Raw genomic sequence first — 72,089 nt, 5'->3', positions numbered from 1 at the left:
TGTCCAGATTCTCTCTCCTTCCAGATCTACAGGTTTATGTGCAGTCCACACCCACACACACGTTCACACAAGATATAGTTCTAAATACGCGGAGAGAAAGAGATACAGGACAGAAAAGGGAGACAGCAGAGGGCAGGAGAGAGAAGGGGAGAGGCGGAGCAGTCCCATTACAGGGGCTAGTTTGCTACTAGCTTTACCCACAACAATGACTGGTGTACTTTCTTCGATGCCGGTAAACACAGACCTGTGCATAATTTTTAACGACTGTCAAGATCACCACCACGCATACCATAATTTATTCAAACATTCTCCTGCAAGTGCGCTTTTCTGTTGTTTCCACAGTCTCTCTTTTAATGACATTTGCTCTTTATAATTTTTAGTCAGAGGTTGACCCAGACCCAGTTATCCTTAGAGTGAATTAACAAAAGTCAAATTTGAACAGAATAATGAGTGTCTAATCCTCAACTGTTATCAGCTTAGTGTTTAGGAATTCGTTTCCTTCATTCAATATGTCAAATCTTGAGGAACAAAAAGGATTGGCATAGAAAGGAAATGACCCTGACCCAAAAGAGATGAAGAATTATGAGAATGAATGAGCCCAGAATTGGGAAACATTCTAAGATCCCAACAGGAATTGTGTATAAAGTATGTTGAAAATCAAGTATATGTCTACAAAATTAATGTTTTCGCCTATGTTAGTAAGTTCAATTTACAAGCAGTGACTATACCTTCTTCATTATGGTATCATACACATCAAAAATATTTTTTTGTTTTTTTTTAACTGTAACAAACCAAAAATCCAGCCATTTGTCTTGAGAGGCAAGGAGTTGGCAGGCAACATTAATTACTCTAGGTGCATCTACAAATATCATTTCTTTGTATTAATAGACTCATACAGAACATAACACCTACCAACTATTACACTGAGAATCGTGTCAAAGTGGTTGTAACATCTTGCTTTCCTGTGCACTGAAATATGTGTGTGTTGATTTAAGCAGATAAATACAAACACATGTGCAGACTCTGCTTAGAAGGGGGAGTCACTTAGCCATTAAGAGCATGCTTTCGGCTCAGAGAGACCTGGACTTAAAATCTGCCAGTTGCTAAAATGTGTCCTTGGACAAATTCCTTGGCCTCTGCAATCCTCACTTTCTCCACCTGTAGAGTAGGAGTAACAGCAGCGCTTACCTCCCAGGAGGACAGAATGAATGAAGTTGTTAAAACACACGCACAGTGCCTAACGCAGAGCAACAGTCAACAAAGACTGTGTGATGACAACGGTGGTGGTGAGGACAAGGAAGGCATCTTTGAAGACGAAGCTGATGATACTAAGCGCTGCACTTGGAAATGCGGTGGAGAGTGGACCAAGCGGGAGGATGTTCAGGGGAGCAGTGACATGATCAAACATATATGACCTAAGTGAACCAAAGTAAAACACACATTGGAGTGACAGACCATCCTTTCGGATGGAAAAATGAAACTTTATAAAGATGTCAGTTTCCCCTAAATTGGCATGTAGTTTTCTTGTGTCATCAGTCACAGGAGGACTTTTCCTGGTTCTTGATTGTGGTGGCAGTAGCATCGTTAATAGTAATGACTGTCCTTTCATGAGAATTTAGGACGTACCAGATACTGTGTTGAGCACCTCTCTATGTTATCTCACTCTATCTCCTGACAGCTTTACTGAGGTGGCACACAATTCACCCATGAATAGTTGTTAGTCTACTCAGAGCTGTCCAATCATCGCCACAATTTTAGGACATTTCCATCGCCCCCAAAAGGAACCCGTACATGTTAACAGTCGCTCCCCACTCCGCCTCCACCTGCCCAGCCTCAGGCAATCGGAATCTAATTCCTGCTGTTGTTGATTTGCATCTTCTGGACATTTCCTGTAAGTGGAGTCATAGACCACGTGGTCCTGTATGACTGGCTCCTTTCACTCAGCATAATGTTTTCAAGGTTCATCCATAACGTAGCATGTATCGGTACTCCTTGTATTGCCAAACAATATTCCAAATTGCATGGAGGGCCACATTTTGTTCATCTACACATAAGTTGATGGATATTTGTGTTGTTTCTACTTTTTGAGTATTGTGAATAATGTTGTTATGGATATTCATGTGTACAATTTTGTGTAGATATATGTTTTTATTTCTCTTGAGTATCAAAACCTGGGAGCAGAATTCCTGGGTCATATGGTACCTCTATGTTTAACCTATTGAGGAACATTCAGACTATTTTCCAAAGCAGCTGCACTGTTTACGTTCCCGTCAGCAGTGTGCAAGAAGCCCAATTTCTCCACATCCTCGTTAACTCTTGTCTTTTCTATTGTAATCATCCTGGTGACGCGAAGTGCTATCTCATTATGGTTTTGATTTGAATTTCCTTGGTGACTGGCATCTTTTCATATACTTACTAGTCTTTTCTATTTCTTCTTTCTCTATTCAGATCCTTCGCCCATTTCTAATTAGGCGATTTGTCTTTTTATTATTGAGTCGTAGAAGTTCTTTATGTATTCTAGATACCACTCCCTTATCAGAAATATGATCATGTCACCTGCAAATAGAGATGGTTTTACTATTTTCTTTCCAATCTGGGCGTTTTTTGTTTCACTTTCTTACCTAATTACCCTGACTAGAACCTCCAGTGCATAAGTGGAGAGAGCAGACATCCCTTCTTGTTCCTGATCTGAAGAGGAAAGCTCTCGGTGTTCACCATTAAGTATAATCTTAGCTGTGGGTTTTTCGTAGATTGCCTTTATCAGATTGAAGAAGTTCCCTTCCATTGCTAGTTTGTTGAGTGTCCTATCATGAAAGGATGCTGAATTTTGTCAAGCGCTTTTTCTGCATCTATTAAGATGGCCATGTGGTTTGGGTCCATTAATCTATGGATATGGTGTATTACATTAATTGCTTTGTGGATGTTAAATCTACCCTGCATTCCTAGGATAAATCCCACTTGGTCATGGTGTATAATCTTCTTTATATGCCCTGGATTCAGTTGGCCAGTATTTGTTGAGGATTTTTGCACCCATATTCATAAAGAATATTGGTCTGTAGCTTTCTTTTCTTGTGATGTCTTTAACTGGTTTTGTTATCAGAGTAATACTGGCCTCATACAAAAACATTGGGAAATGTTTCTTCCTATTCTTTTCTTTGTAAAAGTTTTTGAAGAATCTATATTACCTCTTCTTTAGGTATATGGCTAAATTCCCCCGTGAAATCATCTGGACCTGGACTTTTCCTTTTTCTTTTCTTCTTTTTTGCAAAGACTTTTTCAGAGCAGTTTTAGGTTCACAGCAAAATTGAGAGGAAGGTACAGATTTCCCATACACCTCCTAACTCTGCAGGTGCACAGCCTCCCACTATCAACATCCCCCACAGAGGGTATGTTTGTTACAATTGATGAACCTACATCGACACATTATTAAAGTCCACAGTTAACATCAGGCTTTGCTCTGGGTGTTGTACATTCTGTGGGTTTGGACCAATGTGCAATGACATGTGCCCACCATTATGGTGTCATCTAGAGTATTTTCACTGCCCTGAAAATCCTCTGTGCTTCTCCTATTCATTCCTCCCCGAACCAATGCCTAAAACCACTCCTCTCCTTATTGTGTCCATAGCTTTGCCTTTTCCAGAATGTCATATAGATGGAACCATACAGTATGCAGCCTTTTTAGATGGCTTTTTTAATTTGATATGTATTTAAGTTTCCTCCACGTCTCTTCATGGCTTGATAGTAGCTTATTTCTTTTTAGCACTGAATAATGGTCCATTGTCTAGATGGACCACTGTTTATTTATCCATTCACCTACTGAAGGATATCCTGGTTGCTTCCAAGTTTTGGCAATTGTGAATAAAGCTGCTATAAACGTCCACGTGCAGGTTTTTGTGTGGACATAAGCTTTCAGCTCCTTTGAGTAAATACCAAGGATTTTATGTAACATAATGTTTAGTTTTATAAAAAACTGCCACATTGTCCTCAAGAGCGGCTGTACTATTTTTGCATTCCCACTAGCAGTGAATGAATGGGCTTTCTGGCTGCTCCACATCCTTGCCCGTATTTGGTGTTGTCAGTACTTTGGACTTTGGCCATTCTAATAGGTGTGTAGTGGTATCTCATTTTAATTTGCCTTTCCCTGATGACATATGATATGGAACATCTTTCCATATGCTTATTTGCCATCTGTCTGTCTTCTTTGGTCTGTTAAGGTCTTTGGCCCAATTTTAATGTTTTCTTATTATTGAGTTTTAAGAGTTCTTTGTATATTTTGGATAACAGTCCTTTCTCAGATGCGTCTTGGCAAATATTATCCCAGTCTGTAGCTTGTCTTCACATTCTCTTGACATTGTCTTTTGCAGAGCAGAAGTTTTTAGTTTTAATAAAGTCCAGCTTATCAATTGTTTCTTCCATGGATCATGACTTTGGTGTTGTATCTTACAAACGTCATCGCCATACCCAAGGTCATCTAGGTTTTCTCCTTTGTTATCTTCTAGGAGTGTTATATTTTTGCTTTGAGTTAGTTTTGTGAACAGTGTAAGTCTGTGTCTAGAATCCTTCTTTTGCATGTGGATGTCAGTTGTCCCAGTAGCATTTGTTGAAAAGACTGTCTTTGCTCCATTGCATTTCTTTTGCTCCTTTGTCAAAGATCACTTGACTATATTTATGTGGGTCTATTTCTGGGTGGCCTTGGATTTTCCCCGAGAGTAGTTTTTTAATTACTAATTCAAACTCTTTCATTGCTATAGGTCTACCAGATTTTGTGTTTCTTCTTGAGTTAGTTTCAGTAGCGTCTTTCTAGGAATTTGTTCATTTCATCTAGGTTATCTAATATCATCTCCATTTTTTTTTTTTTTTTGAGGACGATTAGCCCTGAGCTAACATCTGTCGCCAATCCTCCTCTTTTTGCTGAGGAAGACTGGCCCTGAGCTAACATCCATGCCCATCTTCCTCTATTTTATATGTGGGACACCTGCCACAGTATGGCTTGATAAGCAGTGTGTAGGTCCAAACCTGGGATCCGAACTGGCAAACCCTGGGCTGCCGAAGTGTGCAAATTTAACCCCTATGCCACAGGCTGGCGCCTAATATCATCTCCATTTTATAAATAAAGCAACTTCAGCTTATATAGGTTAGAAGTTTTCCGAGCGTACAAAGCTAATAAACAGTCCTGTCTTATGCCATTTTTAAACAGTCTATTTGACTCCTATCTGTAGCCTTAACCACTTGATTAAGTGGTCCTTTTGTTCTATCTAGAAGAACAAAATAAAACAATACCCTGGAAAGGAAAGTAAAACAAGTGGGTGAAAGTTTTTATCAGATGTTAAAATACATTATAAACTAATAATAATTAAAACAGTTTAGCAATGACACAAAGTTTTATATACAGTTTATTAGAAGATAGTCAATAAGCTGGAATACACACATATGCACATATGTTAATTTATGATTGTGGTGCTTGTAGCAGATGTTGTCCCTGGCCTAACCAGCACTCAATACCCTCTTCCTCCTTCCTAACAGAGCCTCCCTTTATTCAAGAGTGTATCCACTCCCCATCCAGCTATGACCTCGGGCTGGCCCTCACTGGCCTTAGGAAACATCACCCCCTTGGTAGTGATTGGTTCATCAAAGGACATGTCATACTTTTCTGGCCGATGAGACATGAGGAGAGGTTGCCACCACCTTTGAACCAATGGCTCTCTGAGACTGTGCAACCACTGTTGTCTCAAGACCTCTGTGAACTATCATCTTGGAATTTCCCTTAACTATTATCCTATGTGGAACTTTCTCTTTCTTGGTTTATTCTTTGATTAACTTGGTGAAACACACCCTGCTGTGGCTTCCTGAGAAAGGGAAGTAAATTATTCATTCCCTGCATATCTTAAACTGTCTATTTCACCGTGTACTTGATTGATGGAGGGCTCGGTAGAGCAGTCTAGGTTGGAAATCATTTGCTCTCAGGAGGTTGAAGATCTTCTTCCCCGACTTCTAGCTTTCAATGCTGAAGTTAAATAGTCTGCTGTTATTTTCAGTAGTAGTCCTTGATTTGTGACCTCTTTTTCCGCCCTGTAGGTGTCTATTTTTTCTTACTGATGTTACTGTCTTATGATCTTAGTGATTGAGAGGTTTAACATCTTACTAGCCATTTTTTAATCTCCTTCCTGAAATATCTATTCATATCCTTTTCCTGCTATTCTATTGGATTGAGGAGCTCTTTGTATATTATAGACATGAACCCTTTATCTGTCGTCTGTGTTACACATAGTTGCCCCAAAATATTGTTTATTCATGTGCTTTATTTATGGTACCATACAAAAATCTTAGATTCTTAAATATGTTCATCTTTGTATTATAATTTCTAGTTTTTCTAAGTAACAAAGACCTCTTAACCCCCAGGGTGCAACTTACAGTCTCTCAACTTTTCTTCAAATGTTCGTGGTGTTTATTTTTTCCATGTAAATCTTTAATGCATCAGAAAATTGATTTTGTATGTAGTGTAAGCTAGAAAGGCAGTGTAATTTTCCTCTAGATACTATGTCAGTTGTGCCAGTCATTTATTAAAAAATATTTTTCTCACTGAATTGGAAAATCACCTTTGCCATATCAAATTTATACTGGGATCTATTTCTTATCTCCCTATTATTCTTCCCTGGTCTTTTTGTCTATTCTGATGTCGACATCATATTGTTTGGAATCATGTGTTCATACCTGGTAAGAAAGTCTAACGCTTTATCATCAGTTTCCTCTTTTATGATAGCTATTCTAATTTATCCTCCTGTATAAATATTAATGTCATTTTTTTAAATCTCCCTAAAGTAAGATTTAATTGGAATAGCTTTTAATTTATAAATTAATATAGAAGAAATGACATTTTAAATGGTTGTCTTCTCATCCCGGAGCCTGCTATGGCCTCCCATTTGTTCCAGTCTCGTTTATGTCCTTCAACGTGGTTTTATAGTTTTGGCATAGAGGTCCTATGCTTTTTGCTAAATGACGATGCCCAAAGCTAGAGAGGATGCAGTGAAACTGTTGCATCGACTTGGCTAGTGGCAATGGGCCGTCACCCACTCAGCTCTTTCTGAAAGCAATTTTGCAATATACAAAGGCCACACAAATGAAGGTTCCCCTGGGAGGGAACACCAAGCTTTAGGGAATTTTTTCTTAAAGATATTTCGAAAAGAAAGAAAAAGCTACGTGTGGGGTATAGCATTGTTTAGGATGTTGAAAATTTAGAATAAATATAAAAATTCAATCAAAAAGAGAGTTTTTCAATTTATGGTAAGTCTACTTAATAGCCTAAGTCATTGAAATGGCAATTTGAAATTTATATAACACAATATTGTATGATAAGAAGAAAAGTGGGATATAAAATTGAATGCACAAGCTACAACTGAAAATATATTGAAACTGTCAGGAAAAATGTGGAGGAGACTACAGAAAAAAGTTAAAAGCATTATTGGTTTCTTGATAGATGAGTTTTTCCCTCTATTTCCCAAACTTTCAATAATGTCGTTATTTATTGTGACTATTTTAGAAAACATAAAGTGGTACTAATCAGGAGTAAATAGAAGAGCAACTGGTTTGATTTGGTGGGTGGGAGGAAAGAATTTTGGAATGTTTTCTTTAAAATGCAATTTGACTAATTTCAGACATACATGGCAACAAGGATAAACTGCTAATGATGAGTTTACAAATAGAGGTCCAACCGAAACTGATAAAGTAATGCACTGTCAGCAGCTTATATGCCAGACAATATGCCGATTGTCTGAGAAGAGTTTTTCTCTTAAGTAGGTTAAATCTGTCTCTGCAATCTTGTTCACATGATTGATTTGCATCTGAAACCGTCCTTGAAGTACAAAGATAAACTTCAACCCTATTAAGATTGCATTATTCCTGATTCTCATTAACAAAATTTAACATAGCAAAATTTTCCCATGCATCATCACTCATCAAATGAATGCGGTTTTGTGTTTATTAAAATACATAAAACCAAAGTAACTGTAGCTTTATCTACCTGTAACTCAGCTTTACAGACTCTCATTCTTAGCTCAACTATAAGATTAATTGTGCACCTAGTATACATTGGCATTTTAAGTATATTATCTCATTTAATTTTCATGATGATCCTATGAAGCTGGAATTATTGGTTCTAATATAAGAATAAGACCCTGGTGTCAGAAAGCTGTGACTTGCTCAGGGTCACACATCCAGAGATGTATATTCCATTACTTATTCATTCAGACATTAAGTGAACCACCGTTTTTGTGAGGTACTAACAGTAGCAGCAAGTGGTGGTGGAATGGGAGAGCTTTAGCCATAAATATCCATAATCTATCAGCTCTCACTCAAGACAGCCCAAAAATATGACTTGGTGACAACAGTGTGCTTGCCATGCAAACAGACTTCCAAAATGCCCCAGACTCCTTCCACTCCATGTCTCCCACCACCCCTCCTATATAGAAACGCTAACAGTGTCACTGGGTCTAGGCTGGGTGCTTAGGCTACAAAAATGCATAGTGTGGTCCGTCTAGTCCACAGCCAGGGTCTAGCACCAGGGATTCATTAGGTTCCAGAACGTCCTGATAATGTATAGAAAATCCTGTTTCTAAAACCAGGTCCACAGCTTCCAGATTTCCAAAGGTTAAGAACTACTGACCTTATACACTCAATCCAAGGTCTGTCTTGTGCTGAAGTCCGAGCTCTGCTCACATACTGTGCGCAGCACCTCACCAATACACGCTCAGTGTGATGCTTTATGACTCTCTGATCAATGTAGGAAGAAAATCCTCACTATGAGCAATTCTTCATAAAATACTGGTGACGCATCATGTCACAGAGCTCAGTATAATTTATTGGGATTTGGTAGCAAATGAAATTGCAAGTATTTGATTTTTGTTCTTTGAATTTAAAGAATTAAAGTGAAGATGGATGAAATTTCAAAGGCACTAATATGTAAGTATTAATACAGATTGAGTTCACACATCACGACCCAAATCATTTCTGTCTCTGCTACTGCTCAGTTCCTATGCTCAACAATTTCCAAAGGAGATGTACTTTGTACTAGTTAGAAATTTAGAGTGACTATGTCGCTAAACACAGGGAGAAATTGAAATTTCTACTGACAAGTTTAATTATACGTATGTGATATTATTATTGTCATTTGAGATAATATGAACCTTTTTCAGAATGATATTGAAACCAGTAAACACTTAGCTGTTGATGATTAGGTAGCTATTAACTAAAGTTTTTTTTCTCTTTTCCAATTACTAATTACAGTTTTTAGCTGTTCCCCCGCCCATTGTTAACTATGCTGCTTCGGCAATATGCTGTCTGACTCCCACTAGGTTCCTATAGATGACATCTCCCTGGAGCCTGGGTCACCATGGTAATGGGTGTGTGAGCTGTTTTTCAGGAATTAGAACCCCTTGTCCAGTTCAGGCCAGTTGAGACCACCAACTCATTAACTGGGGCCATGCAGATGTCCAATAAGTGACCTTTTGATGTCAGGAGGCTAAAAAGTCCACCCTCAGATCATGCTAATGCCGCCATTTTGTGAGCATGGGCCCCGTGAAGAGCCATGGAGTCTGATCTTGCTTGTGTGCAGATCGTCAGTCACCTCACCTCTCCTCACCTGCAATCATCTCTCTCCACCCTTCAGACCATGTTGTCCCCCAGCCCATAAATATCCCCGAGTCCCCATTTTCAAGGAGGCGGATTTGAGACTCATTCTCCCGTTTCCTCACTTGGCTGCCCCGTGAATAAACCCTCTCTCTGCTGAATCTCCTTGTCTCAGTGGTTGGTTTTCTGGGTGATGGCAAAAATGAACCTGGTGCACTAACAATATTTTTCAAAGCCAGCCCTGGTGGTCTAGCGGTTAAGATCCAGTGCTCTCTCCACCGAGGCCTGGGTTGGTTTCCCAGTCAGGAAACTACACCATCCGTCTGTCAGTTGTCAGACTGTGGCGGCTGCACATTGCTGTGATGCTGAGAGCTCTGCCACTAGTATTTCAAATACAAGCAGGATCACCCATGGTGGACAGGTTTCAGTGGAACGTCCAGACTAAGACAGACTAGAAAGAAGGACCTGGCCACCCACTTCTGAAAACATTGGCCATGAGAACCTTGTGAACAGCAGCAGCGCATTGTCTGATATGGCGCCAGAACGTGAGAGGATGGTACAGAAAGGCTGGGCAGGGTTCTGCTCTGCTGTGCACAGGGTCACTAGAAGTCGGAACCCACTGGGTGGTACTAACAACAACAATTTTCAAAGTGTTCTCTCATGTGTATCCTCTGCACACGGACAGATGATGAAACTTTGTGACAATTTCTGCTAAGATATAAAATGACTTGCACATGTGTGGAAGTTCAGCGTTGCTCAGAACAGAGATCAATAAGTAACGGATAAATACAATAAGAACACTTATTTGAGGGTACTTGTTTATCTCAAAATAGTTACCCTTGAAGTATACCAAGACAGGCTGCATATTTGTCCAAGCTGGATCGTGTGCCCGACTACAGTCTGAATTTCGTGTCTGCTTCAAAAGTTACTCTAGAAACTTATCTTGGTAGTGTTTCTCCAAGTTGGATCTTGGTCTACTGACATCAGAATCAGCTGGAGAGCCTTGGAAAACTTGAGATTCCTTACTCTGTAGGCTCAGTTCCATTCTGTAGGTTCATTGTTCAGGCTTGGAGCCAGGAATCCTCACCTTTAACAAGTTCCCCAGGAGGTTCTGCCCTATATCCTGAGGTGGGAACCACTACATCTTTTCTTAGGGTGTCTTGGGCTGCAGTAACAGCAGAAATCCCTGATTTAACTTGCTTAAGCAACAAAGAAAAGTTATCTCGAGTGATTGTAGTCATAGACACAAGATGCCTACAGCACCTCTGGACGTCATCTACCTCAAAGTGCAGAGGCAGGACGGGTCTATCTCTCTGTGATGCCCTCTTTTTATTTCTTCTTTGTTTGTTTTTTTTTCATGACCCCAGCTGAAATCCTCTCATGTGTCTTTGGCCAGAATTGTTTCTCATGTCCATGTCTAAAATAAAGCATTCATTGGCAAAGGTTTGCGGGCATCACAAATAGTTTAGGCTAATTTAAAACTAACCCTGAGTCACTTGGGGAGGGTAGACCCCCACAAAAAGCTGGGTTAAGAAAGCAAGGAAGGCAGGAAGAGGCCATGGGTGTCTCAGGTACCAGAAAATTGTGTTCAATCTAATTTGGGAGCAACACAGCCAGCTGTTATTACCACTTCAAAACAAAACGACATAACACAAAACAAAAAACCCACAGCTATTAGCAAAAGAAAAAAAACAGTTCAGAGAGTAGGACACGACACTGGAATGAGAAACACAAGTGTCAAAGAATTAAGAATGCCAATCGCAAGTGACTTTCACCCTCCACTTGACTTCTGAAAGACGTCCAAGAATGGAAATGAGTAAAGTGTGTTTACAATACAAAGGCTCCAAATAAAGCTGAGCACTGTTAGCTCGGCTCATTTATTCAGGAAACATTTCCTGAGTTCCTACGCGTGCAGGAACTGTGGGACAGGAAGTAGAGTGAGAGGGGAATTCTGTCCTCAATGAGCTTTCAGCATAATGAAGGAGGGGCCGGCCCGGTGGCTAGTGGTGAAGTCTGCAGGCTCCACTTCGGCTGCACAGGGTTCATGGGTTCAGATCCTGGGCGCAGATCTAGCACCACGGGTCAAGCCATGCTATGATGGCGTCCCACATATAAAATAGAGGAAGATTGACATAGATGTTAGCTCAGGGACAATCTTCCTCAAGGAAAAGGAGGAGGATTGACAACAGATGTTAGCTTGGGGCCAATCTTCCTCACCAAAAGAAACTCCCAGAAAACAAAAAAACCAAAATAATGAAGGAAACTGACAAGTAATGTGAACTTAGCACAGTGTGATGTGTGACGTTAGGGACCTAGAAAGGACACTAAGGTGTAGTCACAGAGAGGGAGGGTCCCTAACAAGACAGGAACGATTAGGAAAAGACAGCTTCCTGGAGGGGCACCAGCTGAGCTGAATTTGGGGGCTAATTGTGGCAGGAACTGGGAGTCAGTTTGTGGTAGTGCAGCGGAAAGGGACAAAGCCAACAGGCGGGCAGAATCCATGCTGCAGAATGTGGACTTCACCTCGGAGCCTCGGAACCTCCAAACAATTCTGACCATGTACCCACAGCAGTAAATATTTTGAGCGTGTACACCCAACATATTTATATTTATTTATAATCTACCACTATGTGTATATAAAACATATATATCACTATATTACGCACATGATAAAATAAAGGTCAAAAATAAAATTGCATCATTAAAATGAAAAATTTAATGATGAAATTTTATTTGATAAAAGCTCTTTCTCACTGAAATAATTGTTAATAATAATAACATTTTTCAGGAGAGCCATGTGACTGTCGAATCTGAATCATCAGCATTTATGACTGCAAAAAGCCTGTAGGATGAACAGAAGTGTTGGCTCTAACACTTTCTTGTTTGCTTATGTTTGCGTTTCTCGTTTTTTTTTTTTTTTCCACCCATGGTTTCTTTGCAGGAATCATTTCAAGCTGCTTTTTCATCTTGTGGGGGTTGGTTCAGAGAGAGTTAGATTATGTAACCCAAGCCACTGTCGGCCAGGCCACATGTAAACTGCAGCTCATCACAATCCTCTGACAACAGGCGGGAGATGGGGATGCTGTCAACCCATCCCTGCGGTGGATATCCCACCCAGAGACACAGGAGCCACGGGAGGGCACCAGTGTCACCTACATCTTAACCATTATTAAAGCTTAATTTCTTGTCTTAATTTCAGAAAAAACTAGTCATAAGCGGAAGCTCTTCCCATACCTCCTGCAGTTGTCTTGTACATCCTGCCTACAAGACCACTGCCAAAGCAACTGGGACAGTACCAGTCAGGGCAGAACAGCCGCTACTAGAATATTCCAGAATGAAGCTCAGGAGCTGAACATAGACTACACACACTTCAGGGCCATGAAGCCGAAGAGGCCATTTGAAGTCAGGGTAGTAAGTGAGCCACGCCAACACAGTGAAGAGGATGGTAAGCTCAACCCCTCTGCTCTGTGGCTCTTCCAGTGGTCAGCACAGAGGTTAAACCACTGGGTGAACTGGGATCAACTGGCAGGCTAGTTCACACAGATTGCTGGCCCCACCCCTGGGGTTCCCGGTTCAACAGGTCTGGGGTGGGACCCAGGAATTTTCATTTCCAACAGGTTCCAGATGATGCTGATGCTGCTGCTCCAAGGAGGACACTTTGAGAACCACTGCCTTGGTCCGTTGATATTTAGGTGATGGGCAGAAGAAGGAACTCCCATGCATCACACTAAGAAGGACTAGCCAGAGCTGGAGGAAGATCACAGACAGCAAGAGGGGATGTTGCTGGGTCAGATGAAGTGAGCATCATTCTCAAATGAGACCAATAAGACAGGTGAGTCTGAAAGGTGTCCACTGGATTTGGAAACAAGGAAGGTTCTAGGTTCATGGAGGTCTCTTAGAGAATCAAAATCAGACTGTGAGAGGTAAGAAGTGGACGGAGGTGAGGAGGTAGAAAGAACAGTACATCATTCTTTTAAGAAGAGAGACTCTGAAGGAAAAAGAGAAAGAAGTAACAATAGGAATTTATTTCCTTTTCTTTTGTTTTGCTGTTTTTTGAAGATGAGGAAGACTAGACAACATTGACATGACAAAGAGAAAGCCCAATGGAGAGGAGAGTTGAAGGCAATAGATGAGGGAGCCTTGTGACAGAGAGGAATCTCTGAGGAGGCAGGAAGGGGGATCCGGAGCACAGGCAAAGGGATTCAACCGGATGAGGCAGATGGAAAGGTGGCCTGCGGCACCGCACAATGAATGGCTTCACTTTTCTCAGAGCAGGAGAAAGGCCAGGGGGTGGGAGTGAGAGCTGGGTAGGGGGCTGGTGGAGACTGTGAAGATCAGGGACGGTCCTGGGGGGGCTTGGCAGGTGGAATTAAGCAGGAGGGAGAGGAGGAAATGATGACCAGGAATGGTGCCCAGCTAAAGTCTGTGCCATTAGTAGAAAGATGGCAGAGGAGAGATGGTGAGGGCAGGGGCAAGAGAGGAAGAAGTGACTGCTCCAGGGTCTGGCTAAAATGAGAGTAAAGGGAGGGATCACAGACTAGATTCATCCACGCATTCATTCATTCTCAGTCAACAGAAGATGTTCTTAAAAAGCTTGCTAGGCTAGGTGCTAGGTACCCCAGTGGAAACTGGGAATATTGATGTGGGTGCAACAGATTCCCTGACTTCAGGGAGAGTTTATTCTACCAGGTTAGACAGGTAAAAAGCAAGCATGTAATATCAGGTAACAGAAATTACCTTGATGACAAGTAGAGCAGGGTACAGTGGGTTGAATGTGCCCTAAAGATTCATGTCCCCTGGGAGCCTCAGAGTGTCACCTTATTGGAAATAGGATCTTCACAGCTATAATCAGTTAAGAAACTCGACATGAAATCATCCTGGATTTAGGGTGGGCTCTACGTCCAGCGACAGGTGTCCTTATTAGAGAAGAGGACACAGAGAGACCCGGAGAAGGAGTCACGTGAAGACGGAGGCAGAGACTGGAGTGACGAGCCACAAGCCAGGGAATGCCTGGGCCACCTGAAGCTGGAAGAGGCACAGACAGATTGTCCTCTGGAGAGTGCAGACGGCATGGTCCCGCTGACGCCCTGATTTCAGACTTCCTCCAGAACCCAGACAATCAGTTTCTGTTGTTTTAAGCCACCGAGTCTGTGGTAACTTGTCACAGCAGTGCTGGGAACTAGGATGCAGGGCGAGGACTGGGCTGTGAGAGATGAGTAGAGCGCTTTATCAGATGGGAGCTCAGGGAAGGGCCCTCTGAGGATGGATGTGTGAAAAGAGGCCTGGATGGCGGGAGGCAGTCAGTCCCTCCAGACGGAGGGGAGGGCGGGTGGAGGCCCAAGCAGGACTGAGCCCGGCATGCGTGTGGCCCTAAAGAAGGCCAGTGTGGCAGAGGTGCTGCTGCTCACAGAGGCGGGCGGGGGCGTCCTGAGGGCCTCGCAGGCTGGGGCCTACTGGTGTTGATTCTGACAGAGAAACTTGGTGAGGTTTAATGCTGGGCAGTCAGAGGGGTTTTCTTAACCACACGGGGAAGACTGAAGCAAAGAGGACCTTCAGAGGTCCACCCACGCAGCCAGCGCCAGCGCTGGTCAACCTTTTATTGGCACAGGAATGGCCTGGAGGGTTTGTTACAATGGGGACCCCTGGGCGCCGCCCCAGGAGATTCTGGTTCAGCAGGTGGGCGGGGCCCGAAAGTCTGCATTTCTCATAACTCCCAAGTGCATGCGGGCGGCTGGTCCACAGACCACACAGTGAGAAGTGCTGGTCCAGGACGATGTCCTCATTCTCCAGAGCAGAGAAAATGATGAGAGTTTAAGTGGCGTGGCCATGACCACTCCTCAGAACAGAATGGAGCCCAGTTCCCATGACCCAGGTCAGCACTCTTCTGCCCCCCACACCCCAAAACACCCCACTGTGGCTGGACTCTGATATTCGATTAAAATTTTGCACTTAGAAGCAGATCAACTCAGCCTCACCAATTGCCCTTTCCTTTCAGTGAATATTCCCAGATATTCATTGTGTGTGTGTGTGTGTCTTGGGGCACACACTTATGTCTCCACTCTGCTCCTCTTATTACGTCAGATATCTGAGGAGCAGGTGAGAAGCTAGACAGTTCTTTAATTCAATAAAACTGGAGTGACAAGATAAATATGAAGGGAGGAGTGAATTGTTTTGAAAAATTTGGTTAAGGAGTTCATGCTAACTTGCCTTAGTTTTTTTTTAACTACTTTATTTATTGCTTTACCAATAAATAAATAATTGCTTTACCAATTAATAAATGATAAATTTACCAGCATATTTATTGCTTTACCAACAAAATCTGGATTATGAGTTTAAAGGGGTTTTGCAATATTTGAATGAACGGAACTAGGTCAAAACATGCTCTGATTGTGTGGTTTTCTGCTTTAAAAACTTCAGAAGCTGATTGGTTAGAGACTATGGTCAAAACTCCTGCATGTGGCATTCAGGACTCACGACAGTTGACCCTCAACTTTCTTTTCCAGCCAGCAGTTCTTGCCACGCTTGCCACCATCTACCAAGACCATATTATCAGCCATAGCTGAACTAACTCGGGATTTTTCTTTTTCCTTCATTCAGTTTCCTTCCGCTGGAATGCTCCTCAGCACAGCTGTCAGGAGCTCAGTGGCCATGAGATGAAAATGAGTCCACAGATGTCCAAGGTTCCTGCTTCTCTTTAAAAACATTAGACCCGTCCTTCAACTGATGGATGGCTAAACAAAATGTGTTCCATCCATGCAATGGAATATTGCTCAGCCATGAAAAGGAATGAAGTACTGATACACGCTATAGTGTGGATGAGCCTTGATAACATTATGCTCAGTGAAAGAAGACAGACACAAAGGACCACACATGATTCCATTTGTATGAAAAGAACAGAACAGATAAATCCATAGAGACAGAAGTAGATTTATGGTGACCAGGGGCTGGGGGAGAAAGGGGAATGGGGAGACTCGTTAATGGGAAGGGAGTTTTATTCTGGGGTGATGAAAATGTTTTGGAACTAGATAGAGGTGATGGTTGCACAACATTGTGAATATTCTAAATGTCATTGAATTGTTCACTGTTAAATGATTAATTTTATCTCACATGAATTTCACCTCAATGAAACAAAACAAACAACAATGAAATAACATTAGACACAGCAAATCTGGGATCTCATTCGCTCTTGGCAAGGACTGGCTAGGACCCAGAAGTCACTGACACCTTCAGGTAAGGCGTTTACACTCCTGTTTGTCACAGTCCCTGCTTCTCCTCTGTTCAGCGACCAGCCCAGCTCTGATGTGCATCCGCGTTGGCAGCCTGGGGCTCAGCATCATCAACAAGTGCACAGAGAGTGTATTTTATTCACAGCACCCAGCAGGGTGTCTGTCTGGAGTCAGCAGTCTTGATGTTCAGTTTTCATTGCCACCCAACTTTAGAACCTGGTGTGTCCCTTCAATGTCATCACCTGCCCCCCTACATTTACCTGTCACTCCTACTGTACCAAATTACCTGCAGCTTCCTAAACAGCCCCTGCCTGTTCCAACCACAGTGCTACGTCGTGCTTTCCCCGCTGCTCCCTGCAAATCCCATTCATCCCTCAAGACTTCAGCAGCATCATTTCCATGAAGTGATCCGCACCCTACTCTCCCTCCAAGCACGCAGATCATTTGGAGCACTCTGCTGACTTTCCGTGTGGATTCATCCCTTCTTGACTGAGCTCCCGGAAGGAGAATCTCCATCTGTTCACTTTTTAATTTCCAGAGTCAGGCACAGAGTCGTATCCAATAATTGATGCCACTAGGGCCCTGGTCCTGCTGTCAATATAGAAACTTGTAAAAATCAATATTTCCCCGACTTTCTCTCTGTACCTTTTCTTTTTAAATTTTCTGGGAGCTTTGTGAAATGTCATGTTTGCACCATCAGAAGAATGAGGGGTTTTGCCTACATCTTGTATCATAACTTCTTACATCTTTAGAAACCAATCATTTCATACATTACACACACCAAGACACTAGGGATATTTCACACTAGCACGCATCTTCAGCAGTTACAAGGAGTTTGGGCATTTGGAGAAAACAGAGGGGAAGCGTTACTTCTGCCCTCTAACGTCCATTCATGATATTCTTCTCCCATGTTGAGGCTGCGAAGATCTATTTCTTATTTTATTGCTCCATCTGCTGGCAATTTCATAGAACATCTTTTTCACCAACATCTTAAAATCATTCCTGGAAAAGTTAAGGTTCGTATTGTATTCCAAATTGTGCCCTTTATTTTTTAAAAAGTGAAAATTTTTGTGAAGCCATTTTTTTCCCCCAAACTACTCCTGGCTTCAAGTGTCTTGTTTTTTCTCATAAATTCTTTAAGTGTGAATGATGTCAGGATCACAAATTTTGCCTCAAATTTCTCAACCTTCTCTGAACATAAGAATCACTTGGCATCTCTTGTTAAAAGAAAATTCCTTGCTCCCATCCCAGACCTACTGAATCAGGATGATCTGGAAATCTGTTTTTCAGAAGTTCTCCTCCCATCCCGGCTTTTGTTTTACAATCAAGCTAGTGTGGGAAACACTGAAATCCAGCCTGTTCCTTTCATCCCACAAATGAGACTGTAGGACTTGGGGAGGGGGCTAGGAGAGGCCTCAGCCCTCTCCAGCACTCCCCACCCCCGCCAAAGTATACACGCCTAAATATAAATAAAAAATAAAATGCTGCATAAATGCAGCTTTAAAACAAGTCCCTAGAAGCAACCATACTGCGGGTACCCACCCCACACACCTTTAGAAAGAAGCTATGGAATTATTGTTGGACTTAACTAGTCACGTAGTTAGTCACTATCAGTTCCACTTCTCAGCTTAACAAATAATTCTGTTCGATTTTACAATATTTACAATAGTTTTATTTGGGTTGCTTTTGCCCAATGAAGAAATATACTCCTATTGAGGGCATCTAACTCAGTGACCCATATCAACGTGGACCTTGGACCAACTGCATCAACTTCACCTGAAACTTGTTAGAGATGCAAATTAGTGGGTCCCGCCTACCCAACCCGCTGAATCAGCACCTCTTGGGGTGGGGTCTGTGGTGTAACCAGCCCTCCAGGTGATCCAGGATGCAGGTAAAGTTTGAGAACCCCTGCGGTACACGTTAACATTCGCACACTCAGCACACAATTTGTTGATTTGGAAAGTTGCATGTGTAGGTACACAGCCGCCTGGCATCCTGGCCTTGGAATGCAGTTTCACTTTCTTTGGGGCAAAATTCGAATCTCTTATTTGATGAGCGAAATAGCTTCTAATTTTAAGAGGCAGCCCAAGATTAAATTAACATTTTTACAGCAGGGCGCTCGAAGCCCACCTGGTCACACGTTCACAGTTTATCGAGGGTGTCTTACGTCCATGGCCCTCTCCCAAGAGCCGCGAACGAACCAAACCCACCCCCATCCTCGTCACCCACCTGTGCTTATGCTCCAGGGACCAAGCGAGGCCTGGGCGGGGCCTCGTCAAGATGGGGCGGGGTCTTGCCAGGCTGGGCGGAGCCTTGCCGGGATGGGGCGGGGCATGGGCGTGGCTGACCTGGCCCCGCCTCCACCTGCAGCCCGCGGGAAACCGCCATCCGCAGGGCAGCCAATCAGGGCGCGTCGCACGCCCGCCTTCCGCTGCGCCGTTACTCAGTGTCACGTGCATCACAGTTACCCCTTGTAGTCAGTGTCCATCCGCCCAGAAAAAGAGAGCTGTGCCCACTTCCGCCCGCGTCCCGCAATCGCCCACGCGTGGGAGCCCACGGCAGACGCCGAGGGGACGGCGGGCGGCGCGGCTCTGCGGGAGGAGGAGGGCCGGGGTCCGCTGCGGGCCAGCGTCGGGCGCGAAGTCCCGGCGCGGAGGGATCCGGGGCGGGATAACCGTTGGCGCGCGGCCTGTAACTGTTGGTGGCGGCGGGCGACGACGGCGGCGGGCGCTGAGGGGACGTCGCCTGGACCCGCACGTCGGGTCTGCCTCTGCTCGGGCTCCAGGCTCCAGCCGGGTGAGGCGGGGCCTGCGCGGCGCCGTCCCCAGCCCTGGGCGGCCGGCCCGGGCTGGACTCTCCATCGCGGGGGGCGGCGGAGGAGTGGGGCCTGGAGGGGGCGGCCGGCGTGGGCCCTGTGCGGCGGGGCGCGGACGCGGGGCGGTCCAGGGAGGAGCCGGGCCGCGGGGCCGCTCGCCATCCTCACGGCTCCGGGGGCGGCCGCCGCCCTGACACCCGCGCCCCGCGGCGCGCCCAGGGCCGGCCGGAGCCGTCGGGAAGGATGCGGCCGGCAGGGCGCCGTGGTGCTCGCGTGTGGTGTGGACGCGGCGCGTGTGGGCCGCGTCGGAAGTGGGTCGCGGGGCGGGGGCCGCGTGAGGACGGGCCGCAGCGGGGCCCGTGGGTCCGGGATGGCGGTCGGGACGGGGGCTCGGGCAGCGGCTCCCCGCGCGCGCGCCGGGCGGCCCGCCCCTCGTCGTCCCCCGCGTCCCGGGGCAGCGCCGTGTCTGCTTGCGTGGCCGCGGGCGCCTCGTGCCCGTGTCCGTCCCCGGGCTCGCGACAGCCTTCCCGCCGGCGCTGGCGTCTGCCGGGCGGCCCTGCGCGGGTGCGGGCGGGAGCCCAGGCCGCTGGCGGCCGGAGGGGCCGGGCTGTGGGGCTGACGAGTGCGGCCAGCGCGCTGTCGGGCAGACGTGCCGGCAGCGGTGAGGGCGCCGTCCCCAGAGCGGCGGCTCCGGCACTTTCCCGAGGGGCGAAGTGGGCGGTGGCGCGCTCACCGGGAGGGACTCTGCGGGCGCGGCGGGAGCGAGACCGGGGTGGGCGGGCGGGCGGGCCTGGCGCGGGGCGGCCGCCGGCGCCCGGGAACGCGGCGGGCTGCGCGTCCGGCGCGAGAGGACGGCCCGAGGCTCGACGGCTTCCCCGCGCGTCTGTTCCTAACTGCGTGGGAGAGGAGCTCCTCCGCTGGGGGAAGCCTTCGCGTCGGCCCCGCCGGGGAGGGCGCTGCCCTGGGAAGGCGTGTAGTTCCTCCAGCGCTCGTTTTAGCGCCTCAGCTAAAGCAGCGGGGACGGACGTCGGCGCCGCCGCGCGCACGTGGGAGAGCTGCCCGGCCGCCGCCGGCGCGCACAGCCGTGCGCTGGGCGTCGGGAGGGAGACGGGCCGCGGTTAGCTCCGGGCCGGGCCTGCTCTGTAAAAAGCCGATCTTTACAAAGATGACAACGGCCGCACTGTCGAGACGGGCGAATGTGATCGTGTGCATTGAGCGTTCGCGTTCATTTCCTAGCAGGGAAGGAGAATGACTGGACGCGCCAGAGCGAGAGCCCGAGGAAGGGCGCGCGGTCAGGAGACGGTGCAGCACGTGGGCGCCGCTGCGGTGAGTGCTCTGCCCGTCGGAACTGTAGAGAGGTCTGTGAAAACAGAAGCGTGGTGTTGTTAGGGCTTTACCAGCCGAGGTTGTTGGCACTCGGTTTAAAAGCCGCGTCCTGCGAAGGAGGTAGGAGCTGAACGAGGAAGATCGTGTTCTGTTTCCTGAGGATGTTAGAAGCTGGTTCTTGACTTTAATGGAAGAAATTTCTTTATAAGAATAAAATATTTGATTGCTAATTTAGATCAGTTTTGGTTGAGTGCCTAAGACTTGTTTAAGACTACTTATTTTCTCTGATGTCTCTGAACTCTTGACGCAATAAGATTGCTGTTTGTTTGCATTCGACTACATATACTTACATGTATTTGCATACAACTGCAGAGTCAGCAGCCTGGCTGTATTCAACCCAGATCTCAGCAGCCACCAGCGGAGGGGGAATTGGTTGGCCGTGGACGACAGCGAGTAACAGTAGGAGCAACAGCCAAGTCACAAGGTGAAGGGAGAATAAAAAGAGCTTGTGTGTGCGCGTGTGTGTGTGTACACACGTACGTCCTATGAGACCTGAAATGGTAACCAGTGTACAAACTCTTTATGAATTAAAAGGGGTCCCCGTGGTCCTTTAAAGTATAAGAGGATCTCTCTCAAACTGCGGTCTGCTACTGAGTGGGATACCACAGAATTTCTTTTCTCCTTGGAAGTGAAAAAGCATATCCTTGCCAGGACCCCAACATTACCTAGTACAAAGCAAATAAATTCTACACTAATCGTAGATTTGCTTATGAATTAAGAGATCATACTAGAACATTCTCTCAACATCTTTAGTGGCTTCATCAAAAACTTTAACATTTGTAACACTGATTTATAAAACACATTTTTGTATGTTGTATTGGTTCACCGTTTCTCAGATGCGAAAACTGAGGTCAAAATTGTGACAACTGGTAGAGTCAGAGTGCCAGTTCTGATTCCCAAAATTGTGTATTTTCACTGCATTATTGCAAAAATGAGTTATTTGACTACTTGATATAAGATTTTTCTATGGTTATTGTTTGATTTTGGTATAGGGAAAAAAGAGCCATACATACAAGGTGAATTAATGTAGTAATGTTGGCTTTTAAACTCTGGGCTGGGCATGGGAAATGGGCTATTCAATAAAATAATGTTGACGCAAATGGATGACTAGAAAACAAAGCTGGTTCCCTGCTTTATTCCTTGCATTAAATTCCCATGTATTCCAGATATTTAGTCATAACCACTGAAATGCGTAAACATTAGGAGAAAACATGGATGAATCTAAAATAATCTTGAAGTGGTATAAATTGAACTGACGGATACTGTCAGTGTCAAAAGGCAAACTGGAAACTGACTGAAATGATAGAAGACAATTTCCCTGATACACAGCATTCCTAGAAATCCATGATATCAACAAACTGATAGGAAAGTAACAAAGGAAATTAAAGGGCAATGCACGGAAACATGCAGAGGCCAGTGGAAACGTTAAACCTCATCGTTAAATTTAAGTGGACATTTTTTGCCTGTTTATTCTTCATTACTTTATTGTTTGCCTGTGTTGCCAATTGTAAAACTGGCACTTGTGCTCCTTGTATTGTCTAATTCTGCTAACTTTTGGATGGCATTTTGTAATGCGTAGCAATTACATAATTACGTAATGATGCCCTTTTACGAGCATTTCCACTCAAGGGAATATATCCAACAGACACTGGGTAAGTACAATATGATTGTGTAAGGGTGTTAACTACAATACTTAATACCCAGAAACTGGAAACACCTAACCCGTTAGAGTAAGGTAAAGCTACTGTACTTTAACAATAGAGTGCCACTGAGCCATTTTTAAGAACAGAAATTCACCTGAGCTGTCTCAAATGAAAACAAGTTGTAAAACAGAATTGTTTATATTTTAAGTAAATACCTGCGTATATTTCTGTATAGAAAATTTTGAGGAAAAACACATCACTTGTTAATAGTCCTTCTTTTGAAGAGTCAACTAGAAGACAAAAGGCCTTGGGATCAGCTCAGTGGTGTAGTGATTAAGTTCGTGTGCTCTGCTTCAGCAGCCCAGGCTTTGCAGGCTCAGGTCCCATGTGTGGACTTACACACTGCTCGTCAAGCCATGCTTTGGCATCTCACATACAAAACAGAGGAAGATTGGCACAGGTATTAGCTCAGGGACAATCGTCCTCAGCAGAAAAGAGAAAGATTGGCCATAGATGTTAGCTCAGGGACAATCTTCCTCCCCTCCCCCAAAAAAGCCTTGTATTTGTTTCTATATATATCCAATTACATATTACTTTCTGGTATAGGATGTTTTATTTTTTTAATGAAGGTGCTTGGTGAGAATTCGTTTCTGGACATTAACCTCTTTAAATTTATAGAATTTTACCTAATCTCTTTCTCCTCTAATCTTGATGCCTCAGTTCTTTTGAAACATAGGATATTTGACATCTTCAGCTGTGTTCAACATAGAAAAATTTCATTGAAATAAAACTGTACAAAAAGATGTGCTGAAGCTGTTTGAAACACATTTCTGTATTCAGCCTTAATGTGCAAATAAAATGGTGGACAACACTTTAATTTTTTAAACATTCTCTGTATTGATCTTCATTAATAATTTTTTTAACAGTTACTCATGAATTTAAATTTAATTTTATGAAACTCAGTTCCCCATCTGTAAAAAGATAATACCTACCTTTATAGATAAGGATCGTTGTAATGATTAAAATGCAAGGCCCTATTTTACCACTTTTTGCTGCTTTTGTAAGTACTATACCTGGGAAGTGCTTGTCACAGTAAATGTTCAAATATCTGCTATGTTTTAGGAATTAAAACAAGTTTAACTGATTTATTGTTAATGAGACATTGTTTAGGCCCTTGATTTTCATTCTAAAGGGGGGTGTGGATACCTTGAAGGACTCCTAAATAGAACAGTAGCAAGATCTGATTTGTGGTTTCAGTAAATCACTTTGGCAGCTGCATGGAAGGAGGAATTAGCAAGATTTCCAATTTTGTCCATTCTGAAGTCTGTCATCTTTATAGATTGACAGCTCATCAACCTTTGGCTAAGTATAGTAATAGCAGTACTATATGTAGAAAGAAGAACAGTCTTCATCATTGCTTATATTCAGAAACTTGCAATCAGATTTTTGCATCCAGAACTGCATTTTTTTAAGACAAATTCGAAATTTCCAGGGAGAAATTAAAATCATCAAATCAAGCCTTTATGACCCATTATTGTTATCAGGTTGGATTCAGTATGCTGGACCTGTGTTAGTATAGTTAACTACCCAAGGCCGTGCATACTTTAAACTGAAAGTCTTTGGGATGAAAAGTTAACAGAGAGACAAATGTAAACAGTTGACATATTTAAAGGACTTTTAAATAAAACCCCTGAAAATCATGAGGTACAGGAACCAACATATTTAGCAGCACCTTTAAAGTGCTTTATAAATGATACTCTCATTTAAAATTTATTACATGCCTGTGAAGTTTATTATTGTCAATTTTTCAGGTAAAGAAATTGAAGCTCACGGTAATTTGTTTCCAAGGTATATCAGGAACTGATATATTTTGTTTAAGCTATTGTTTCTTCTCTAATGAAGTCTAAAAGTTGGCAGTTCTGGGCTAATTCTGGCATTTGTGGTCAGAAGAGAACTGGGCTCTTTGATTTTTTTGTTTTTGTTGTCCTGAGTTCATGACTTGCATCATTAAGATTTATGTTGGGTTCAGAATGTATGTTTGAGCTCCCTCCTGTGATCGCATCCAGATTCCAGGCAACATTAGCAGAGCAAGGAGCATGGAGAACATAAAAGCCAGTCATCAACTCTCCTCCTGAAGCACTTGCCCAGAAGTTTCATCCAGTAATTTCTGCTTAAATCTCTTAGGCCATCCTTACCCGCAAGGAAGGTGGAAATTCTAGTCTATTAGGCATATTACTCCGAAAATAAACTTTTTTTTTTTAAAAGTGAGAGGTTGATTATTGGCTAGTCAACTAATAGTCTCTACTGCACAAGACAACACATGTATCAATTGAAAGCTAGGATTTTGACACCTGCCTACAAAGCCCATGTTCATTCTTTCGCCCACATCATACTATCAATATGAGATTTAATTATATATTTTACACAAATTGAAGGACTTAATAATTTAGGATATTATAACCACAGCTTTTGCAACTAAGCATGAAGTGACAGTGATCTGTCCCAATAGGAGATGTGCGTCATGGCCATGGGATATGCACAGGCCCATCCCATCCATTCTGCTGGTTCTTAAGGGAATTAGACCCATTTTAGACTTAAATATTCTAATTCATGTTATACATTTAAACTGCATAAACTACCAATTCCTTTGGCTATAACTGCATCACAAAACTTGTAGAAGATACCGATTTAAGGCTCTTAGGTTGTTAGCAGACTTATGGCACAGAAAAATAATTTCCTGGTCAACAAACATGCTCCTAAGTTCTTGAATCACAGTCCTGTTGTCTTGCCCTTTTAAAGGTGTATATGTCTTATAAGGGAGCAACTTAATTTGCCTAGGGCAATGACAGGAAAGACTTTATGGAAGAAGTTACAGCTGTGGGATTAGTTCCCTCTTTGGCTGTCAGATACCTAAAACATTTTGATGGGATTGTTATTTAGAACCTCAGTAGCCTTTGGGTTTCATATAATAGTACTTTGGAAATTAGTATTGTCATTCTTTATTTCATGTTTCATATTGCTTAGGTGTATAATTTTTTTTTTTAAGAACTCCAGATATCTGCTGGGTTTCAGGAGTTATCATTAGCAGAGAGAGGAGGTCGTCGTAGAGATTTTCATGATCTTGGTGTGAATACAAGACAGAACCTGGACCATGTTAAAGAATCAAAAACAGGTGGGTTAATTATTAAGAATGCAGTTTCTTGAGATTGCTTTTCAAGTACACAGCATAGTGAATTGAAGCACTGTATTTTACCTGTTTATTTGTATGACGCATTATTAGGAAGAAAAAGCACATTTGGTCAGGCATCCTGCATGACTTTTCTGTTTGCCTCTCTCTCCCTTTTGGTTTTGCTGAAATAGGTTATAGATGTTTTTAGCTGCACTGAAACATCACCAGGTCACTTTTTCTTTGAAAACTTTTCGTCATAAAGAGACTTGGTTGGTTATGTTGTAAGTGATTTAGCCTAAGGAGGATTTATTTCTAAATGTATGCTTTTAGGAATTTAGATAGAATAGTAGTCCCCTAAGTCAGATGTCTAAGAACTTTCATGTTGTCTGCTACTCTTAGTCTTTTGTTTACAGAATTATATCTGCCTTGTCATGTTAGGAAACATTTCAAGGGACAATAAACTTGATATGTTGTTAATTGACTGTGACTGACTTTTACAGGTTCTTCAGGTATTATAGTAAGGCTAAGCACTAACCATTTTCGATTGACATCTCGTCCCCAATGGGCCTTATATCAGTATCACATTGACTATAACCCATTGATGGAAGCCAGAAGACTGCGCTCAGCTCTTCTTTTTCAACATGAAGATTTAATTGGAAGGTGTCATGCTTTTGATGGAACAATATTATTTTTACCTAAAAGACTACAGCACAAGGTTATTTCAAATATCGGGGTGGAAAGAGGGAGATGGGGGATTTCCACTTCACAGCAAACTGCCGTGATCTAGGGTAGCTTTAGAGAAACCCCTGTGGTCTCCTGTGGGATTTGACTTGTGATAAACCCAAGGGGTACTTTCACATTATTGTGTCATTCTCAAATCCACCCGAGTAACTCGATTACAATTAAATTATAATTACAATTAAACTGTAATACAGGCACTGAGCCACTCTCTGCTCATAGCCATTGTTTTTTTTAAATTTAGAACTTTATTTCCGTTGTTGCCTTATTAAGCAGTCATTATGTGATTGGGCTTAGTTTTCTTTTAACAATTAAAAGTTTGGTTTTCTATCCTCTTGCTTCAGGTTACTGAAGTTTTTAGTCAAACTCGAAATGGAGAGCATGTGAGGATAACAATCACTTTAACAAATGAACTCCCACCTACATCACCAACTTGTTTGCAGTTCTATAATATTATTTTCAGGAGGTATGTTAGTATTTTTTAACAATAAGAAAAATGTAAAAGTTACGGAAAAGTTGAAAGACCTGTACAGTGAATATCTGTATACTTAATCCCTAAATTTTACAGTGGTTTGTAAAGATCGTTGGTTTACTCTGAATTGTAATCATTTTAAGGTGTGGTGTACTGATAGAAAACTCATTTGTTTGCTTTAAGCAAGTATTAGGTCTTTAACTTCCCAATTTGTGTTGACATTAGATTTTTTGAATACTATTTGAGCTTATGTTAAAACCACATGTATTCTTAGGAGCTTATCACTGACTTTATATTCCTTTTCCCCCACAGTGGATACCTATTCAAGAAGGACAGGATTTAGGTCTATTCAGATATACTTCTTCCATCATAGGACACCTACTGCGTGCTGTATGATTTGCTTTCAATGTAGATACTGTATTTTACAAATCCAAAATTAAGATAGGTGTTCTACAAAGAATTTTTTCCCTTTTGGGTGAGAAGCAATCTTGATAAGGCTGAAATTTGCACGGGAATAATGAAACATTAAAACTTGGATTTGTAATTTACCTTTTTAAGTTGGTCATAAGAAATCTGTCAGTGGTGATATGACTTCATTTTGATGGATACTTGGTTTGATTTAAGGCAATTGGTCGATTTATTTTCCTCTCACTGAGGAGATGGCAAACTTTTTCTGCAAAGGACCAGATAGTAAACATTTTAGGTTTTGTTTTACAGGCCATATAGTCTCTGTCTCAACTGTTCAACTCTACTGTTGGAGCATGAAAGTAAGCCATAGAGCATATAAATGAAAGATCATGGCTGTGTTCTAATAAAGCTTTATTGATGAACACTGAAATTTGAATTTCATATAATACAGGCATCATTAATTAATCTTTTGATTTTTTTACCCCTAACCTTTAAGAAATGTGAAAAACCATTTTTCGCTCCTAGGCCATACAAAAAACAGCAGGTGGGCTGGATTTGGCCTGGCTGTGGGCCATAGTTTGCCACTCCCTACTCTAAACAACGTGCCGTTCCAATTGTGGTATCAGAGATACTTAGCAATATTCACTTCTCTATTCTGACCTTTGAATTTCTAGGCTTTTGAAGATCATGAATTTGCAACAAATTGGACGGAATTATTACAACCCAAGTGACCCAATTGATATTCCAAATCATAGGTTTGTATGAAGTGGAAAGTTTCTGTTCCTTAGGCTTAATCACAAACTTTGAAAGTGATGCTCTAATGTGAAATGACCAAATTTACTACTGTAGCTGTTAATGATACCCATCAGATTAAGTGAACATTTAATTTAACTTGGCTTGAATAATAAAGAAGACATCCCAGAATATTTGGATTAAAAAAATGAAATATTCATCTGTCACTGGGGAAGCATAAAGAGTTGTCCAACACTAAGTTTGTATTTGTTCTTAGGTAACAAAATTCATCAGTTAGTGATTGCTTCACAAGTTACTGTAGTGTATCAAGGTTGCAGCACAACTGGTTTTTAGGTTTATTATAGTAATTAGAGATGCTTTCGGTTAGATTGGCAGCTTTTTCGAGTCTTAGGCCAATATGAAGAATAGTTTAATAAAGTTAGTATATTAATTTAAAATGAAACAAAGTTATTTTATTATTATAAAGTAACTTTCATTGTTGAAGATCTTAAAAAGATAGATCTTTGTCTGGAACCATGTAAAACTTAGAAATAAGTAAATTTACCCAATGAAAAACTTTTGTACTTTAGACCCAGTTAATAAAGGTGAAGAACACAACTTGATACATGCAAAATATGTTTGGATATTCATGGAGGTTGATTCATGGCTCTCATTCTATTTGACAGGTTGGTGATTTGGCCTGGCTTCACTACTTCTATTCTTCAGTATGAAAATAACATCATGCTTTGCACTGATGTCAGTCATAAAGTCCTTAGAAGTGAAACTGTTTTAGATTTCATATTCAACCTGTATCATCAAACCGAAGAAAATAACTTTCAAGAACAAGTTTCTAAAGAACTAATAGGTTTAATTGTTCTTACCAAGTAAGACTACTTTTAAAATGCACAATAGTCAATTTTGCAAGTTTTAAGATAGTGTGGCTTTCTAGTCCTATAATGTAGGATTTAAAGTTGAGTGGTGGGAATAGCACAAAATGAGGGAAGGGTATTTGTAACCTTTCTCAATAAGAAAGTTTTTGGGGGAACGTACTCATCTGAAAAGGACAAATGTCTAATGACTTTTATCCTTTAGTTTTAATTTTATTTTCTAATAGTAATTTAGTTGCTTCCCCATCCATGTAGCATAGTCCTTAAATTCTTCTCCCTCTCTCTTGCCGTAACATTGGCTATTTCTAAGTGATTTGAAATTTTATTTTTTAGAGAGTACATACTGTCTAGTCTCTCTTTTTAGTAATATTTCTACACATTTTAAGCAAGTACCAATAAATCTCAACCATTCCATAGGTATAACAATAAAACATACAGAGTAGATGACATTGACTGGGACCAGAATCCTAAGAGTACCTTTAAGAAAGCAGATGGTTCTGAAGTCAGCTTCTTAGAGTACTACCGGAAGGTGAGAAGTTCATGTTGATTTTATCTTTTTAATGTGAAGTATTTAGACATTAGAAAAAAACCTGAAGTATCTTCAGTAGAATTTTCTAACACATGTACCTTTGGAACAAGTTGCTTTTAAAGCTGTATATAAATGTTTATTAAGGCAGTTATAGCATAGTTAATTTTAGCTCATGAGATGTGAAGTGCCCTGTCCTGGTTCCTTTTTTGCAGTAGAATGAAAGATTACGTTTAAACTTAAGCATGTGGAGGACAAATATATAGGATACTAGGTGGTAAACAATACAAGATAACAGCTTACCATACTGTCCCTTATTCTGTAGCCAACTCTTTGTTTTAACTTCACCTAGGGATTGTGGGGGGTAAAGATCTCTGAACCTTCAGCATCAGTTGTGCGAAATCTGCCTGTGGGTTAACTCTGAACTTTTGTTTTGCGCATTGACAGAATTCAGACAGGCTTATTTCCCGCAGACTAGATCAGTCTGTTGGGTGATCTTCTAACACTAGTTTTATAAAGATGATTCTAGCTTTTGGCACGATCACGCAATTGAAAAAAACACCAAAGGCAAAATAATAGCAAGAAAGAACCACTACTGACTAGGAGAAAATAAAATGTTCATATAGGAATGCATACTAACCCTGTTTTAGTATTCACAGACAAGGAGATCTGGCCCCTAAATCCTTAGATGATCACATTCCACTTGACAGTTAAAATCGTCTGTTAAAAGTGCAGGAAAAGTGTTTCTAGAAAACACGTCAATTAAAATTTTAAAACTTGTCTTTGAAGTGCTAAAGTTTATCTCATTTTGTTCAACTTTCAGAAGATTATTTCCTTTTTCTAAAAAACTGGATAAATGAGCTGCTGTGTGTTTATATCTCGTGTTAGAAGTATGCATCTGACTTTTGAAATGGCTTCTTGCTGGATGTCTGTTATTGCCTCGTCTTCACTGCGGTCAAGGAATCAGATGTCACTCTGAAGGGAAATGATTCTCTGAGAAGTCCCATTAAGAGCTGATCTTATTCTGAGCAAAATGAAAACAGGCCAAGGGTCATCTCAGCTTGATTTCCCTACTGCTGTTTTCAACCTCTTAACTCCTTAAGGACTGAAGGATGTAAACCAACCATGTTTAACCTAGATTCTTCTCAGTATCAGAGGTTACTCTGAGAAAGGAGTTTTAGCGTTTTCTGTGGTTTATTTTAATAACCACTGTCAGGGATGGGAGGAGTTGGTATATATCAACAGCAAATATAGAAAGCAAATATATTTTTCATATAAAAATATGAAAGTTTGATTTAAACCTGAAGCAAGCAACGTCAGGGAAAATTCTCCCCTTCTCTGACTAGTATTAAATCTTACATGCTACCTTATTCTTCTTGACCTTTTAAATTTTGACATACTTAAAGATTCTGCCCCAGGCCCCCGGTTACTGTATATTTACTCTCATTTGTTCTAAATATTCTGTGTGACCAACACTGAACATGTTACATCCCCACCTGGTCACTGTGCGATGCTCTCGATCAGTGCAGGGAATGTAATATCTACAGAGTCAGGGATTTTGTAGTTTATGTACCCCCCAAGGCCTCAGTAGGCACTCAGGTATTTGAGTGAATGAACAAATGGATAATGGATAATTCAAACCTCAGACGTCCATGCTTCTCTCCTTTACCTTGTATAATTGTTTATCAGATCCTATCACTGTATCTTGCTATCTGAAATACCTTCATTTTTTTTCTTTTTGAAGTGACTACCATCTTCTGTTTAGGCCCCATTTCTCTCACTTATTCAACTAGTGTCTTAGTTTTCATTTCACCTGCCTTCTGATCCATTTTCAAACTCTCACAAATCTGATGTTGCTTTTCTTCTACCCAAGTAATTAAGTGGCTTCCCATTGCTCCTGTGTCTTATTTAAGCTCATTGGTCTTTATCCAATGAAAGTGTGAATGATGTAGCCCCTGTCTGCTTGTTCATCTTCTCATCACTCACCCTGGTCATCTGTCCAACCATAGGGCTCCCTCTGCCTGAAACACTCGGCATGCTTGACTTTTGCTCTTAGGTTTAGATCTCAGCTCGGATGATCTCTTCAGGGAAGACTTGTCTCACACTCAGGGGTAATCAGGTGTCTTTAGTAGATAAAATTAATCAAAAGGGGATGGAGTTAAAATATTTGAAAGAATCAAGGTATTCTTAGCACTTTCTAGTAGAAATGCAGCTTTAGTAATAAGTGATGGCTTGGTTATATTAAAGATAATGTTTTGGAAACAGTGAGAGAAAAAGGCCCTTGGAAGAGATGATCATGGTCAGTTTTTTTTTTTTTTTGAAAAGATTCAATAGTAATAAACAGAAGTGAACATGCTAGATTTTTAGATGTAGAAGAAACTGTTAAAGAGTTGACAGGCTTTTGTTTAGGCCCTAAGAATATAGAAAGGGGCATGCCAAAATTCTGTTATGAGGAACTGTGCATTTAAGGCCTTTTGATGAAACGGTGAGAATAGGAACATTGCTGAAATCACTCCCACGCTTCTACCTATATATTTGCTGAAATAAATGATGTGTGAAGAGGATGACTGAACAGACCCCGAATAAATATTGATATACATGGAACAGAGGTCAGATATGAGTGTTCTTGAAATGTTCTTTTCTGAAATACAAAAATTAACTTTTTTCATGAATGGTTAGTAAAGAGTTCAGTATAGGACAAAGTCAAGGACAGGCTGGAATTCATGGTCTCTTAATTCATGAGGATAGGTGGCCAGGACGTTGTCATATGATAGGAGTAAGGGATGGGCAAGTACCTCATAGTCTGTGGATGAGAAACTAAGACTAAGGAAATGGCCATGATGATACCACTGTTGTGTGCTTAGTGGAAAGGTACGATTTTTTTTTTTTAATAAAAAGTTAGAGCTAAATTAACCAGGATGTTAAAAGATACTAGGAGAGAATACAGAAGATGATAGGAAGGAGGGTCTTTAAGACACAGGGCCAGAAGCTCTAGTGAAGATAGCTCAATAGAAGTCTGTAGAATTGCAGAGCTGAGCTGGTGGCCAGACAGCTGTCTCATAGATTATATCATGAACATCATTTTTTGTCTTTTTACAAGTTGTGTAAAAACTTATCCTACACAGTGGTTGCATGTGGGAAATCTTAAGATTGGGGATTTTTTTTTTCTTCTTCCTCTTTTTTTCTTTTTTTTGAGGAAGATTATTCCTGAGCTGATCTCTGCGGTCAGTCTTCCTCTTTTTGCTGAGGAGGACTGGCCTTGAGCTAACATCCATGCCCATCTTCCTCCACTTTGTATGTGGAATGCCAGCCACAGCATGGCTGGCCAAGTCGTGGGTAGGTCTGCACCTGGGATTTGAACTGGTGAACCCTGGGCTGCTGAAGTGGAGTGTGCGAACTTAACCGCTGTGCCACTAGGCCAGCCCCAAGATTGGGATTCTTAATACTACTAAATTGAAATTCGACTTCTTTGAAGTGTCATTTTATAAAAACCTTTCCTAATTAAAAATGTCCGATAGCATGCAAACCTCTTCCTTTCCCTCATTTATTCTTATAGTGAGACTTCTTTTGTAAGCTACTTCTCGCTATAATAGGAGTAGTTTCAGAGAGATTGTGCTGTGGTGCAGACCAGGAGTTATACGGACTCCTTTGTAAACCAAGAAATCAAAAATTGAAGTCAATAGAATTGGGACTAAAAGTCAAGAACTTAGAACCTTACTATCCTTGACCGTTTGAGTTTTTAGGAAAAAGGATGAGGTACTCAGTAAAACATATAAATCACAACCTGTTCTAGTAGGGTTAAAGACGCATTTTTTAAACTTTACTTGGAATCTGATACCAGCTTTGCTCTGGGCATCCATGCTTAATTTAAAAAATCAAAGCATTTGTCCATTGACATGTTCCTAAAGGCGTTTACTAGTGATACCTTTCTCTCCTGAATAGCAATATAACCAAGAAATCACTGACTTGAAACAACCAGTGTTGGTCAGTCAGCCTAAGAGGAGGAGAGGCCCTGGTGGTACTTTACCAGGACCTGCAATGCTCATTCCTGAGCTCTGCTATCTTACAGGTACTGTCGAATTTTGTTTACTAAAATGAAGCCCCTAGATCATTTTCCCATTCTGTTCTAGAAGTCATTAAACATTCCGTTACCCCCTTCCCACCATTCCCCCCCAAAAGCCCTTAAAGCTGCTTTGTCTCCTTGGAATTTCTTTTCACTTATCACCCACCCTATACTCTATATATTTAGACATGATTTTTGTTTCTTTAATGACACACCTTTAAATGTTTTATTTAAAGGTCTAACTGATAAAATGCGTAATGATTTTAATGTGATGAAAGATTTAGCTGTTCATACAAGACTAACTCCAGAACAAAGGCAGCGTGAAGTAGGAAGACTCATTGATTATATTCATAAGTAAGTCATCTACATTCCACTGGGGTATGGTTTCAATTTTGGATTATTTTATGTGGGTTTCAGGGAGTGACTCCTCTAGGGGGAATGACAAAGTAATTTTGTTTTCCTTTGGTATTTGCCATTTTGGGATGGACTTGTTCTTCGTATTTCTAAGTGAGGCTACTATTTGTCAGAAAATAACAAAGTTAAACTTTGTAGCCCACTGCCCTTCCAATTCTTCTGTTAAAAAAAGGTAATAGAACAGAAAATGGAGATATTTTTGAATAAGTATTTTCTCTCTTTGTTATAGCATCAGAGAGTTTACTTTGAGAGGAGATAGTTTGGGCATTAGAATTTTGAATTAAAGGATATCATGAAGGGAAACAGTTGTGATGAGAGCAAAATAGGTTGTACTTCGGTGTTTCCTAACATTCTCACTAGAATTTCAATCCTAAGAGAAACATTGAAATTTATTGTAGGTTGGAGTGGATCTCTGTTGGACTGTGTCTCTTAGTTTTTGCTGTGTTTCCTTCAGTTTAATGGTATGTAAATATGTTAAATTTACAGAGATGATAATGTTCAGAGAGAGCTTCGAGACTGGGGTTTGAGCTTTGACTCCAACTTACTGTCCTTCTCAGGAAGAATTTTGCAAGCAGAAAAGATTCACCAAGGTGGAAAAACAGTAAGGCAGTTCTTAAAGTTGTCAATCAAATCAGATTCGCAATAAAGTAAGCAGGAATAACCTAGTTATATGCCAGTATGGTTCTATTCTCACCTCTCTCTTCTCCCCCTACCACACCTCTACACTCTATCCACTAATGTGAGCAAAAGAGGAGGAGATATGGAAGCACTAGAGGATGTGAAACCTGTGCCTTTGCCCTCAAAGTAATCGGGGAGAGTTAGCTGGGTGGCTTAGTTCTTTTTTTTAATATTCTGAATTAGTTATGTTAAGGTATAGGAGAATTCTGTGTATCTATTTCGGTTGATATTTTGTCTGCCACAAAAGTGATATTTTACATGGAAAACCTCCTGATTTATTGGACTTCCTTTTTGCCTGGCGTAAGGATATATATTAAATACTGTGATGCTTTTTATATTTTATCTTCAGAAAAGGAAAGCAAGTACTCCAAAAATATTTTTTTCTATAATCAAGGCACTGTAAGTGCCAAAAATTTAAAGGTCCCTTCGTTGAAAACTATGCCCTTCTGCCTTCTAAATGTTGTATGAATAACAACCTAATCATGTAGCTTAATATTTTAGTTACAGTTGTTTTTATTATCCCTTGTAGAAATAATAAAATATAAATCACTGTAGAAGGGTTGATGGGGAGGTGGGGTTGGACATATAAAAAGCACTGGTTTCCTTCATCTGATGAATATCACCAGGTCACTGTGCTTTAAGTTTGTTAGCTTTCTGCCTTGCTGACGTGTTTTTGCAGCTTGCTTTTAGTATCTGACACCTCAGTCAAGTGCTTAACTTTCAAAGCCTTATTTTTTATATCTTTTATCGTGAGAAAAGTAACACTTATTCTTGTAAGATTTTAGAAAAGATTAAGGAGAATGTAGCTAAAGCTCTTAGGAGAGTACCTGTGTGAGTAAGCACTGGAGTGGCAGCTGTTCATCTGACTCTTTTTTTAAAAAAATTGCCGTCATCCTTTGGATACAGTTTTGTGTCTTTTTTCCCCCACTGAGGGCGTTTTGTCTGTCACTATAGTCCAGATTTAAGAGGAGTACTCCAAGCTTCAGATTATGCCATCATAGAATTACTGAAGACTTTTCGGCTTTATCACTGAGAATTTACAATGGAATTTACAGTGTCTCTGAACTTTCTTCTAGTTTGATTACAATCCACAATTTGCAGATTGGTCAAAAGAAACACGAGGTGCACCATTAATTAGTGTTAAACCACTAGATAACTGGCTGTTGATCTATACTCGAAGAAATTATGAAGCAGCCAATTCATTGATACAGAATCTATTTAAAGTTACACCAGCCATGGGCATACAAATGAAAAAAGCAATAATGTAAGTTTATCATGTCATTTCTACTCTGAAGAATTGATTAGTAGCCATTTGGAGGGTGTGGGGACTCAAAAGTGGTAAAACTATTAAAAATGTAACTAGATTATCTTTGTGTAAAGATCTGATTTAGTTCTCTATAATATGGATAAACAAACATATTTTAATAACTCAGAATGGGTAGGAGAACCAGCAGGACTGTTTCTCAAACTGTTGCTGCTGTATATGTTGGAAACAACCTTTTGCCTAAATGACTACTCGTGGTGTTTTATTTCACATTTTATACAGAAGTGTTTCATGTGTTATAATCTATAGGAACTTTTTTATGCATGGTAAATTTTTGATTACTATTTCTGAAGGTTGGATTACATGTTTCCATTCTAGGATTGAAGTGGATGATAGAACTGAAGCCTATTTAAGAGTCTTACAGCAAAAGGTTACATCAGATACCCAGATAGTAAGTAGCTAATTGATACATAGGCAGTTGTCCTGGAATGAGTTATTTTAAAAGGGGCATTTGTAAATCTTAGAACTTACATTCATTTTCCAAATGCTATAATTAGGTTCCCAAACTGGCCACAAAATCTATATTTTACCCTCATAAGGTAGCTGAATTAATGCTGGCTTTAGTTGTGTGCCTAGGAGCTTGTTAGTGTGCACTGCCAACAATGAGGAAGGGATGGAGAAAAACAAAACTATCTTAAATTTCTTTAGACTCAAAGGCTTTAATTATTCTAGGAAATTTGGGAAAAAACAAAGGCACAATAGTAAAAATCAGTACTTAGTTGTTCAGCACACACAGAACTATAATTAATAGGTGGCAAAGACAAATTTAACAATAAACAGCATATCTGTGTTGCTTTAAACCTGAGGAACTGGCTTCATCTAATCTGTTCCCATTTTTTGCCTTTCGTCTCATACTTAAACCCCATAGGTCAGATGATTATTACATTGTCTGGAATAACAGAGACACCAGTGGTGGGAAAATTATTTTGTTGGGGGCTCAAGAAAAGAAAGATAAGAATATGGGGCTGTAATTTAGAGACTAAAACAATGAGTTAAAGAGCTGGTTTCAGCTCTAAAACTTAACTTGCATCCCCAGAATTTAGGCAAGGGTTGGTTGGTTTGTTTATTTTCCAGCTTTATTAAGATGTGATTGACATATAACATTGTTTAAGTTTAAAGTGTACATTGTGATGATTTGATACATGTATATATTGTGACATGATTACCACAACAGGGTTGGTTAACACCTCCTTCACCTTACATAATCACAAATTTGTGTGTATGTGGTGAGAATATTTAAGATCCACGCTCTTAGCAGTTTTCAGGTACACAGTACAGTCTTGCTAACTATGGTCACCATGCTGTACATTAGATTCCCGGAATTTAGTCAACTTAGAACTGGAAGTTTGTACCATTTCACTAACATCTTCTCATTTTGGACAGGAGTGTATTTAGATCAGGCACTCTATTTTGTCCCCTAAATTGTCCATGAACTTTATAGGAAATTTCATAGTTTGATCAGATTCTCAGGCCAGAGCTTTAAAGTTTACAAGCTATGATCCTAGGTAGGTCATGAGTAAATGAAAACTGTGAGCATTTTTTAGTGTTTTGTTTGTCCACCTGTAAGTTATCACTAACTTGTTTTGCCCTATTCTCTCTCTCTAAATTATTCCAAGTTGGTAATAGAGCATATTTAACTGAGTTCTCAGGTTTTAATGGTATTCATTTTTAAGTTGTTTTCTTAACACAATTTCTTCTCTTTATTAGTATCTATCACTTAGCGGAACATAATAAGCAGTATCCAAAAGTTAGTAATACTTTTTAGCTGTATGGCAAAGATGAACAGTAAGATAAATGATTGTGTTTTTACCTTTTATACGCCACACGTGGGTTTGGTTTCCTGTCTTCTTCCTTGAACTTAAACATCAGTTTCCTAATTGTTTGTAATGAGGACATTTTGTTTGTTTTTAGGTTGTTTGTCTGTTGTCAAGTAATCGGAAGGACAAATATGATGCTATTAAAAAATACTTATGTACAGATTGCCCTACTCCAAGTCAGTGTGTGGTGGCCCGAACCTTAGGCAAACAACAGACTATCATGGCCATTGCCACAAAGATCGCCCTACAGATGAATTGCAAGATGGGAGGAGAGCTTTGGAGGGTTGATATGCCTGTAAGTTTGATTTAATTTGCATATAAAATTTTTAATTGCCATCTAAGAAAAATGGATTTACTCTTTAAATATTGTTGGTATTCTGTTGTATCTGAAATTATAATATTTTTATTACAGCTAAAGCTAGCGATGATAGTTGGCATTGATTGTTACCATGATACCACAGCTGGACGGAGGTCAATTGCAGGATTTGTTGCAAGCATCAATGAAGGGATGACCCGGTGAGTGCGAATTGGTACCTGTAGATTAACTGTTAGACATAGACAAAAGAGGATGTCAGTCCAGGGGCTGCTGTGTATGAGGTCTGTGAGGTACAAGAGTTGTGTTAATTCTTTTTTTTAACCTGCTGACTTCTGTTACATTATATTCAACAAAAAAGTTAGGGAAGAAAAATAATTAGAGCTACCCTAGCATTTTTAACTTTCTTCATTGGCCCTTAATCTGTAATAGTCAGACTGCATTTTAGGTTATTTTATTATGGTTTGTATTTGGGGGGCGGGCATCTCCTTAAATGTGACCATCTCTAAAAACTTTTTTGTTTAATAATTTTTACTGACCAGTAAAATGTAATTCCAAGTTTTCACATTGACTTTATTTTGGAAAACCACATGAGTTCACCCAGTCAGTTGTATTTCAACATAGTGAAATTATTTGTCAGTGCTTTTCTTAGAACTGAGAGAATTGCCTAGAATAGGAAAAAATGAAAATTGAAGATATCTTGATATATCACCTTAACTAATGGGTATATTTCAAAGTCTTTTATCTTTTAGAAGAGTGAAGTCTATAATAAATGGTTTCTCAAGAGTATAGCAGTAAGAATGTGCTTCCATGCGTATTGAGATGTAAACCTAGGAGGCATCTCTGGTTGTATTATGGTTTAAATTTTATCTTTTCTTCAGTAATGAAATTATAGTATTGACTTATAATAAAAGAAAATCGTGTGGTGTCTATGAGGGATTTACTGTATCTTGTTACTTTAAGATTTCATAAACTATTTGGAGATGTTAGCAGATACCTTTAAAGGAAGTTAAAGATCACGAATTGCTAAGAGCAAAATAAACATCATAGAATAATTGAAAAAGGGAAAAGTTCTAGACAGTTGAGTTCTCACCTTAGTCATGGTTTTTCTCTGAATAGCTGGTTCTCCCGCTGTGTATTTCAAGATAGAGGACAAGAGCTAGTAGATGGGCTCAAAGTCTGCTTGCAAGGTTAGTCTCCTGTGGTATTTTCATTCTGTCTCTCAACTGCGGTCTTCAAGAAATTATCCTAAGAGCTATGTTATTGAACAAATGCACCCAGGATTTGACAGAAACACACCGTATGTATCCTGTGTTAATGCGTTTCAGACTTTCTGGCTTTCTTTCAGCTGCTCTGAGGGCGTGGAACAGCTGCAATGAGTACATGCCAAGTCGGATTATCGTGTACCGGGACGGTGTGGGAGACGGCCAGCTCAAGACACTGGTGAACTACGAAGTGCCACAGTTTTTGGATTGCCTAAAATCTGTTGGTAGAGGTTACAAGTAAGCATGTGAATTGTAAAGTATTTTTTCTTTATAAAATCACACCTTTTAATCTTTGACATTAGTGACACAAGTTGATAAGAAGGTAAGTGAGAGCCTAACCTCATGGGTGCAGTAGGAATAATTTGCCGGGGGGCAGTTTCTCCTGCAGATTTTTCATGGAGGCGGAGAGTCTGGAAACAGAGAGTGGTAGTGTAATGTGTCCGTTCCTTGAGAGAGTGACACGTTGAGACACCTTTACCAATCGTCTGCCTCCTGTCTTTCTCACCTAAAGCCTTCAAGTGCAGGGATCTGATTATTCCAGTATATCTGTAGCATCCACAGAATTGATTATTGGAATAAATATTCCAGATAGTCTTAACTTACTCTTTCTTGATCTCATTGTACAGTGAATTCTTGTTTAATTTCTTTGTGAACTCAACCGGACTGGTACTTGATCAGTAAGATGATTGGCACATGATTGGTCTCCTAGGAGGAATGGTTTTACTTCCTTGTTTTAGATGACAGGCAGAATCAAGGGTAGTGCTAGACATCTGAATACTGCTCTTGTCCGCATTTGAAACCCATATTGGTTTTTGCCTTCCTCTATTCTCCTACAGACATTTTTGTCCATGCCATTTGGCAGTAAATTGCATGCATCATCTCAAGATACCGGTTTTAATAAGTTACGTTGTTTAACTTTTGCTCTTTATCAGATTGTGAGCAAGTTGAGACAAGGGACTGTTGTACTAGGAGCTTAGTGCATAATATATTAAAGATCTGTGGATTTGATCTTTTAAGGATGCTTAGAAAATCCAGGAGGCTTACTTGCATGTGCTTACATATGCATATTTAAACACTGATTATTTTTATGAGGACTTTTCAGCCAGCATTTGATATCACTATAGAAATGAGGGATGTCAAAAGTCCTTGACCATAACCGGGCTCAGTGTGATTTTATATGGCCTGTGGGCTGAGCACTTAAAAGCTTGTTTCTTATTTCTAGCTAAATTGGAAGGTACTTCCAAGTCATCTTTGGCCAAATTCTAAAATATTCCTTCTAAGTGTTGATTCTACACATTTCTTTCTTTTTTATTTTTGCGGAAGCTTAGCCCTGAGCTAACATCTGCTGCCAGTCCTCCTCCTTTTGCTGAGGAAGCCTGGCCCTGAGCTAACATCCGTGCCCATCTTCCTCTACTTTATATGTGGGACGCCTACGACAGCATGGCGTGCCAAGTGGTGCCATGTCCGCACCTGGGATCCGAATTGGCAAACCCCGGGCCGCCGAGAAGTGGAACGTGTGAACTTAACCACTGGGCCACCCGGCCGACCCCTACACATTTCTTAAAATGAGACTATTATGCCAGTAAATTCTCAGAGCAAGTCAGGGATGTTTATCTCTTTTGAAGTAATTGTGTTTCAGGTTAAAATGCTGATAAGCATTTTTCTATATTTTGGAAATGAAGGTTAATCTTCTTTCCTATCCCCTTAGAACTTGTATTTTTCTCACTAAAATAATGGTAATAATTTTATTTTCTTTCAGTTTTTAAAGTTTTGTCAGCTTTGTATTCTCTCTGATGTAGCTTTTCTGTTTGTATGGAGTGGGGTGGGGCTGGGAGTAGAGGAAGGTCTAAAATGGACTACTGCTTTCTGAGTCTTTGTTTTTTTTAGTATATTTAGCAGTCAGCATTTTCCAGTCTTTGTTACCTCTGTCTCATATCTAGAGAGAGAAATTTTCAAGAAGTGAAGAGTAGAGGGAAAAGTGTGAGTTCGTCTTCTTTACTTGCGCTGACTATTTGGGATACTGGGAATACACCCTGGTGGCCATGCTGGGGCCTACGTCTCTTTTTGTTTGGGTCTTTTGAGCCCTTTGGGTTTGGTTGCCAGAAGGATTGGTGGAAACAGCTCTCAAAGAGAAGATTCTAGCCCTAGTGAGTGAGTATCTGTGAACAGGGTGGTCCTCAGTGTGTAGTATTGAGCTTGGGGAGGCTGTTGGGTCTTGCCTCTGCACTGCCCTTCAGCTAATAGGATACACTGTTGCAAGGAAGGAGAATTTAAATTGATTTCTTGGACTAATACATGGCAAACTATTGCATAACATAGATTTCACATTTTGAATTATGCTGTTATTGGTGACTGCAAAGATTAGTGATCAAGAGCAATGTCTTAAAATCAGAATTGGGTTAATCTCAGCTTTGTTGTCATCTGTGAAACAGGACACAATTAACCAACGTTGTTGAAAGGAATAAATGAAAGTCTTTAGTGGACTTCATATAGTACCTAGTAAGCACTCAGTAAATGGTAGATAATTTGTCTAGAAAACAGCTTAAAATTGTATATAATAGAATAGTATCCATGAATGATTCCTCACTTTGAAGAAATGCAAAGTTTGGACTTAAATATTTGTAGTTATCCCTAGAAATACAATATTTATCTTTTAATTGACATGTTGATGTTAACTTTTTATAAAGATACATCATGGATTAGCTCATCTAGGATGTTTGATATAAGAAATCAGTCACTTCAACATTCTTATGTCTTGTCTTTCTGTCACCGCATTTACTAAATTGTTTCTTGTGATGTCACAGGACTAAATTCTACTTTGTCTTTTGGTTCCTGACATTGTGGCTTTGTTTTATCCAGAGCTATTATAGTTAGACAGCAGTAGACTACATGAGTAGATAGTGATATTTCTAAAAATTGCCTCTGCTTATTTAAGTAAAATCACCTTCCTGTCCCTTCTATATCTGGTTACTACTATCATGAAGAGGAGCACAGTTAATCATTGAACGGAAGTTCCCAATTTGGAGCCCTTTTGACCATTTATGCAGACAGTGTACTGCGAACCCCCCACCCCAGTCAAACATTACCAGGTCCATGGTACATGTAAAGCCCTCTGCTTCCCAGTGTTGAGAGTAAAGTGTATTTATACTCAAAGGAAGTAATGTTTTATTTGGAAAAAGGAGACAAGAAAAATCGAGGCACTGATAATCGTAATATTTATCAAGTGCTTTACATGTTGTTATTTCATTTATTCCCAAATGGATATGTGTATTCAAGAGTGACTGTTTCAAACAGTGGATTTGAAATGAACCTTGAAGAGATGGATAGAAAACAGTATGAAAGGTACTCAAGCTGACTACATACATCCTGCCAGTTAAAGGGCTGCCCTCAGGAGAGTCACGAGACATGTGAGCAGGACAGTGAGTCCAATCTGATAGAGAGCTGGAAGTTCACCAGGCTCCAGAAAGGGGTTAGTCTTGACATAGGAAGGCCAACTGAAGAATTGGGGAGGGAAAGGATAAAAAAGGGAGAATTCTGGTGTCGATGTGGATAGGCTGAGGAGTGATTGAGCCACGAGAGAGAGAGAGAGAGATCCCTGATACATTGTGAACCAGTAATTTTGAAAAGCACTAAGTTAGACTTTGAGACTACTCAAAGATTTTAGAGTTAATATCTTCTTCTCCACATAGTAGAAAATGCCCATTGGAAAGCATTTCAAATTGTGAACTTTGAGGACATGCTGGATTTAACATTTAGCGTGATAGGTATGTACATGCTTGGTCTGTTGATGAAACATCCATATGACCTTGTGTCACAGGGCATATGTATATGCCATTTTGTTTTCTACCCACAATCTGTTCCTGGTCCTTACTCCAGGTCCTTACAAGTTGTGGAATCTTCCTTCATAACTTGGATAGACAGTATGCCCCAAGAGGGATATGTGTTTCTTTTAAATGGAGTATATGAATGTCTGGATGATTCATTATCCTGAAAATATGACTGACTAAACGTAGTTTCATTCATCATCATCTTTAAGCCCAAGACTGACGGTAATTGTGGTGAAGAAACGAGTGAACACCAGATTTTTTGCTCAATCTGGAGGAAGACTTCAGAATCCACCTCCTGGAACAGTTATTGATGTAGAGGTTACCAGACCAGAATGGTAAGTTGTGTATGACTGTGTGAAGATTGTTTTCTGTTTTGTTTTTTTGAGCATGGCCTCTATACTTCAGCAACTTTAACACATTTACTTTTTAGTTCTTATGCTATATTTCTTATAAATACTAAAGTCTTCAATTAGTCTGATCTAATATTATTGCTGAAGCCCATGATTTATTAATTTAGTGTCTGAAATGGTGAACAGAGTTTTCTCTATGCAGTTTTTCTTTGGAGGAAAATGTCTGTGACGTTAATTATACATACACAGGTTAAGAGCTGCTGCTGTAGATTGCATTTTTTTTAAATATGTGTAACCTCATCCACAGATTGTTGTTTTCTAATCAGAATTTTTAGATCTGTAATGCACTTAGTTACCCAAAGATCAGGAAGTTGCAGATGAGAAAGTAGCTTCTGAGTAAACAAAGTTTTTTATGTAACCTTGGGCTACACTCTGCCATAAGAAAACAAGAAAGCCAGATAGAACATTCCAGGGCGTGCTAGGCATCCGGTAACAGTCTTAGAACACAAGGGTTCACCTGGAAAGTCATGAAACTTGGTTTCTCAAAAGCCCTTTGTGGGGATGGATGTATAGTGTGGTAAGTCATGTTCATAATGGCAACCTTTATTAAGTCAATCCAAATTAATGCCCTCCTCCTGAGAGTGAATAGTTAGGACAGTTTCTGTTTTTATATGTAAACGTTTTGGAGCCTTTTTTAAAAAAGGCAACTTTAATCAGGATGAAGGGTCAGCCTAGGTGCCAAGTTTATATGTGGAACACTTTTCCTGTATGAACCTTGGGTAGATGAGGCATTACTGTACTAACTTTATGTAGACAAATGGTAATAAAATACAAATTTTAGTTCTTTTTAGTTCTATGTGACAGTAGAAATTTTTATTTCGAGAAGTATTATCTTGGATTTCTGTCTTTGTCTCAGGCAGATGTTAGTTATGACAGTACTTCAGAAGGATGCTAACCTGTTGGGAAAATCAGCCAAAGAAGACAAAATGGCTAAAATAATAACTTAGCAAATTCATTTCCTGCAGGATTCTCTAACCATGCAGAATGACCTCTTGCTACTTTCTAACATAACTGCTACTCTGATAAACAAGCTCAGGTGTAACACTGACCTGGAGACAACTAATTTAAACAAATTGGATAAAATCCAAGTAGAATTATAGAGTATGAAAAAATTTCATTACTTTTTATTAGGTGCTATTCAAATACTTGGAGAAGTCCACCTTTAATGAATATCAGAATCATTTTTAGTTACCAGCACTTTGAATAACAATGTGCTTAAATTGAGAAATAAGGTTTTGATTCTAGCTCTGTTGTGATTTCTCTGTTCTTTTGGGCAAGTCATTTAACATTTCTGAAACCCTCATTCTTCTCAAAAAAACTGTAATCTGTTGTAGATCAATTCAGATTTTATAATTTCTCTAGTTTCAATGGACATGATAAATTGCAGAGTTAATTTCCTTATATCTTTACCAGGTTAAATTACAATATCTCTGGATTGATGTTTTATTGGTATCAAGAAAATGAAAAAAAGTCTGATGTTGTATTTATGTTTGCAGTACTTGGTTTTTGTTTTACCATTTGTGTCCTATACTAGTTCTATTTATATTCTTTCATGTTCTCTTTCTCTTAAAGACTTGCTTTAAATCCTTAATGATTACAATTAGTTAAGTATATCTTCATTAAATAACCTTGGGAACAGAGGGGGAGGTTCTGTGGTAAAAGCATTATTTTGGGAATGACAGTGCATGAAGCTTAGACATCCTCCACTTGCCCCGCTGTTGCTGCCTTCCAGAGCCTCTGTTACTGCTCAGTCATCTCCCTCAGACGTAGAGTGGAAAACAGTGAACTGTAAGTGTGCATCATTGTAATTAGCCACCATGTCAAGTGTTTGTTAATGCCCTGAGGCATCAGTGAGAAGTGTTTAAAATATAAATAATAGTAGTTTCTGAAACATCTTTCCAAACTGGTTCCTGAATAACAAGTTTCTGAACTTCAAGGAAGCACAGTATGTCTTGAAGAGATTAGGTAACATTAGTATGCAGGATCTTTTCACTGTAAGAAACTTTAATCATCTTAATTTTAGCTTTCAAAAAGATAAGCCTTATATACATGTGGCTTTTTCTTTTGTAATTCCAGGTATGATTTTTTTATCGTGAGCCAGGCTGTGAGAAGTGGTAGTGTGTCTCCCACACATTATAATGTCATCTATGACAGCAGTGGCCTGAAGCCAGACCACATACAGAGGTTGACTTACAAGCTATGTCATATCTATTATAACTGGCCAGTAAGTATTTGTAACTACTGATATTTCTTCACATCAACGAGATTCACTTTTCAAAATCGAATTGCTGTGTGTTCAAGGGCTTGTTAATACTGAGATTTACAATCTTAGAGAAGCTAGATTTAGAGTAATAGAACCTTTTTTTGTCTTCAAAGGGTGTCATTCGTGTTCCTGCTCCTTGCCAGTACGCCCACAAACTGGCTTTCCTTGTTGGCCAGAGTATTCACAGAGAACCAAATCTGTCACTGTCAAATCGTCTTTACTACCTCTAACCTACAGAAGAAGATAAGATGTAGCTATTTTTTCTTTTTGAAATGATAACTTTGGGATTTTTTAAGCTTTTTGTTTTTTAACTGTTATCTTTCTAAATGAAACTTGGGAAGGGAATTATTTCTAACATTGCTTATTAACTGACTTATAGGTAAAAATTAAGATTTTATATTTTATCTTCCATAAATATATTGTATTTTTTGTTTTGAAAAAATGTGGATAAGGTTCTTTGTATTGTAAACAGACTCTCTTAAACTATTTGAAAGGTGGAAATTCACTTGAAAGTACTTTCAGGAGTGAGCAGGTCCTACTTGTAAACCTTTATTAACCTTATTTTTGAAGTCTTTATTTTGAATTTAAAGGAAAGAAAAGTCATAAAGTGGGAAGCTCACTACAATCGAAAGGTAGGGTTTTATTTGGGTATCTGATATCTCATATTTTAATGATAAAAGCTGCCATTAAATAACCCTAACAAGGTGTAGGAGAGATTTGAGACTCTATGGAGAAATATGCTTATTTTTTATTTAATTTGGGGGGCTAGGTGGTAAAAAAGATAGTTGAGAAGTTTTATATCTTTGTCCAAAGAACCTTTTTAAGACACTTTAACAGAAGAGGCCTGTAGTCTGTATTAACATTACTATTTATTTTGTTTTGCAACTGGGACATCATTCTATTTGTTATAAAATAAAATTGTAGTGATTGTCACTTTATTTGAGTAACAGTGTAGTTTTTGGTTTTACTGAAAGCATATGCATTTTCTTTCCATTTAATGTATTTCTTAAACTGCTGGAGAGTACACTCAGTCAAAAGTATACAATTTCATTTATAAAAGCTAAATTAATGTCATTTATGAAGTTCAGTGTCAGTAAAATTCTGCTAGAAGATGCTGCCACTTGCAATATTAATAGTATAAGAATGGATAGCCATAGCTTATAAGGAAATGCAGAAGTCTGTGTTGTTATAAAGTTGATAATTGTTATTATTCACATCTACATATTCATAGGAATTTTCAGGAAATGTTGCAAAGAGCAGGCTTGAAGTTAATGAGTAATTGTGTGTCATGAGAACACCTTTAAACATTCCATATAAATGTAATGAATGTAGACATTAATGATGATACATTATCATTAGAAGGCATTAGAACTATAATTTAAACTAAAGTCGTTCAGTAAAGTTACATGTCTTACCATTATTGTACTTGGTCTTATCAAATAAATACCTTTTGGTTTTAGCCTTAACATATTATGAATGAAAACCATTTTATATTCCTTTTAGTTCTTTGAGCTAATACCTGTTGTTAACGTTGTTCTTCACTATTAGTCCAGGTTCCTTGACCTGTTTGGTTTCTAAACATTAGAAGAAAAGAAACACAAAGGATTGTGAAGTTTCAGACGAATGCCAAACAAAGACCAAAAAATCAATGATAAAAGTTGCTAAAGCTTGTCACAACATTAAGGAGTATAAGGAAGGCTAATGGTACAACTGTCTAAAGATTGATTTGGGGCACTTATTCATGGATATTTTATGGCTAGTCAGTAACTGAATTCATTAAAGTTTCATTTTTAGCAGATTTTAAACTATCCCTTGAATTTGAAAGGCTTTAATGTCTTTAAAACTATGAAAACTTAGTAAATGTGGTAATTCTGGCAAAGTTGGCAGTAGTCAGGAGACTCTCACTGTATCATAAAGAATTTGTTGCAAAGGACAAAAAAAGATCAAGTTAGTTTAAGCCAAAAGAGGGAGGATTGATTGTCTTTCTCATTCACCCTAGCAGTGGTTCCCAAACTGAATCTGTAAAACAACAGTTTGCTTGCTTCGTAGTCACACAGGCTACTTGGTTCCAAACCAGACCTAGGAATCAGAACGTCTGGGGCAGAGGCCGAGTGAACTGTCTGTAACATATCCCAGGGGATTTGTCTAGGAATTTTGACGAATGCCAGCTGACAAGGTATATAGAGTCTAGTTGATGAAATGATATTCAGGGTCTGTCTCTCTCTTCTGCTTTGGTTTTAATCAGTAGAGTTCCTTCATAGGGTGACAAAGATGGTCACAGAATCTAGGTTTATGTCTCAGCCTCACCCCAATAAAAGAGACACCTCTTCTTTGATGGTTGTAGCAACAGGCTTTGTAGACATCCTTGAACCTCGGGTGCACTGCCCTGATAGGTTGAGCTTGGCTCATATGCTGTATATTTGGAGTTGTTAGGTGAGATGAGGCCCAGCTGGGAGTTGGTAGAGGAATGGTTTCCCAAAGGAAAATTCACGTGCTACAACCAGAAGAGGGAATGAACAGGCAAACCACAATGGGATGTCATCTACTATGCTTGTTAAAGGCGAGCCAACTTTTGGATAAAGGTAGCCGTTCCTATCGCCTCTGGAGAAACAAGTACACAGAATACCTGTAAGGGAATCCATTGCAGCACTTTCAAAGAACAAAGCAAAAACTCCAACTGAAATCCATGTTTCTTACTTAAAAAGAGAAATATGCACACCTGAGTTCTGCTTCTTAAGGCTTGAGCATTGAAGACATTGACATCAGGCTATCCCTTCCCAGCACCTAGTCTGACATGGTAGGTCACCAAGTGGTTCCTCAGAAGTGGATTATGACAGGAAATCTTAGTTTTTTCTGGGTGCACAGGGTTTTTTCCGTCAAAAATCCCAGAATTTCCCCCTGATTGAAGCTTTCTATTTAATAGTTTCACATTTCCTAGAATTCATAGAAGTTTTGTCTGAGTATTTCTGGAATTTCTGTTCATAGACAGTGTCTCTGTCCCCTCTGTCGAATAAAGTTTTTCAACGGCAGTTTCAACCTGATGCTATTATAGGAATCTTCAGATAGTGTCTGTGTTTTTAAGGTTAAATTCAAGTTTGTGTAGTTGGTATTGTCATTCAGATAGAAAATTTCAGGGTCTAGGTTTAGTTCTGTTTGTCTTCATTTTCCAACCCAATTATTTTAAAAATCCATGGTGAAAAATAGAAAAAGTGTAAAATTTTCAAGTGATCAAGTCAGTGGAGAGTCCATGTCTGCATAATATAGTGAGATGACCCCACTGTATAGGCTGCTTGGTTAACAGGAGGCTGGAGTGCCTCTGCTCCAGATAAGACTGTCCCTTCTTACACCCTGTGTCCTGCCTTCAGCCCAAGTCAAGTGGGCACTCTGGAACTCTGCCTCTGATGAGCCCTCCCAACCCTCTTCCCATTGTCAGTCGGGATCTCCCCACCTACATGCCTGGGAACCTTTAGGATGAATGGCATGCGCCTTATCCCTGAAGTCTTATCGCAAGCTTAGGGCTCCATGCCAGCCCTAATATTTCAGACTAGTCTTCAAAGAGCTCCTTAAGTTACCTTTTCTGATACCATTCTCTATTAAAGCCTTTTACCATATTCTCTGGAATTGAAAGTCATGTATCAGCAACTCCTGTTTGACAAGTTCCTTTACCTTCTTGCTTTAACAGACCTTACTTTCTCCCAGGACACTTCCCACCTTTGAGTGGCACCTTTGTCTCTCCCACACCTCTAGTCCATCTGGGTCTGGAAGTAGGATAGGTGTTTTCCTTGTTCCTCATTGATAATTCCAGATCCCCCTCCCTAAACACTCTCAGCTTTGAGTCTCTTCATCAGACACAACATCCATTCCCCTTACCTCTGATAGTCATTTGATGCCCCGTGAGTTGAGACTCCTTGGCAGGGACTTAAGCTCCTGGCTTGCTCGCATTGTTCAGTAGTACTTTGGTCCAACTTCTGGCTAAAACACACCAGTTAAATCCAATGTTTTGCTTGCTTGCCTGTTCCCATGCAAATGAACATGGCTGGAGTCGGGCCACATGCTTCACTGATACACCTTTGAACTCATGAGAGTGGTCTTGCCTGCTGCTCAGCATACTGCATATCTAGCCCCTTTTGTTCCTGCATCTCATAGGTGTCTCATACTTTCTCCCCTCTTAAACAGCCAGCACCACCTGCATCCTCACTCTCAGCTGATCACCCTGCTTTCTGTTGCACTGAAAGTTTAAGCAATCGTGAGGACTTCACAAGCTCCCACATCAATCTAGCAGTCTGTAGGGGCCACATATATGTTCCTCTACCTTTCTTTGCCGTGGAACTGTGCCACTTATTAAAGCTAACCCCACCCACTTGTGCACCAGACACCCATTTACTCAAGGACGTTGCTCTACATTCACATCTCCTTGTTCTGTACTAGTTTTTTCTTCCTCACTCCCAGCAGCCTACAAACCTGGTGGTGATTTTTACATCCTGAAAAACAAAGCCTCTTGGGCCCCCATGTCCCCTGTAGCTACTGTTCAGTTTCTTTCTTCCCCCTTAAAGCCAAATTCTTACTTTGTCTTCAATTCCTTTCCTCCCCATTCTGTCTGAACCCAGTGTTCTTTTCAAGATCTCAATGTTGCTAATTGGTCATTTCCTCGCCCTCATCAGTAAACTTGTTGGCATATCTGCCACTGCTGTCCCCTTTCCTCCAAGTGGTTTCTTTGGCCCCTAGGATGCCACACACATGCTCTCCTGTCCCCAACTGTTCCTTATTTTCTGTTGCTGGTTCTTCCTGGCCTCCCCACTTTGTGAATGTTGGAGTGTTTCCAGAGACTCAGAACTAGGATCTCTGTTTCTACTCTTCTTTGGTAATTCCAGTTAGTCTCATGGTTCATTTCTATGAAGGTGCTTCCAAGACTTACATCTCCAGCCCTGGTCCCATTCCTGAACTTTGCACCCGTGTAGTCAGCAGTCTCCTAGACATCTCCAAATGAGTGTCTCATACAGTGGTCCTCAAACTTTTGGTCTCAGAACTCTCTTACTCTCTTAAGTTGCTGAGGGCACAAGGATTTTATGTGAGTTATATTTACTGATAATTGCCATACAGAAGTTCAGTTTTAGAAACAAAATGCAGAAGCCCACATTCCGTTAACTGTTAGAATGATGCTGTCATCACATAATGTAGCCTCAGGAAAATACTGTGTGCCCGTGAAGAATTAGAGTGAAAAAAGCAAATGACCTCTTAACAGTATAAAAATAGTTTTGGCCACAGAACCCTGAAAGAGTCTCAGGGAGCCCAAGGGTCCCCAGATCACACTTTGAGAACCTCTGGTTGAGTAGGTATCTCAGTATGTCCAAACCTAAACTGACGTCCCTCAGACCTGCTCTAGTTCAGTCACCTGGAACTCTGTTCTTGCAGATGTGCAGGCCAAAAATCTTGGAGCCTTCATTGAGTCATATTTTTCTCATGTCACACTCTGGATTCCTCAGTAAATCTTATGAGTATTCAACCACTATTCCTGTCCCTGTCCCAAACCCCACCGTCTCCTCTGAATTACTGGGGTGGTCTGCTCAGCTGGTCTTTTTTGTGTTTCCCTTACTCTCACTTTGGTCTGTTTCAACAAAGTAGCCAGAGTGATCGAGTTCTTGCAATGGGTTCCCATCTCGCCCAGGAAAATCAACTCCTTGTGAGGGCCTGGCCTTGTGTCCTCACTCTTCATAGATCTCCCGGGGAACCTTGTCCTGCCTGGCGTGCTCCAAGCCCAGATTTCCACTTGCTCCTTCAGGTCTCGGTTAAAGTGTCACCAGCAGAGGGATCACCTTCCAGATTTTCAGCATCCCACAAGCATAGAGATGTACCCTTTGAGCTCTCCCCAGCTTTACAGGAATCAATAATAGATTACCTGTTGTACATTTTATCATCTCCCCCACTAGAATGTGAGCTCCAGGAGGGCAATAACTTCTGCATCTTGTTCACTGTTGTCTCCTCACTGCCTGTATCAATGCCTGGCACATGGTAGGCTCTGAAATATTTGTTGAGCGGATAAATAAGTAATGCAACCCTTAAGTCAGCCAGCCCCTGTATGCACATTGAAGGTGAGCGATAATCTCTTCTCCACAGTGGTTCTCAACCCTGGCGGTAACATTTTTGTCACCAGAGGGCTTGAAAAACTACTGGCTGTGCCCCTCCCAGTTGTCAAGTGAGAATCTTGGCTTGAGACCTGGACGTGAGTACACTCAGAAATCTTCCCAGGGCTGGCAACAGCCGGGATAAAATTATATCAGGCAGAGAGGTGAAACCATCGCTGTGGGCAACAACCATTCAGGCCTCCGAGAAATGCAGTCCTAAGTCCCAGCCTCTGGCCACACCTCAGCACCAGGAGTTCTGCTCCATTGCATTGTTTTCTTCATGGGCACCTGGAAAAGTAGGCCCAGCCCAGTCCATTCCTGCCCATGCTCCCCACCCACCTGGCCTAAGTCCAGTGCAGAGATGTCATGAGGGGTGGCCTTGACAAGCTGGAATGAGCTCTTCAGAGGGGGCTGTATGGCCTCAGCTGTGGCGTGACCAGGGTTGCTGTAGCACAGAAGGCATTTGGCCCTGGTCCTGGGACCTGTGGAGACTGCACCTGCCCAGGAAGCAGCCAGGCCACAGAGGGTCGTTCCTGGGTCACAAAACATCTCTCTTAGGAATTTGTGTGCTTTCACCTTTTGTTAAGAGCCAACCCCTTCCCATCTGGCCCCAGGGTCCTGTGAAGTTGGGGGATGGGGTAATATATATACTTTATTTCTGGACAGTGCAAGAATCTTTGAACACTTTAATTCCATTCCCTCCTACCCACCTTATGTGCCATTATTGTAACTCAACTTTTTAATTGAGCTATAATTTACATATAAGTGAATCCAATTTGAGGAGTTTTGTCAAATTTATATAGTCCTGTATCTCTACCACTATCAGCATTTAGAAAAATCCTCCCACAAAAGGTTCCTTCTTGTCCCTTTGCCAACAATCCTTCCCACCTTGACCCCAAGCAACCAACGATCTGCCTTTCATCTGCTCTAGAATTCCATGTAAATGGAATCACATAGTATGTGCTCCTTTGTTTCTGGCTTCTTTTGCTCGTGTTAGTGTTTCAAAGATTAATCCATGTTACTGTCTATGTAAGTGGTTGCTAAGCAATATTGCACTGTATTGTTATATCTCAAATTGTTTATTCACCATCGGTAGATGGAGATTTTGGATATTTCCTATTTTTTGGCTATTTAAGTGAACTAAAAAATTCTGTTCAAGCCTTTGTGTGGACATGTATTTTTATTTCTCTTGGGTAAATACATAGACCTGGAATTGCCAGATCTATATACGCTTTCTGATTTTATATTAAGCTGATGTGCTGTTACCAAAATGACTGTCCTTTCTATTCCCCCGTGCAATGCATGAGAATTCCAGTTGCTCCACATTCTCACCACTATTTGATGATATGTCTGTTTAATTTTAGTCATTCTAGTGGGTGTATAATGTTATCTTATTTGGGCTATTATTTGCATTTCCCTGCTAATGAAATTGAGCATCTTTTTGTGTGTATATTGTACATCTTTTATGAAGTGTCTGTTCAGATCTTTTGCACTTTTTTTTAAATTCGTTGGTCTTATTGAATTTTAAAAGTTCTTTATATATTTTGAATAGAAATCTTTTGTCAGATATTTGCATTATGAATGTCTCCTCCCAGTTTCTGGCTGCTGTTTTGCTTTCTTAAGTATCATTTGAAGAGAAGTCATTTTTAAATTGGACAAAATCCAGTTATCAGATTTTTTCTCTTATAGTTTGTGCTTTTTGTGTCCCATACAAGACATCTTTCTAGCCAAATCTCTCTGTTTTCTTCTATAAATTTCATAGTCTGAAGTTTTTCATTTTAGGACTATGATCTGTTTTGAATTAACTTTTGTGTATTGTATGAGATACCAGGGTCAATTCCCCCCGCCCCCGACCCCAGAAACACTCAGTCCTTTCTGCAAATTTTCTAGAAAAGACTATCTATATTCCCCCCATTGAATCACCCTGACACCTTTGTCGAAAATGAAGCTACCGTATATCTATGCATCTATTTCTAGATTCTCTGGTTTGTTACATTGATTTATGTGTCTCTATTTTACACAAAAGTAGCACTGCCTTGATTACTTTAGCTTTATAATAAGTCTCAAAATCAGGTAATGTGAGTCTTTCAACTTTGTTCATCTTTTTCAGAATTGTTTTGACTAGTCTAGATTATTTGCATTTCTCTATAAATTTTTTTAATCAGCTTGTCAATTTCTAGGAAAAGCCTGCTGGGATTTTGACCGGAATTTCACTGAATCATTGATCTACTTGGGGAAAATTAGCAGTTTAACAACACCATATCTTTCAAAGCATGAGCATATTATATATCTCTATTTAGGTGCCTTTATAGTCTCTAAGCAATGTTTTATTTTTTTCAGTATACAGATCTTGCACATATTTTGTTAAATTTATCCCTATTTCATGTTTTTGATGCTAATATAACTAATTACATATTATATTTTTATTTGTTGTTATATCATTTATATCTATATTTTAGTTTCTCTTTCTCATTGTTCCCTGCTGTTTTGTGGAGATACAATCGATTTTTGTATGTTGGTCTTGTACCCCATCATCTGCCAAATTCACTTATCAGTTCTAATAGCATTTTGTCGATCCCTTAGCATTTTCTATGTACACAATCATGTCATTGGCAAATAAAGATTATTTGCTTCTTCTTTTCCAAAGTGTATGACTCTTACTTCCTTTTCTTTCCTTACTGCGCTGTCTGGAAGACTCTGTACAGTTTTGAATACAAGTAGTCAAATGGACACCCAGCACTGTCTCTGATGGAAGGGGTAAGTGGTCAGTTTTTCACCGTTAAGTGTAGTGTTGGCTGTTACCTTTATCAAGTTGAGATAAATTCCTCGTTTTATGAACAGGTGTGGAATTTTGTCCAATGCTTTTCCTGCATCTATTGGAAAGATTGGATAGCTTTTCTCTTCTGTTAATACAGTAAAATACGTTACTTTTCTTCAGAATATGAAACCAACCTTCATTCCTGGGATGAACCACAGTTGGGCGTAGTGTATCATCCTTTTTATGTATTCCTGGATTCAATCTACTAATATTTTGTTAAGGACTTTTTAAAAAATTTATGATCATGATGCTATTGGTCTTTAGTTTTCTTGTAATGTCTTTTTCTAGTTTTGGTATCAGCATAATGCTGGCCTCATGAGTTTGGGCATTTTTCTTTCTTCTTTCTTGTCTGCAAGAATTTGTATACAGTCAACATTATATATTCCTTAAATGTTGGGTAGTATTCACCAAAGCTAAGTCCAGCACTTTATTGCTTTGGGTTTGCCTACATTTTCATATTTTGGGAAATTTGTAAATACTCTCAAAAGATTTAGGGAAACATTAGTCCCAGCTACTTTCGTTGATTTCTTTTGAGAAATTGGCATCATTTTTTTTATTGTGGTAAAGTATATGTAATATAAAATTAACTATTTCAACCATTTTTAAGTGTGTAGTGGCATTAAATACATTCACACTGTAGTGTAGACTTTAATTTTTTATATCAGTATTTCTTAAACTGGATTTTTTTTAATTTAAAACATTCCATTTAATCTAGAATTTCAGGGGTTTTTTACATTAGATCTCTACAGTTATTCATCTTGCATAACTAAAACTGTGTACCTTTGATCAGCATCTCCCCATTTTCCCTCCCCCCAGCCCCTGGAAACCACCGTCCTACTCTGCTTCTGTGACTCTAACTATTTTAGATCCCACGTGTAAGGGAGGTCATGCAGTATTTCTCTCTGTCGTCAGTCCTTCATTTTGTAAATGCAGTAATTGAAAACACAATTCAACATGACTAATATTGTGCTAGCAGTTATATACTCGTATATATATTGTTACATGAAGTTACACGTTTGAATTATATTTTCATCTTGCCATAAGCTCGTCGGTTTTACTTAATTAGAATAAACCCTGTTATTTGGAGACTTTTAAAATGATTAAGACTTTTAGGAAAATTCTTAAATTTTGTTTGAGAAGTTAAGTTGTGTCTTACTGTATTTAGTTGGTCTACCTCTTTCTTCAGATCATTTGAATTCTGAAGTTGCCAAAGGGAAATATTACAAATACAGCTTGAATTCATTCTGGAAGTCTTTGTTGTACATGCATATTTCTCATACACAAGAAATACTGCCTCACTGCTAATTACCTTTTGCTTGTCACTGGATGGATTGCCACCAACAATGTAAGTGTGACAGCACTTTGTAAATGACTCCCAAAACATGGGTCAGAATTACTTTAGGAAAAAAGTAGTGCCAGAAAAGATAAGGTTATAGTTTTTCTTGGACGTACAGGAGAAAGGAATTCAGTTATATTGCTATGATAAAAAGTATCTAAAACAAAAATACAGAATAAATGGCATTGTATAAAATAACAAATTTTATTTCTATAAAATATTTTATACTAACTGTACACATGCACACACCCACACAGTACTTAACCACACATGGAGTAATTTCTTTTTAATAAATCTACCACATACTGTTATATTACAATTTACAGTATATTTCTTGAAGACACAATGGGGAAAGCTTTGTCATTCATTTATAAACCTTCCATAAATTACAAAAGAAAGGCAGTTTGAAAAGTATGTATAAAGAGTAAAAACAATTTACAAGTGGACAAGAATTACAAAATAGTAACCATCAAATACATCTGCCAGCAACTTTGTAAATCTTTTGTTCAAGTGCCAATGATGAAGATTGGTGTGGAATCATTTTGGATAGACTTAAATTTAGGATGTTTTGGGTGTGGCTTATGCATTATGTGGATTACTTTACATGTGTCCTGTTCACTGCTGTGTTTATGTTTGGCATTTTGACAAATAATGTAACATAAATCCATATGCCAAAAAATGTAACACTAAAAGCAATGAATAGTAGCTTTCTGGCAGGTTGGAGGAGTGGTACTTTACCAAAGGAAGTTACTTTCTCTCCCCTCTTTTGAATGATTTGAGTAAGTAAACATTTTCTGTGTGTTGCCTGGCTTGCTTTGAAAGACGAAAAACCAGTATCTTAAAATGCACAGCCTGTAAAACTTGATTTCAAACCCCTGTGTCTGTGAGGATGAGAGCACTGAATGCACAACACATACAAAGTGTACACTGCGGTTTTTATTTCAACAGTACAAATCATTGTGCATTTATAAGGCAGAACATCAAGGCGATTAAACTAGGAATTTCAAGACCAGAGTTAAAGTGAGAGTTATGTATCATGAGGCAAGCATTTTGAAAAGGGAGAGAGGTCGAAATCATTCCTTTAAGGGCAGATGACAAATGCACAAAGACTGGAATCACAGGGAGGGAGTGAGCTACCAAGAGCTACTGGCCCCCTGTGTGTTCATGAGATACCCTCACCTCCCGTCAGACCTCGGGCAATAAGAGCAGATTGGCACGGAGGCTGGGAGAGAGAGTAACAGCCGCTCTTTGTCCTGGCGGTTGGTTTAAAGTGGATGGTAGTGCAAAGAGCATTTCTCTACTGGTGTCAGGGGAGAAGATTGGTTTTTTTAGGAAGTACTTGAGTCATGAAAGCCCTAGTTTGGAATTAAAGAAAATTACATAGATTTGGAAATTGTCCAGAAGCACATGAATCATTTCACTGCACCCAGCTTTTTCAGCAGTTTCTTGCCTCTGGAAAGCAGCCCCTTTTTCTTTTTCGAGGACATTTCCCTGCCTCTCCCAGGACTACCAGTACCCATAGATGACGTAGGTGACCCCGAATGGAGATGGACTGTGGGGGATGGCGCTCTCCTTGCTGTACCTGAACCCTCAGGAGGAACCTAGTAGGTACATTGTGACAGTTTATTGAGTGCGTGAGCGCCAACAACATCAATCCACTCGGTAACATCCTATTGCCCCGTCTCCCACCAGGAAAGGGAAAGTAGGAGTTCAATTCTTTCAAGTTTTAAAGTATGCCATGAGAAGCAAACACCCTTGCCCACAGCTTATCTAAGACAGAGGGTCTAGCCATCAATGTTTGGTTTTCAGTGTCTTTGTCTTCAGGGGAGGGGGCGGCCATTGCTTTGGCAAAACAAAACTAGTGAATAATTTGCCTTGTAAATCAAGACCAAAAGTAGGGAAAAAAAGTTATTTTAAATTAGGTTGATAGTAAAATTGGCCGAGTACCCATCAGTAATCTTAAAAGCAAAAGTTCTTAAAGGAAATTTTGTTGTATTTGAAAACTCCTTGGGTCTATAAAATCCTGATACTGTTGAGTGCATTCGTGGGTTGATATACTATAGGGACATTGGAGATGGCACACCGGTTGAAAGAAAAAAAACTAAAATGAACCTTAATTACAATCAAAGAAAGCTTAAAGGCCCTTATCATGTGCTTTCATAATTTCCAAGTAATTGAAGAAGAATTTTACTCAGTATAGCACATGGTAGTATTTCAGTACCAGTGCTTAGTCAACAGTGCTTCACAGGAGCAGCACTGTATTCCAAGATGGCGCATGGCAAATCTGCCTCGCTCATGTTGGATACGTGCCTAAGATTAGAAAATCTCATCTCTTCTCTCGCTCCCTTACCTCACCAGAGCAAACTCTTCCTAATACGAGTGTTCATTATTCAGCAGGCAAATGATATAAGCCAAGGGGCTTCAAGCTTGCTTGGATTTAAAATCAAGGTCTAATTCTAATGAAAACACCTAGTAAAGCATCCCAAAGTACCCCTGAAGATACCATCTATTCCATCTGATGCAATCATTTGAGCTGCATGTTTCATGAAACTTAGTATTGCATTGGTATACCAACAAATCAGTCTTTCACCAAACGTGTGTGTTCAGAACACTTATTTGTGCTTTGAGGAGAAGTGTAAGCTCTCTCCTAAGATAGAGGTACAGTTACTTAAGGAAAACACGCCTAGTACTCAAGCCAGCGTGTGGAGTATTCATAGCCAACATCACCTCGTGTTCATGACTTATCGGCTTGATCTTGAGTAATGTTTTCTTAAAGTAAAATTTCCGATAGTAAACATATTTGTTAGCTTGTGCTTTTTCCAAGAGTGGCTAACAATGCAATATGCAGCTTTCAGTGGGAGTAGACATTGGAACACTCTCCATGTAAACAAACGATTAGCCTGTGAAGAAATATGTTCCAAATGTTGGCCTTCCAAATAGTCTTAATGTCACTAGTAGGAAACGATTACGAAAGATGATCTATTTCACTACAAATTCAGTTGCTTTACAACTGAGACTTTAGGTCCAATGACTTTTTGAGACATATTTCTTGTTTTTTTCCTTTTTTTTTCACCCCACAGTGAAGCCTTAAATCTACCGCATTAGTCCGTCTAAGGTAGTTAAGTTGGTATCTTTATAGGTATCTTCAGTTGCTCACTTACGTGAAGGCTACATTGCCTGATTAAGGTGTGAAATGAACACTCTTCTTCTGTTTCCAAGCAGATGAGCAAAGAAATAAAAATATATATATAAAAATATAATATATAAAAACTCGCAGTGATGAAATAAAATAAAAATGAGACACTAAACATGAATGTAATCTAATAGTTAAATATGCTTGAGAAGCTCTTTGATCTTTGGTAAGAGGACTAAAATCCTGACAGGGCAAATGAGCATTATTGCCCACCAAATCTGAGGACTGGCCATCCCCTTTCACTCTTAATCAAGCAGGAATGTGCATCTATAATGTCGGATGGGAAGTTCCTTTGTGATGAAAGGTAGATTGGTTAGAATTGGGAGGGTCATTTTTTGTGGATAAATAAACTTAAGATTTAGAATTCAGAATTTTTAGGCACAACCCCCATGGAAGGGCAGAGAAAAAAATCAGGGTATATGCTGTTCGGCCCAAGATATAAAAATATCAATGCAAAAACTGAATTAGACCATCTATGGCAGAGTGGGACAGAAGTTAAGAACAATGAACATGTCTGCTTACCCTTTTTGCTTTTGAGCGCATCGGCGTGTCTTGTGAGTAGTGGGACGGTGCGTCAGAAAGATAGACTTCTACATCATCAGGCACTTCTTCCAGGAAGTTTGAAGGTACAAGGCCTTTCTGCCCATTAAGCTCCCCCTAAAAACACAGGGATGAGCCAGAAGAACGATTTACTCTGTCTTTCCAAAAACTCACTTCTTGCTTTAGCTGAAGGAATGTAGCTCAGAGCAGAGATGCATGGTGAGTTTTCTCTGGTTCCAAAGTGGTAGAACTCAAAGGGACTCTAATGTGTCCAAACTACCTCCATCACAGAATGACACTGGAGACATGTTTCAAGGGCAAGGCCCCGGCCCCTCTCCTGAGGACTTGATTGGGCTTGTCTGGGGCTGAGATGAAGAATCTGTGTTTTGGCCAAGGGGCCTAGGTGATTCTTGGGATCAGGCATGTTTAGGAACCTCCTTGGGATCATCTCAGTTAGTGTTTTCCAACCCTGGTTGGCCTCAGAATCCCTAGGGAACTTGTAAAAGCCCATTACTCAGGCACATCAACCCAGACTGATCCAACCTATCTTGAGCAGGGGGGCGGTGATCTAATGTGATCTAGTATGCAGGCAAGATTGGCAAGATTGAGAGGACCTGTCTTTTTAACCTTATATTTTTCATCTTTCCTATGCATGACTACATTCTCATTATAAAAATTCAAACAAAATGGGGAAAATGGAAGTGTCTGTTGACAGCTCCTCAGAGATTACTGGTTGAGGTTGGTTTATGTCCTTCCAGACCTTTCTGCTCATATATATATCCATGCATGTACATAGTTAAGGTCACCATCCATAGGTCCAACTGCTCACTGGATATCTGCACTGAGTGGGTCACAGCCCACCAAGTCACTTCTCCCCACCCCAATGCTAACTGCACCACAAGTGCCCAAAGCCAAGTCCAAACTTGGCTGGCCCCAGACCACATGGGAGTCTGTTTCTCTGTTCACAAGGTCTAGGAAGTGACAATATGAAAGCAGCCGCCCATGACATCAAAATTAAAAACTGCATCCAAGGATACAATCAAGGCTGAAAAGGAAACCTATGGAATGGGAGAAAATATTTGTAAGTCACATATCTAACAAGGGGTTAATATCCAGAATATATTAAGAACTCCTAAAACTCAACAAAAAAAAATGCAATTAAAAAATGGGCAAAGGACTTGAATAGATATTTCTCCAAATAAGACATAGGAATGGCTAACAAGCATGTGAAAAGATGCTCGACATTACTAAACGTTAGGAAAGTGTAAACCAAAACCATGAGATACCACCTCACATCCGTTAGGTTGGTTGCTATAAAATTAAAAAAATAAATTTTTAAACAAAATAGTGTTAGTGAAGATATGGAGAAATTGGAATCCTTGTGCACTGCTGGTGGGAATGTAAAATAGTGTAGCCACTATGGGAAAAACAGTGGCAGTTCCTCAAAGAATTAGAATTATATGATCCAGCAATTCCTCTTCTGGGGATATACCCAAAAGAATTGAAAGCAGAGTCTCAAAGAGATATCTGCACACCCATGTTCACAGCAGCGTTATTCACAATAGCCAAGAGGTGGAAGCAACCCATGTATCCATTGATGGATGAATGGATACACAAAATGTGGTCTATACACACAATGGAGTATTGTTTGGTCTTAAAAGGGGGCCTGACATAGGCTACAACATGGATGAACCTTGAGAACATGATGCTCAGTTAAAAAAGCCAGTCATCCACACATATGTGGAAGTTAAACATGTAGACAAAGAGAACAGATTAGTGGATACCGGGGGAAAAGGGGGGGGGGGGGGGGGGGGGCGGGCACAAAGGGTGAAGTGGTGCACCTACAACACAACTGACAAACAATAATGTACAACTGAAATTTCACACGGTTGTAAACTATCATAATCTTAATAAAAAGTTAAAAAAACCAGTCATAAGAAGACACATGCTGTATGATTCCATTTACATGAGGTACTTAGAGTGGTCAGATTCATAGAGACAGAAAGTATAAGGGTGGGTGCCAGGGGCTTGGGGGAAGGGGTAATGGGTAAATAGTGTTCAATGGGGGCAGAGTTTCAGTTTTGCAAGATGAAAAGATTCTGGAGATGGATGGTGGTGATGGCTGCACGACAGTGTGAATGTACTTAACGCCACTGAACTGTTCACTTAAAAATGACTAAGACGGCAAATTCTGTGTTATATGTATTTTACCACAATTAAAACTAAAAATTAACTGAAAAGAGGCAGCCCTAGGGACCTCCTGCCTTCCTGTACAATAGTCCCTCCTACGTCCAGTGCACACACGCCCCTCACCCCACCCCGGCCTTGGAGACTCCGCTCTGAGCACCTGCTGCTCTAATTCTTCTTTCTCAGGCTCCAACAATTGGCTTAGTTTTCTCTGTTGGTGTTACTGAGAGACCTTTTCTAGGACATCGTTGCATGTGTCCCCTGGTGATTTCTTCCACATCAAGGGTTGCAAATAACATCTATGCACAAAGACATTCGAATTTCTATCCAGTCCAGACCTCTCTCAGTAAGTCCAAAGCAGCCCGATTTTTCCTCCAGCATCAGAAAACACTATTTCTCTGGGTGAGCACCAGATGGAGTCATTGGCTTGTGTTTGGGGACTATGTTCTGTGAAAATGCACAGCTTTGCGTACAAATCCCCATCGGCACCATGTTCCCATTGCAAGAGGCCTGTGCCAGCATGCACACAGTCTTGCACATGCAGGCTTACAGGCTGCCCCTGGTCTGGGCAGTGAATGGAAGCGCCGGCACTATTTATTGTTTTCCCTCTGGCCTTCTGCACACAGTTCCATTAAAGCATAATCTCAAAGTGCACCTGACACCACTGTTGCCTCCACTGCTGCGGCTGCTACATCAGATGAGGTCACGAGAATCTTCCAGAAATCTACAGCACCTTGCCTTTGGCATGAACCCCATTCCATCTTGGAGAGGCTCAGGTGTCCTGTTCATACCCCTCAAGCTCAATATTTTCTAAACTGTATTTTCACTCAACTGTGTTCTTATCCCTTCTTTCACAAGGATACCCACCCATCACCAAGGCAGAACCTGGGGATCCTCTCAACAACACCTTCACCCTCACTAATCCAAGCTCTGGAGAATGTAGATGCTCCCTTTGTCATCCTTCTTCTGTGACCATCTCAGCTCAGGAGTGTGTCCCTCACCTGTCCCCTGCCCTCCTGGGATTCCCGTCTCCCTTCAACAGTCCACTTTCAAAACCTTTGGCAGAATGACTTTCTCTAAAAGACAGCTTGATCTTGACATTCCCCCGCTCGTAGACCCTTTACAATCTGTTCTAGAAAGAAAGATCTAGAAAGAAATAAGGGACAAAGTATGAATAACCCCACTAAAAACTGTATATACTCTTAATAATCAGAAACTGTACAGAGAAGAGAGCCCCGGAATTCCCCGTGTGCCTGAGGTGATAAAATCTGTTTGACTCAAAGGAAACCTACCACACTAGGACTTGGTAGTTTCTTAGCTATTCTGATATGAGAGGTGGGTGATGGTGGGGACACTGATGCAACATGCCCATTCCCCACCCCCCGCTGCAAGGGGTGTCCACATGGCAGGCATGCCAGCCACTTCCTTCGTGGCCCTCTGGGCATCTGGCCAGGGAGAGGCAGCCACTCACAGGAGGTGACCCAGCTGGAGAAATGCTGAGATGACCCCCCACCAACATTCCTTCCCTCTTCAGGGAATATCGGGAGATGTATTCCACGAGAGAGGCAAAGGCAGGCTGGCACCGGGGGTGGCCTGAGCAGGGACTGCCTCGCCCAAAGGCTGGATTCTGGATTCCATGTTGCTGACAGCCATCAGCTCAAGAGAGAGGTCAGGAAGGAATCCTAAACTCTTTTGATTTTAATTCATTAATTAGTTAATTTTGCTTATTTGTATTTCTTCCTTTTCCTAAATGAAAAATGTGTTTTATCACCTATGCAGTAAATAATCCAGAAATTGGTAAATGTTTGGATTGCAGAAATTTTTAAATGTAAGAATGTGAATACCTTCACTTTGTTTACAGCTTATATACATCAAAAAGACCCCTAGTGGAAAAGAAGGAACTGTGGAAATTAATGAAAGAAACCTTAAGTAAATTAGAGTCAGGAAGGCCTGTAGGGGGAGCTCTCACACCCTATCACACATCATCAATTACACCAAACAGGAAAAGACAGACAGTTGCATCTTCTATAGGAGGCAGAATTTACTACTGAAGGAAGATTTTCCTCCTCACCCACCAAGAGGAGAAGAGAAACACCGCCGTTCAGCCAATGAGAAGTCATTGCCGCTCTGAACCGTTACTCTCCCCCAATGAACTTTCCTTTCTAACAGCCTCCTCCTCTCCCCGCTTTCCTCTATAAAAGGAGCTCCCCTCCTTTGTTTTCTGGATTTGCCTATGGTTTACCATAGCATGCACATCAAGAATTGCAATTCTTTTGGCTACTCCTGAATAAATTTGTTTTGAGGCTTTCGAAGTCAGCAGAACGATGAAGTTCACAGCACCATATTATATGTAACTCAGTGAAGCGAGGCAAGCAAATTAGGCAAAACTTTCAGCAAGCCGTATAAAGTTCATACCTAATCTTAGGGGAAAGAACAGACAAGCAAAAAAAAAAAAAAAGTGAAATGATGCTTCCTGATGTTTCAAAAACTTACATAATAAAATCCATCTTCATCAATTTCACCAAAAACGGTAATAATATCTCCCGTGCAAAATGTAAGTTCAGCCTATAAAGATAGAATATAAAGTTAATTGTATCTTCCTGTACAAAGTAGTTGTTTTTTAAAAAATTTATTCATGATTTCTCATGTTCTTTCTTTCTTTTATTATTTTGGTTCTATTAACTTACTCTTTCAATGAAATAAGGAAGAAAGGTACAAAGCTAATAAATGTCTCTGTTCATAGCTTCTTAGAAAGTGACTACACCCCGAAACAAGGCCAACCTAAAGGAAAAGTGGTGTGGAGCTTTGATTCTCTGCCAGAATTCAAGATCATCACCATGTTATACTGCAAGTCCATCTTTCAGATTAGATTGTTAATCTTAAAAACCTGGAACATTAGGGAAATGTTCTCTCCAGTGAAAGGACCGTTATATAAATATTCTTTCACTGAGTGTAAAAAATCTTTACTCAATTATTAACTAAATTTCCATTTATTAAGTATCCACTATATGCCAGGCACCAACCTAAAGACAGGCACATAGAAGATAGTATAGGATGCAAAAAAAAAATATGCATTTTTATCTCTAAACATGAAAATGAGGGAAGAAAGTTCATATCTAAGAACCATCAGGCATCATATGTAAATCAAGCCTGTCCAGAAATCTTTGAATAACTAAGATTTGAATCTGAACCATGAGCTGGTGACTTAAATACTGGCTAGTGGATTCAGATACATCTAGTCATCTAAGAAAGTAGCTCCATAGAATGAAAACCAGCTCTTTCATTTCTGAAGGCAGATCCTTTCCAGTTTTCGTAATGTGCCAAGGACACCAAGACGTACCAGGCTGTGTGTACAGAGAACAACCCTCTCTCTCCTTTGCCTTGAATGTGGGGGTGGGGCTTAATGCTTTGTCTTTGTTCATTGACCACATGTGGTGGGCTTCTGTTTCTCCTTCAGGATGACCCAATTGGGCCATCACCCCTAGACGTGGATCCCAAACTGCTCTTCCAGGGGCAGTACAGGGAAACCTGGGCCACAAGGATGAGGATTTGTCAGTAGCCCTCGTGCCACTGAGCATGTCAATGAGGCTCACTACTTCTCTTCTGCCCACCTAGTGTTCTGTTGGCCTTTTACAGGGTTGGGAACTCTTTTGTGGACGGTTCCAGAGAAGGCTACAGTCAAGGGGTTAAGCATGGCGTTCACCAGCAGCCCTGCAGGTAAAGGTACCAGGTGTGGCTTCATGCCAGTAGTGAGAAGGCATTTGGCTTGTACCTCAACGTCAATGTTAGGCGAGCTTTCTCTCGGGTCGTAGTCATACAGGGCCACCATTCTTCGGGTCGACACTGAGTGCTGCCTGCCACTTCTTCTGTTTCTCTCTGTTTAAATCACAAGGAGAAGAAGAAAGCCATTGTGAAATTATTTCAAAGTGAACCGTGACCCCTCTTCCTGGTCCCCATGGCTGTGGAGCCAGGTTGCACTTGGCCAGTGGGACGGGGACGACCACCCTCCTCAAGGGTCTCATGTTTATGGGCATTAGCGATGGCAAATGCTTCAACTTTGAAGTCAGTCACCTTGGGCTTCCTACTCTTATATTTTAGCTTTAGGACAGTCCCCCTTATAGTAGCAAGAACACTGTCCTTTCTCCAGTGTGTCTATTAAACCAGGGAGACTTAGAAGAAGCAGAGAATTCTCTGGAATAGTAAATCTAAACGATTTGGGACAGCACTGGGCAGATGTGGCTTGGGGAGGCCAAGTGGGGCCAGTTGGAGGCTGTGGCCATAGCTCTGAGGAAGCCCCACAAAGACTTTCAAAAATGCTTGTCTGTGTAATTCTCTATAGAGCAGAGGCATGGCCGTGCGTCTGTAAGGGCTACCTTCTCTCCCATCTCAGGGGCTTCTTACACAGCCTCCCCACTGTCCTTTCCCTGTACTTCTAACAGCTGTCACTGAAAAGATGCCACTTCTGGAGAATGCTCTTGGGACATCCCCTCCTGTCGCCTGGCCATGTTCTGCCATGGACGGTGACCTGGGCCTTATCCCAACATCCTCAAGAGCCAAAGAAGGGGGTGCAGAGAGAATTCCTCTAGTCACTGTCTGAGTGTAAGAGCTCCACGCAGACAGCAGATGTGAGACTGAAACAGAGCTTCAGTGCACAGACACGTGCCGCGTCACAACGTTTCGGTCAACAGTGGACCACATTAAATGACGGTGGCTCCATAAAGTTAGTACCAGAGGGCCTAGGTGGCTGGTAGGCTGTACCATCCAGATTTGTGTAAGCGCACTGTATGATGTTTGCACAAGGACAAATTTGCCTAATGGCGCATCTCTCAGAACGTGTCCTAGTCTTTAAGTGGCACATGACTGTAGAGAATTATTCCAGAGGTTAATCCCAGTGCTTCTAAGGATTTCTAATTTCACCAGTACTGTTACAAATACGAATTTCTGAAGGTAGCAATAACAATACACACGTACTCTGTATTGAAGTATAACTTAGGATAACATTCAGTATAAATAAATACATAAAATTCTGTATAACTTACAAAATAACTCTAGAGTACACTTCTGTAAGTTTTGATAAACCCATATGGTCATATAACCACCACAACAATCAAGATATAGAACCCTTCCATTAACTCCCAAAATTCCTTCATGCTCCTTCGTTGTCACCTCAGCCAGGGGCAACCACTGATCTGTTCTCTCTCCCAATACTTTTGCCTTTTCCAGGATATCATTTAAATGGAATCACAGAGAATGTAGCTTTTTAAGACTGGCTTCTTTCATTTGGACAGTGTATCTGAGATCCAGTCACATTATTCCTTCTTCAGTAGTCTGTTCTCTTTTATTGGCGAGTAGTTTCCCATTGTATGCAGGCACCACAGTTATTTTGTCCATTTACCAGTCAAAAGACATTTGAGTTGTTTCCAATTATTGATGATTATTAGTGAAGCCACTGTAAACACTCACATATAGTTTTTTGTATGAGCATTAAGTTTTCATTTCTCTTGGGTAAGGATACAGGAGTGGAATTGTTGGGTTGTATTGTAAGTGCATGTTTAACTTTGTAAGAAACTGTCAAACTGTTTTGCAAAGTGGTTGAACCATTCTACACTCCCACCAGCAGCAAATGGTGGTTCCAGTCATTCCACATTCTTGCCCATGCTTGGTACAGCCAGTCTTTTGCACTATAGCCATTCTAGTGGGCATGTATTGGTTTCTCATCATGGTTTTGCTTTGTATTTCACTGATGATGTTAAGAAGTATCTTCTGTAGGCTTATTTGCCATCCACATATCTTCTTTGGTGAAGGATCTCTTCAAATCTTTCATCCACGTTTTTATTGGTTGGTTGTTTTCTTTTGAGTTTTGAAAGTTCTTTGTGTATTCTAAATACAAATCCCTTTCAGCTGAGTTACTTGCAAATATTTTCTGCCAGCCTGTGGCTTCTCTTTTCATTCTCTCAGTGGTGTCTTTCTAAGCTCAGAAGTATTTAATTTTGATGAAGTCGAACATCGTTTTTCTTTTATGTGTCACATTTTCAGTGTCATATCAAAGAAACCTTTGCCTGATCATCACAAAGTTTTCTCCTATGTTCTCTTCTAGAAGTTTTATCATCTTAGTTTTATATTCAAGACAAAGTTCAATTTTGAGTTAATTTTTTCCCCCTAAGGAAGATTCACCTCAAGCTAACATCTGCTGCCAATCCTCCTCTTTTTGTTGCTTGAGGAAGATTAGCCCTGAGCTAACATCTGTGCCAATCTTCCTCTATTTTTTTTTATATGGGACACCTCCACAGCATGGCTGTTGAGTGGAGTAGGTCTGTGCCCTGGATCCAAACCCACGAAGCCAGGCTGCTGAAGCAGAGCGCATGGAATTTTAACCACTTGGCCACAGGTCCAGGTCTGGGCACGTAAATTAATTTTTTAACAGGGTGAGCGTGTGGCTTGAGATTCATTTTTGCCATAAGAATGTTCAGCACCTATTACTGAAAAGACTTTCCCTTCTCCACTGAACTGCCTTTTCACCTTTGTGGAAAATCCCTTGGCCATCTCTGTGTGGGTCTGTTTCTGGAGTCCATTCTGTTCTGATGACCGAGGTGTCTGTCCTTTCTCTACCACCACCTTGTCTTGATTAGTTTACCTTTACAGGAAGTCTTGAAATCAGGTTACATGAGGCTACCATGTTTGGGGTTTTTTTTTGTAGAAATCGTTTTGGCAATTCTAGCTCCTTTGCCTTTTCGTGCAAACTTTAGACTTAGCTTATTGATTCCACATAAATCCCTGCACAGTCTTTGATTAGGACTGTATGGAATCTATAGGTCAGTTTGGAGAAATCTGACATCTTAACAGTATTAAGTCCACGGACATGATATCTCTATTTATTTAGGAATTCGTTGATTTCTTTCATCAGTATTTTGTAGTTTTCAGCATTCAGATCCTGCACCTATTTTGTTAGATTTAACCCTAAGTATTTCACGTCTTTGTCATGTTATTGTAAATAGTATTATTTTTTAAATTGAAATTTCAAACTTTTTATTGCTAACATATGGAAATACGATTGGTTTTGTATACATTGATCTTGCTAAACTCACTTGTTAATTCTAAGAACTGTTAAAATAGATTCTTTGGGATTTTCTAAGTAGATTTTCATGTCATCTGTGAGTAGAACAAGTTTAATTTCTCCTTTCTAATCTATATTCCGTTTCTTCCTTTCTCTCACGGTACAGCTCAGGTCAGGAGCTCTGGTGGGATGTGGGAACGGAGTGGGGAGGGCAGACAGGGCTGCCTTCCTCTCAGTCTCAGGAGGAAAGTTTTCAGTCTTTCACCATTAAGAATGACATTTCCTAGTAATAGACGGACAAGTAGATATCTCAGCTGGGTTCCCTTAACTAGTCACGTTTGGAAAAACAAGTAGAATAAACAGATACTAAATCTAATTGATAATGTAAATGAAGCTGCTGTTTTTTAGCAGACCTCTTCCAGGCTTTCTGGGTCTTTCCCCTCTTCACAATGGTCATAGTTGACTTCAGGAAAGGAGATCAAAAGTGAAAGGGAGTTGATGGTGCGAAGAGCCCAGAGATCTTCAGTCTCATAGATTCAAGGTGGGGCGAATATTCATATGAAATCTTGAGGATTAGATGTGGATTTTAACTTGAGACAATGAGTTCATTAATACCAACAAGGTTGAAACATTTTATTTGATTTTGTGTTTATCTTTATGCATATTCTTTGAACCATTGAATTTTGTCTTTGAAGTCTGATTTGGAAGTGAATATAATGTTTTGAGTATTAAAACCTTAGATATGAATGACATAAAACTGATCTTACTTTCTACAGCTATTTAGAAAAAGCAGAGGCCTTTTGTCGAGTAGATTTTCCATGCATTTGGGGAAAATTAAATATCATAAAGGTAGTGTTGCTTAAAACTCATGAAAACAGTGTTGCTGTTGGGTCATTGGAGCCTGTAGATTGGTTCTTGATAAGCGAGGGAGTTCAGTACCTACCCAGATTAAAGGGTGAACATCTTTTATGCCTTTTGGATGAGCAAAATTCACCGGAAGAATGGAAAGCACAGCATGACTCCCTCATCCCTGGAGATTTATCATAGATAGGCAATGTTCAAAGTATATTACTAATGTCTTAGTCTGTTCCGGCTGCTATAACAGAATACCACTGTCGGGGGGATTGTACACAACAGACACTGATTTGTCACAGTTCTGGAAGCTGGAAGTCCAGGATCAGGGCACCAGCAGATGCTGTGTCTGGTGGGAGCCCGCTCGCTGAGTCCTCATGTGACAGAAGGGGCGAGGGAGCTCTCTGGGGTCTCTTTTTTAAGATCAGTGATCGCATTTATAAATGCTCCGCATTCCTGACCTAATCACCTCCCGAAGGCCCCATCTTTATCACCATCACCCTGAGGATCAGGTTTCAACACATGAATTTTGGGGGGACACATATTCAGTCCAAAACAACCAGAAATCAGTTGTTTATTTTCTAGATGGGACAGACCTTTAGTAAGCAAGGCTGCACCTCATCTTCCATCAGAAGATAACCCATGTTTTCATAAATATTTAGGTACATAGTGTCCACAAAGCGTGCAGGGCTATTACAACCCTGGCTTGCAGAGTGGGTTTTGCCCAAGAAAAGCTGATGTTTACTTTTCAGATTCCTCTGTTTACAGTTAAATGGCACAGACTGGATTCTGCTCAGTGCTGCCTCCTGCTCTGGGCTGGCATTCTGTGCTATGAAACGCTGGGGAAGGCAGCCCAGCCCAGCCAGCGGGTTCAGGGGTGAGCAGGGGCCATCTCTTACCTATTTTCTCCACAGGTGTGTTCAGAGGGAGGAAGCCTTGTCTAAGAAGCTGGTCCATCATCTCCTCATCATCTGCTTGGATTTCAGAGACCATGTTACAGGGAATAAGGCCAAGCCGGGCACAGGTTTCCCCACGGTAGAATCCATCAGCATCTTTATCACCATAAACCTAGAGCCACAGGAAGAAGTCCAGACATTGTGATTGGTTGGTTCAGAAATACATCAGTTCAGTTTACAGAAGAGTCGTACACAACCAAACGCATACTTTAAGAATACCATAAATCACCTGCCTGTGTGCTGTAGATGTGTGCACGTAGCCCTCCCCAATAAATCCGCAAGTCTAAGATCAGTTTTTCCTCCACGTTTGGTCAACCCGCTGGGCTTCCCAGCATATAGGGACTGCAAGTGAGGCCATGGCTTTGCTTGGATGAGTGTGTGTGTTTGAGCCCACACGAGTTAAAGGCGTGCTTGACACCCCCACCCCATGTAGAAGTGCTACATAGATGACAAGTAGAAGTGTTTCCGTCCATAGCAAATGAGTTCCTCCCTAAGAAGACAGGGCCATGTGTTGGGTATTCTAAAAGTTAAAAATCTTGACTAACAGAGAGATTCTTAATATATTATTCTCTGGGGTAAGCGTCACCATCCTTTATAAGCCCTAACTATTTTATAGGGCAAATATAACCACTTTCAAATGTGAGTTTTCAGTGCCTGTTCATAAATTTGCAAGCTTAGGATTCAAGGCCCTCTTTTTCCTCTCCTCCTGAGCATCACACTTTTTCTCATTTTCCTACTTCAAACTCACAGGCTGCTCCTTCTACGCTGAGCAGAAGGCTGATGTGTTAGGAACTAAGGTATGGTGACCTCCAGCCTCTGGCTGGTGAGGGCTCCCTTCCCTTGCTCCTTCCTTCCTGAAATTAAGGTCTTACATATGTCAAAGTCGTCTTTCTAAATTGGTAGTCTGTAGGACCTAATAGAATCTTTAGTTTACAGGACATGTTTAAGTGTGTGTGTGTGTTTGTGCAAGTGTGCACATGTACACACAATCCTACCAGGCAGACGAGGGAAGGATATTGCTCCCATGTCACTGA

The 72,089-nt window shown here is 40.5% G+C and overlaps 2 protein-coding genes across 6 annotated transcripts in view; one reads left to right on the top strand and one right to left on the bottom strand.

Annotated features, from left to right (window-relative positions):
* The first annotated feature begins 20,910 nt into the window (after positions 1 to 20,910).
* PIWIL1 (piwi like RNA-mediated gene silencing 1) lies at positions 20,911 to 46,227 on the top strand. The gene is made up of 20 exons (XM_046641092.1): positions 20,911 to 20,988; positions 21,361 to 21,472; positions 25,738 to 25,863; positions 26,361 to 26,575; positions 26,943 to 27,064; positions 28,153 to 28,233; positions 28,897 to 29,094; positions 29,515 to 29,626; positions 33,566 to 33,692; positions 33,923 to 34,040; positions 34,587 to 34,701; positions 35,855 to 36,042; positions 36,421 to 36,493; positions 38,014 to 38,214; positions 38,332 to 38,435; positions 39,352 to 39,422; positions 39,581 to 39,734; positions 43,534 to 43,659; positions 45,811 to 45,958; positions 46,111 to 46,227. The coding sequence occupies exons 1-20, from the start codon at positions 20,911 to 20,913 to the stop codon at positions 46,225 to 46,227; spliced, it is 2,586 nt and encodes an 861-aa protein (XP_046497048.1).
* Positions 46,228 to 56,599: 10,372 nt separating this feature from the next.
* Positions 56,600 to 72,089, bottom strand: part of RIMBP2 (RIMS binding protein 2) — a 194,461-nt gene continuing 178,971 nt past the window's right edge. For 3 of the 5 annotated variants that reach the window (XM_046638728.1, XM_046638726.1, XM_046638729.1), the window contains 5 exons: positions 70,999 to 71,167; positions 65,966 to 66,069; positions 64,687 to 64,758; positions 59,989 to 60,123; positions 56,600 to 57,874 (listed from right to left, as the gene is read on the bottom strand). In XM_046638728.1, the coding sequence (XP_046494684.1) occupies positions 57,686 to 57,874; positions 59,989 to 60,123; positions 64,687 to 64,758; positions 65,966 to 66,069; positions 70,999 to 71,167 (669 nt within the window). In that variant the 3' untranslated portion in view covers positions 56,600 to 57,685. The remainder of the gene's footprint in view (positions 57,875 to 59,988; positions 60,124 to 64,686; positions 64,759 to 65,965; positions 66,070 to 70,998; positions 71,168 to 72,089) is intronic. The other 2 variants (XM_046638727.1, XM_046638730.1) reach the window with 1 other exon arrangement.

The sequence above is a fragment of the Equus quagga genome, chromosome 15 (assembly GCF_021613505.1).
Source record: "Equus quagga isolate Etosha38 chromosome 15, UCLA_HA_Equagga_1.0, whole genome shotgun sequence".
NCBI lineage: Eukaryota > Metazoa > Chordata > Mammalia > Perissodactyla > Equidae > Equus > Equus quagga.
The sequence above is the reverse complement of the archived record's forward strand: the minus strand, read 5'-3'. Positions and strand labels throughout refer to the sequence as shown.

Coding starts and splice junctions, on each gene's coding strand:
- PIWIL1 (XM_046641092.1), top strand. CDS start 20,911: ATGACTGGACGCGCCAGAGCGAGAGCCCGAGGAAGGGCGCGCGGTCAG. Junction 34,041..34,586: donor CTCATTGATTATATTCATAA/GTAAGTCATCTA, acceptor TTAAATTTACAG/AGATGATAATGTTCAGAGAG. Junction 36,494..38,013: donor TTACATCAGATACCCAGATA/GTAAGTAGCTAA, acceptor GTTTGTTTTTAG/GTTGTTTGTCTGTTGTCAAG.